General features: G+C 63.6%; 3 protein-coding genes across 6 annotated transcripts in view; 2 read left to right on the top strand and 1 right to left on the bottom strand.

Annotated features, from left to right (window-relative positions):
* The window catches only part of MROH1 (maestro heat like repeat family member 1), a 35791-nt gene extending 30775 nt beyond the window's left edge, over positions 1-5016 (top strand). For 2 of the 4 annotated variants that reach the window (XM_044453299.1, XM_044453297.1), the window contains 7 exons: positions 1-129; positions 2089-2277; positions 2558-2713; positions 2787-2921; positions 3407-3509; positions 3634-3699; positions 4782-5016. The exon at positions 1-129 is cut by the window's left edge and continues 18 nt beyond it. In XM_044453299.1, coding sequence (XP_044309234.1) covers positions 1-129; positions 2089-2277; positions 2558-2713; positions 2787-2921; positions 3407-3509; positions 3634-3699; positions 4782-4867 — 864 coding nt within the window. In that variant the 3' untranslated portion in view covers positions 4868-5016. The remainder of the gene's footprint in view (positions 130-2088; positions 2278-2557; positions 2714-2786; positions 2922-3406; positions 3510-3633; positions 3700-4781) is intronic. The other 2 variants (XM_044453301.1, XM_044453300.1) reach the window with 2 other exon arrangements.
* A 1976-nt stretch (positions 5017-6992) lies between these two features.
* BOP1 (BOP1 ribosomal biogenesis factor) lies at positions 6993-65523 on the bottom strand. Its single transcript, XM_044453251.1, has 15 exons — positions 65485-65523; positions 65263-65379; positions 13111-13265; positions 11536-11653; positions 11329-11430; positions 10677-10889; positions 10374-10535; positions 9914-9994; positions 9664-9733; positions 9431-9563; positions 8725-8905; positions 8260-8548; positions 8095-8179; positions 7636-7743; positions 6993-7517 (listed from the first exon to the last, which is right to left on the bottom strand). The coding sequence occupies exons 1-15, from the start codon at positions 65521-65523 to the stop codon at positions 7364-7366; spliced, it is 2007 nt and encodes a 668-aa protein (XP_044309186.1). The 3' UTR covers positions 6993-7363.
* On the top strand, positions 18799-28835 carry SCX (scleraxis bHLH transcription factor). Its single transcript, XM_044453328.1, has 2 exons — positions 18799-19454; positions 28278-28835. The coding sequence occupies exons 1-2, from the start codon at positions 18918-18920 to the stop codon at positions 28314-28316; spliced, it is 576 nt and encodes a 191-aa protein (XP_044309263.1). The 5' UTR covers positions 18799-18917; the 3' UTR covers positions 28317-28835.
* Positions 65524-67499: the final 1976 nt, after the last annotated feature.

Here is a 67499-nt window from a genome sequence, read left to right as displayed (position 1 = left end):
GCGAGCGACCTGGTGCTGCTGGAGTCCCTGATGGACAGCATGGCCGCCCGGCAGAGGGACCCCTGCACCGCCGTGCGCGTGCTCGCGCTCCGCGGGCTGGGCAACATGGCTTCTGGCTCGCCCGACAAGGTGAGCGCGGAGGCGTGTGCCCAGTGGGCCGGTAGCTGCCAGGGCTGTGGGTCGGGCCCCCGCCCCGCATCATCTCTCAGCTCCGTGGTCCTTAGCCTGCGGGCTCGTGCCCGGAGCAGAGCTGCAGGGCTCCCCCCGCACGGAGTGGGGCCACCCCACCAGCGGCAGGCGCAGAACACACCGGAGCAGAGTGAGTCAGAAGGGGCCTCTCGGGCCCCCTGGGCTGACCCCGTTTCCAGCCGGCTCTGCTCAGGTCTCCCGCGCATGGGCACATCCAGTCTTTCCTTGGACGCCCTCACTGCTGGGGCCGTGGCCACCGCCCCGGGGGCCCATCTCATGCCCTGGGGGTCCTAACCCTCGGGAGGGGAGGTACTTCCGGACATGCGTCCTGAAGCCTGGGTCCTCGCGCTTTGCGCCACGGCCCTCCTCCGCGTGGCAGCGCCATGCAGGGGCCTCCTGGCCCGAGCCGCGTTGGGCCGCCTGCTCTGGCCCGCAGGGGCTCGCCTGGCAGGGGCTCCTGGGGGGGCTCGCGAGCGCAGCCCTGCTGGACCAGCCCGGTGCCCGCAGGATCCCTGGGGCAGTGGGAGGCGCTTCTGAGCGACCGAGCGCGGAGCCAGGGGGGCCGGTGGCCCGTGGAGCCGCCTGCGCCTCTAATTCCTCCGAACCGTGTTGTGAACCGCTCAGAGAGTCCTGTGGGGCCGTTAGAGCAGTGTCCAAGTTCAGTAATAAACAAACCAACTGCCTCAAAGCCATCCGACTCGGCAGCCATCCCCACGTCCCACGCGGCAAATCCCGCCCTTCCACTGTGCGTTGGGCTGTGCGCGAAGTGCTTCACGGCCCTTTTTCCTCGGCGGCGGCCTCTGCGTCGCACCGACAGGAAGCCTTTCCTAGCTCTGCTGGCTTTGGCAGGAGCCCTCACTCCCCCCAGTCTGCAAGGGTAGGGGTCCCGCCATCTCTCCCCGTTCTGTTCTGGCCACCCTCCTGGGCGCCTGCGGCCTCTTTCCCTGGCATCCCGAGTCTGCCGCCCACCCGCTTTGGGAGACCCCTTTGGCCTCTAGCGTGGTGGGAGGAGGCCGAAGTCTCCCTCTCTCTCCCCTCCAGAGTTTGGAACGGCTGCGTTACCCCGCCCCTCCCGTGCCGCCCGTAGGCGAAGCAGCCCCCCTTGTCCTAGCCGAGCCCCGGAGGGCAGCGGCCGCAGCCCCGCCACCCTCTCCGCTGCCCTTCTCTGCCCATTTTCAGGAGTGGCAACTGAGAAACTGCGGCCGTGCGACGCAGGTGTGATCGTGGCTGCCGTGTTTTCGCTTCCGGGTTCTGCTGCCTGGGTGCCGGGCCTTTTCCCTCCGCGGCTCGCGCCGAGCGAGCCGGCATCTCCGTGGGGACCCCCCGGGCCCTCCTCCCTCGCTCGGGCACTGCCAGCCGCTTGAAGCCACGAGCTGCTGACTTGCTCGCTTGCTTAGGTGGTTCGATGCCATTCAAGCAGGTGCTGCTGTATCGGAACGGCGTTCAGGATCATGTTTGAGCAATACAATTTACAATATAATGTTCTCTTTATAAGCTATTTTAAAATATGCCTGCCTCATAAAACCACCTTACAGCAATAAAGTTAATCAGGGATGTACAGTAATCAACAATGAACAGGAACAATACACAGTAGCAATCAGTCAGACTCCTATTTCTCATGTTCCGATAACAATCTTAAAAGCCAATATAAAACCAGATAATGTACCTAGCAATTAAAACGGCGAGAAACTGAGGAGGCTACAGGCCGGGTCCATAACTAGGTGCCACAGCCAGGAAGGCCCTTCCCCTCTCAGCCCCTTGGGGCCAGCGAGGCACCTCGAAGCGGCCAGTGCGGGTGATGTGCCCCTTCCCGCCCCGGGCCAGCCCTGGGCCACTTCCCCGGGCGGCCGCGGGCCTCCCCGGGCACGTGCCAGCCGGCTTCCTGCTCCCTCCCCGCAGGTGCGGAAGCACGGGGCCCACCTCCTGGCCGCCATGGTCAGTGGCCTGGACGACCGGGACGACCCGCAGCAGCTGGTGGCCCTGGAGGCCATGCGGGGCCTCTCCGCGCTCCTGCCCTTCCTGGAGGAGCGCGACGTCCAGCCCATGCTGCTGCACTTGGCCATCCGCATCCGGCCCTTCTTCGACAGCGTAAGGACGCGCCCCGCAGGGTGGGAGCCCAGCCACGGGGGGGCCGTTGGGGGGCCGTCGACACCCGTCCCCCACGCCTCGGGCTGGCACGGGGAGCAGCAGCTCTGCTGGGGGGCTGGCAGGCGTGTGGGCCCCGTGGAGGGGAGGGGCCCTGCTCGAGCCGGGGCCCTTTCCCTCGGGGCAGGGCCGCCTCGGCTCTCCGTGGGCTCTGGCGGAGGCGGCAGGGACGGGGCCGGCTCGCTGCCACCCCAGCCTGAGGCGCCGCTCGCTCCCCGTGCAGGAGAGGTGCGAGCTGCGCACGGCCTCCATCGCCCTCTTCGGCAGCCTGAGCAAGTTCACCTCCGGGGCAGGCGAGGAGGCCTTCTTCGAGCAGATCCTGAATGGGCTCGTGACACTGCTGCTCCACCTGCAGGACCCGAAGCCCGAGGTCGTCAAGGTGGGTGCCGCCCCGCCGGCGCGCGGCTGGGGGTGGGAGCCGGGGCTCAGCGCTCGCCCTGTCGTCCTCGCAGGCCTGCAAGTTCGCCCTGCGCATGTGCGGCCCCCGCATGGGCTGCGCCCTCCTCTGCGACATGTTCCAGAACCACCTGCACGAGGACCGGTGCCTCCACTACGGCGAGTTCATGAACGACGTCTCCAAGCACCTGGTGAGCCCCGCGGCCGCGTGCCCAGGGCCCTGCCGAGCGGAGCCGGCCTTCGTGCGCGGGCCACGCGAGCCACGGTGGCCCCCATGTGCCAGGCGTGGCTTTGCTGGAACAGGGAAGGTGGGGGGGAGCTGTGCAGCCCCCGCAGGGCGCTGGGGAAGGGGCTGCCCAAGCGGTGCGCGGGGGGCCTCAGCCCCCTGAACTGGGCAGTGCCTCTGGCCGGGGCGCATCCTTCACGTATCCGGGCCCCTTGTGGCCTTTAGCATCACAACTGGCTGAGGCGGAGCGAGGATCGCATGTTGAGCCCCCTTTTAAAAATGCATCTGGATGTGCGGAGTTTACCAACTTGGACCTGCACCCAAAAGTCCGCAGATCCCTTCCGTGGGGGGAGCGCAGGGCTGTGACCGGCCAGAACTGGAAGCGGTGCCCCCGCAGGTGCCTCTGGAGGTGCCACCCGTCACCCCGGGGCCTCCCTCTCTCTCGTGCAGATGCAGAGTTACCCAGAGACGCTGAGCCGGCTGGTTGCCACCAACCTCTTCTACTTCAAGAGCAACTGGGCCGACCTGCGGGCCGCGGCCCCCATGTTTGTAGGTGAGGGGGGAGAGGGCCCCGGGAACGCCTCCCTGCCCGCCCCACTAGGTGCCCCGGGGGGCCGGCCGCGGGCCCCTGCCGGGCGGCGGTGGTGCTGAGCGCCTTGCTCTCCCTTTGCCGCCAGGCTTCCTGGTCCTGCACGTGGACAAGGCCCACAGCCAGCAGCTGGACCTGGAGCAGCTCATTGCCGGTGAGCGGGAGCAGCCAGGGGGCCTCGCGGGCACGGGGCATGCCTCTGCCCCCCCAGCGTAGGGGAGCCCTTGCCAAGGGGCGGCCGGCTGGGGGCAGCCCACTGGTATCCCTTGGGAAGGCTGTGGGGGGGGGGGGGGGGGGGGCTCTGCGGGGGACCAGGCGTGCTCCCCCTCCCCCTCCGCTGCCCCGTGGGGCCTCCCTCCTTCGGCCAGGTGGTGTGGTGGGGTGGGCAGGCCGGGGTGTGGCCAGGCGGACCACCCCCCTTCCCGGGGGCTGCAGGCTCAGGTGCCTGGCCAGGGACCAGTGTGTGGGAGCAGGGCGCTCCGGCGTGCCGCCCCCCATGGGTCCCTCCCGGGTCCGGGCGGCCGCTCCAAGTGCAGCGGAGGAAGCCGCTTAAGTAACCCACTTTCCTGGATTTCGCTGCTGTTTTTCCTTGTCAGCAGTGACCTCATCGCTTAGAGTAAGACTTGGAAAATCTCTGCGCTTTCCAGCGGAGCTTAAAAACCACTAAAAAAGGGAAAACTATCTTTCCGTTGGCTGGGGGAGAGGTCCTGAAGAGAGGCCCGTCTGTGCAGTAGCGGGGGATGCTGTGGCGGGCGGAGGGGCGGCCCAGGCTCCGGATGGGGTCACCGCAGCTTCCCGTATTGAGCGCGAGACGCTCTGCCTGCCAGCGGCCCCGGGGGAGCTGCTGCAGCTGGCCGGCCCGAGCGGCGCGAGGCGGCCGGGCACATAAATCAGGCCGTCTCGCTCGCTCTGGAGGGACGCGGGAGACTCGGATTTGCAGTGTAAACATGCTACTGGAAAAATATTATTGTATCTCCGCTGCTCGGGAGCAGCCTCAGGCGCCCTCCGCTCTGCAGCTGGGCCCGTGCCAGGCTTTGCAGCGGCAGCGGCCTGGCCCCCCTGCCCGCTCCCAGAGGGCCCAGGGCCCTCGGTCCGCGGGCACGGCTCCCTCGGCGGGCAGCGTGGCGGGCCTGGCATGGGCGTCCCCGTCCCTTTCGGGGTTGGGGACGGTGGCCGGACGGCGGATGGCCGGGGCCCCAGCTGACCCCCCTCCCCCTCTGCCGTTCCTCCACACAGCCCTGAGCGTGCTGCTGAAGGACCCCGTGGCCGTGGTGCGGGCGAAGGTGGCCGAGGCGCTGGGCCGCCTGGTCCGGATAGCCTGAGGGCCGCTCGAACTCTGCCCGGAGCCGTGGGGAGGGGCCGCCGCTCCCACCGCAGACCTGCCCGCCCGCGCCTCCGGACTCGACGACTTCCAGCCCAGGCGCCCATCCCGGCGGGAACTCGAAGAGCGGCTGTGTGGCCCGGCTGGCCCATGTGCGGCCTGGCGACAAGCTCCGTGCCCACCTGCTCGCCTCTCCGCCCGGGCGTCCCCCTCGGCCTCCACCGGCCCATCCAGCACAGACTCCGCAAGCAGGCGTTGGGAGGGGCCGGGCCGGCGGGACCCGTTCCCACGTGCCGTGGCCTGCTCAAGTGTGCCCCTGGGCGGCGCTCGCATGCTCACTCCTTCCTGCCTGGTTTGTGGGGGCAGCCCCTCCCGGGGCTTCCGCAGGGGCGTCTGTGCTGCTCCCAGGTGGGACCATGTACATACCCGCAGACACCTTATTTTTAATAAAGGATCCACTTCTCAGAGACACGTGCTGTCAGCACCTCTGGACTCCTTTGCCGCAGTGGGCACACATCCTGGATCAGGGCGGCGGCGTGGGGGCCGCCGTCTCCCCCCGAGCCAGCTGTGGGTCGCAGGGGAGTGGATCATTTTGGGCCCCAGTGGCTTCTTGCCTCATCCTGCTCGTCCGCCACGCACGTGCCTCGGTCTCTCCCCTGCTGCTCGGCCTCGTGGCACCACCCACGGCGCCTCTTCACGTGCCTGCCTGGCTCAACCCCCCCCCACTGGCAGGCTGCCTGGCTGGCATGCTGGCGTCCCCCAGGCCTGCCGGGCCCCCGCCAGGTCAAGGCCCCCAGGCCCGCTTCCCACTCAGGCCTCCGTCCCCACAGCAGCCCGAGGGGCCAGTCGTCAGGCCCGAGCCTGCAGGGAGGGTGTCCCCCGAGCCTGGCCGGCATTGGCCGGGGCACTCCGCCATCGAGGCAGCCCGGGTCCTCCCCAGGCTTGTTCCGCTCGCTGGGCCGGGGACGAGGCGGGCGTCCTCCACCGCTGCTGGGACTCTGGCCTGGTGCGCCCGGCTCTTCTGGGAAGGCAGGGGGCAGCAAGCCGCTTCCAGGGTGCAGGGTGGGGAGACGGGCTGAGGGAAGCTGGGGCGCCCTTCGGCCCTGCAAGTGAGCGGCCGGCCGGTCAGTGGCGCGCCGGAAGCGTGGCTCTGTGGCCGAGGGGCACTGCTGCTGCCCAGGTGGGGGGGGCAAAGGCCAGCCCTGTTATCTCGGGAGCGGAGGCAAGGCCTTCCCCGAGGAGCAGCATGCGGCCCCATGGCGGCGGCCACACCGCGCAGCTTCCTGCCCTGCTGGGCACTCCGGGCAGCCGCTGCCCCCTGGCCCAGCTCCACAGCTGGCTTTGCCCCCAGACCTTTTCCCTGGGCCTCAGCCCTGCCTGGCCATCCAGCCGCAGGCGGCTCTGCGCAGGCTTGCCCAGGGAGGGGGCCCGGGGCTGGCTCGCCCCCCCGCCTGCGTCATGCCGGGGCAGTTTGCTTCCTCCGCTTGGAGGAAAAGAGTGGCCCCGGGGAGGATGGCGTCCACCCTCCCCTCAGAAACACCTGCCTTTACCCTCACTGATGCGCACAGCGCCTCTCCTGCCCTCTTGCTGCAGGGAGAGACTCCACTCTGCCGTCAGAGCAGGGACCCTGCGAGGCAGGCCCAGCGGCAAGGCTGCCGCTGGCCCCAAGCCACCCAGCGGTCCTGAGGACTAGCGTCCCGACTCCTGCAGCACGCTCAGCCAGTGCAGCAGACTGGCACTTGCCTGCCCGTATCTGACTGCCAGCAGCCCCACCGGCCTGTGGGCCCCAGACTGGAGGCTGTGCCCCCTTGCCCTGCCGCACGATCGGCTGGTGCCCCCACTCTGGGGGCGCACCAGCATCCGGCAGAGGAAGGCAGTGGCGAGCTCTGCCTAGCGAACCAGAAACGACGCTGAGGCCGGCTTGGGCACGTATTCCAGGGGAAAGATGGAGGCACGGGCAGCGGGGAGCGCCATGCCCCAAGCCCGGCTCGTTTGCCCATGTGCGGTTCCTTGTGTGCCACCCAGAAGGGGCCGTGTGTGTTCTGCTTATCCTGCAGCTGAAGCCCTGTGGGCTGTTCACAACGGTGCATCACACAGAGATCGAAACAGAATACAATACAACGCTGTGTTGAAAAAACGCAAGTTTAAACCACGCAGTGACAGAGAGAGAGAGAGAGAGACCACGCAGTACAGCTGGGAGGGGCAGACCCTCAAGCCCCCGGGCACGTGGCGGAAGAGACGAGGCGCCGAAACACTTCTCGGGGACCGGCTCCCCCTCCTGGGGTGCAGGCAGAAGGTGAAGCTGGTGGGCCGCCTCCCCAAGGCGCCTGGGGGGCCTGCCCCTTCCTCCCGTTCCCGCCCGTGCCCAGGCGAGGAAGGATTCTGCACCCGGGGAGTTGAACGAGTGCGCTGTCCCTCGGCCTGGGGCCGCCGGGCCCGTCGGGCTGCAGCCAGAGACGCAGAGAGCCCCGCGGGAGGGGAGGGGAGGGGTGGCCGGCTACGTGTAGAGGCGGATGGTGCCGTCGGCCCCCGCGGAGAAGAGCCAGGGCTGGCTGGGGTGGAAGAGGACGTCCAGGACGCCCAGCTCATGGGCTGGCGCGTGGCCCTTCAGCACCTTCACGGGCACGATGAGCGGGTTCTGGAGCAGGTCACTGCACGGGGGGGAGAGCAGAGCACAGCAGAGCGCCAGCTGAGCCGCCCGCCGGGGGCCGGTGCGTCGGGGCCTGGCCCACGTGGCTCCCCGGGCGCCCCCGCCCACCCCACACCTACTTGTAGACCATGCCGTGGCACACGATGACACTGCCGTCGTCCGAGCCCGAGGCGAAGAGCGGGTAGTGCGGGTGGAAGGCCACCGCCCTCAGCGCCGCCTTGTGGTGCCTGCCGGGAAGGGGCGGCCGGGAGCATCAGCCCTCCTGCCCTGGGGGCCTCCCTCCGGCCGCCAGCCCCCCCGCCCCACAGCCGGTGCCTGCCGTGCGCGGGCCTCCCCCGAATCCCCAACCACGGGGGCAGCCAGGCCCTGGGAGCAGCGGGGAGAGAGGGCCCTGCCACCCCCGCCCCCGCATCCCTCTCCCCCGACCACGGGGATGTGGGGCTGGGGGCATCTCCAGGGGGAATGGGGGGGCGACGGGGGTGGGGAGAGCAGGGCTGGGACACGGCTCGGGTCTCCGCCCTCCCCCCGGGTCCTGCGGCACGGGAAGAACGGGGCCCGCCCCCCCCCGCAGCACGCACCTCAGCACGCGGTAGGGCTTGGTGGACAGGTCCAGGTCGAACCAGGCGAGCTTGCTGTCGTAGCTGCCGCAGATCAGGTTGTCGCCTGGGGGGAAGCGGCAGCGCCCTCGGTCAGCCCCCCGCGCGCCCCACGCCCTCCACCGGCCCGCCGGGCCCCCCACTCACCTCCCGGGTGCAGAGCCATGCTGGACACCCACTGGCAGTTGGGCAGCAGCTTCTTGGCCAGCTCCTGCCGCAGGAGGTTGTAGACACGGACGCAGCGCTGGGTGGCCACGAAGAGGAAGGGCCGCGCCGGGTGGAAGAGCACGCGCTGCACGGGGCCCCTGCTGCGGCGGAAGGGCGCCTGGCTCCAGCGCTTGCTGGCCTGGTGCAGCAGCACCTGCAGGTGGCTGTTGTCGGCCGCCACGCTGGCAAAGTAGTCGCCCTTGCCGTGCCACGCCACCTGCGTCAGCGGCTGCGGGGGAAGCGCAGGGCGGGCGTGAGCCGGAGCCGGGCCCGGGCCCGCCGGGCGCCTGTCGCCAGCACCCGGCCTGGGCCTCGCGGGGAACGGGGCCGAGGTCTGAGGCCCCGCTCCCGCCGGAAGGGATGCGGCCCACAAGCGCCCGCCCGCCCGCCCGCCCGAGGCAGCACCTTCCCGTGCTTGACGACGAGCCGCACGCCCTGGCGCCAGTCCTCTCCGGAGGCCTCCTCCCACGCGACGGGCTGCGGACGCGCCTCCTCGGGGGCCACGTAGCTGCCGAGCAGCCGGTCGGTGGCTTCGCGCAGCAGCGTGTCCCCCAGGCCGGGGTTCAGCAGGAGTACCGACTGCTCCCTGCGGTGGCGGCGGGGAGGAACGGGAGCGTGTCTCAGCCGGGCAGCGCGTGTGGAGCCCGGGCGCTGGGGCAGGTGGGCACCCGGCCGAGGGCACGCTCCGGCAGCCCGGCTAGGGAACGGCCTGGGGCCCCTTCGGTCCCGCATTCTGCTCGCCCACTGTGCTCTCCGTAGCTGCGACCGAGTCCGGCACCCGAGGCGAAGCTGTGGTGGAGCAGTGGGTGGGCCGGCCGGGGACCCGGGCAGGGTCTGCCGGGGGGGAGCGCCCCTCCCCAAGCCCGGAGGGGCCGCTAGTCTTCGGGCCAAGGCACAGCGTGCACAAAGCCCCCCACCCACCCCGTGGCAGCTGGCTTCCATGGGGCTCCGGGGCCATGGGCGACTTCCCCGGTTTCCAACCTCCATGCCCCCAAGCTCCCTTTCCGGATCCATGCCGTCACCCCCACAGCCCACACCGCCCTGAGGCGCTGTGCCAGAGCCACGCTCCGTGGGACGATGCCCTCCGGCAGCAGGACCCCGGCTGACTCACACGGCGATGGCCACCAGGCAGAGGAGGGGACTGGGGTTCCAGGCGAGGCTCTTGACGGCCCCGCGCACGGGGACGGTCTTCACGCAGCGCGCCGAGCACACCTCCCAGAACTTCACCGTGCCGTCGTCAGAGCCTGCAGGGAGGCGGGAGGGGGCATGAGGCCAGCGCCACCCCCGCATGGGCCCCCCCGCCCCGCCCCGTGTGGGCGGCTGAGCCCGCTACCCTCCGCTCACCTGACGCCAGCCACTGGCCATGTGGGGAGATGCTGAGGCAGCGCACGAGGCTGGTGTGGCCCCGGTAGACCTGGTCGAGGGGGGACACGGCAGTGGGTGACACCCCTGCTGCGGCACATCACGCACCCACCTGCCGCCGCTCCCCCCAAGCCAGGGCGGAGGCGCCCCCCGGGGGTTCCCCGGAAGGGTCTGGGGGCCTGCCTCCCCCGCCCAGCCGGCACGCCTTGGAACGGCTCCCCGGACGCCTCACCAGGGCCTGCGCCGTGGGGAAGGGCTGCAGGTCTCGCGGCTTGGGCAGCCGGGGAATCAGGTCCTCGGGGTCCACGTTGACCTGGAAGAGAGGGAGGTTGTGTGGACACTGCCCCGGAAGCCCTAGCACCGCCTTCTGCAGGGGGCCGCAGGGGCCCGGCCCTCTCCGCCCGGGCGTGTTCGCCTTGACGAAAAGAACAGCCCGTGCCGTGCAGGAGACCCCCGCCCCGGGGGTCACTGGAGATGAGGGGGCTGCCTCTGGCGACCACTGGCCTCCCCCCTCCCCCTGCAGGCCCCCAGTGCTGCGCGTGGGGGAACGGAAGGCACGCTGCACGCCCCCCCCAGCAGCCGAGAGCCACAGAAGGCCCCCCCCGCCCCCGCCCTGGAAGGGCTCCGGGCCAAGGCCCCGCCTGGCTTGTTCCCACCCGGGCAGCGAGGGCCTCCCTGCCGCGCCCACTCACCCGCATCTTCCTCTGGCGCGGGCACAGGTAGAGGTCGAGGCAGCGCTCGAAGCGCTCATGGATGAACCGGGGGTGGGCTGGCACCTGGCGCAGGCAGCGGAAGCGCTGGGGCAGGAAGTTCCGCTTGCGCTCGGAGGCCTCCTGCTCCTCCCAGGCCAGCTTCTGCGGGGCAGAGCGGCAGGTGTGGGGGGCGGCCGGGTGCCCGGGGCCTCACGGGCCGGACGGGCCAGCCGCCCCGGGGCAGCGCTGCCTCCGGCCCTGGAGCGCTGCCGCCGCCCAGAGCCCCCACCCGGGCCCACTCACCTCCTCCTCTGTGGGCAGGTACTCTGGCGGGGGGTTGTAGGACTCCTCGTGGCCAGGCAGGGGCAGCTTCGGGGCCGGCACGTGCATCTTGTGCCGGCCCAGGATGGAGTTGGGGTCCTCCTGGGCCCACAGGTCATAGAAGGCGGGCGTGTCCTCCGCGGGCTTCCGGGGCTTGATCCAGCCCATCTTGATGGCGTGGACCAGCCTGGAGACCTGCAGGGGGGCGGGCCCATCACCACCCACTGGAGGGCGCGCTGCGCTTCCATGCTGCCCCCTGGGCTCGTCCTGCCCGGCTGCTGGGCAGTGCTCCTCGCTCCCCGGGACAGGGGCTGCGGGGGCCCCGTGCTCCCCATGCCGCTGCTTCCAGCCGGCGAGGAAGAGGCCAGCAAGCCCCCCTCCCGTGGGCTCCGGGGGCGCCCAAGCAGTGAATTGGCTCTTGTGGGGGGAGCGTTACACAATGCTCAGGACGGGCCTGTGGGGCTTTGTCCTCGGCAGGCTGAGCGGGGGATCCGGGCGCGCCCCGAGATGGGTCTGGGGGAGGGGGGCTTCTGGGGGTCGGAGATGGAAGGAGAGCCGGGCGTGTGACCCGAGCCGGCTCCAGCCGCTGCTCTCCGGCCCAGTGCTCCAGGGCCCCGGCCCGCCCTGCGCTCACCTTCTCCTTCTCGATGAGGGAGGGGATGAAGCTCCGCTTGTCCGCTGGGCGGTTGGTCACCGGGTGCAGCATCACCTGGCTGCTGAAGAAGTCCACGGCCGGCTGCGAGAGAGGCGGTCTCAGGCGGCTGCCACCGTGCCCCACCCCACTCACCCGGGGGGAATGCCAGGAGGCGGCACGGGGGGGGGGCAGAAGAGCAGGCCTCACCTCGTAAGGGTTGAACTTCACCTCCCCGAAGTGGCCCCTCTGGAGACGGGTCACCAGCTCCACCTGTTCGTCGGTCAGCTTCACGTCTGCGCCCGTCATTTTGTCCTGCACGGTCCGCCTGGTGTGGGCAGGAAGCGGGGCAGAAAGGACGTCACCGCAGAGTGTGAGTGAGTGAGTGAGAGAGAGAGAGAGAGAGAGAGGGGGGGGGGGGCTTTCCTTCTCGTCCCTCCTCCCACCTCTCTCCTCATCCACGGCGGGGCCACCTACACTCCCGGCTTGGCTAGTCATGGTATCACCAAGGCGTGCGCCTCCAGGGCCTCCCTTTCAGCGCCACCCACCCCTCCCGCACCCCCTGCCGTCCGCACCCTCTCCCAGGAGAGGCTGCCCAGCCTGGCCTTCGACTGAGCACTTCCACTGGACTGTAAGACAGCGGAAAGCCACAGACACGCAGGATCGCGGATGCTCCCAAGCCCCCAGGAGAAGCCCTGCTGGATCGGGCCGATGGCCCACCCAGTCCAAGACGCACGGAGGCAAACCGGCTGTTCGCAGGCTCAGTGGGAAGGAGCAGAGCCCACACCGCTGCCTGCCCAAGCCCCCGAGCGCGCGAGCGCAGGCACGCCGCCTCAGCCTGGCCCGATGCCCACAGGATCCTCCGAGCGGCAGGAGTGCTGAGCGCCCTTTCGGGCAGGAGGCGGAGCAGACGCAGCACGGAGCTGCTGAGGCCACGAGCCCGAGCGCTGCCTCCCATGGACCTGTGCAGCCCCTCTTAAAGCCGCCCCGATCGAGGGCTGGCACCGTTCCCCGCGGCCACGCCTTCCATGAAGGAGTCCTTCCCACCAACCGGCCCATGGGGCGACCGCTGGGCTCTCGCGTGACGGCAAGGGAGAACGCTGTGCTGACATAATTCTGAACACCTCCCCACTTGCCGTGTTTCCAAGCCGACGCGTTTTGGCAGCCCGACCTCCGAAGGTCCCCCGGATCGCGCTGGTCCGGGCGCTCAGGCCATCACGCAGGGCTGCCCTGCGCAGGAGCCGTGCGGAGTCGGCGGAGCGGGCCCTCCCTCGCGCCCTCCTGGCCTTTCGCCCTGGTTTTCACTCATGCTTTCAACTTGCTGACCCAAAACAGAAGTCACGCTGCCCAGCCTGTAGCCTCCGGATCCCCTCCCTCAGATCCCTGGGATCGTACCGATCATTTTCCAGCCTCTGGTACAGAGGCAGATCTTGGGGATATAGTAAACATTTGGGTAAGCTCAGCAATTTCATGGTCCAGTATTTAATGAACTCTGGGACAGTTACCAGAAAGTGCTGGCGAGCTTCTGCTTGCAGCGCGTCGGTCCGGTCGGGGCGCTTGGCTCTTGGCACGGGCTCCCTGCCTGCCTGGCCTGCTCAGGCTCCCTCTGCGGACGTGAATCTGGGGAGGGGCACCCGGGCGTTCCTGCCACCCCGTTCCCCTCTGGTGCCCCGTCATCTCCGTTGCTCATCTGCTCAGCGCTCTCCCCTCCCCAAAGGACAGGGGGCCACGGGGCGCTGTCCCACCTCCCCCCGCCCATCTGCCACGGGCACGGTGCCCTCTTACCAGTAGTCGGGGCTCTCCATCTTCTCCAGGAAGCGGTCCAGCTCGTCCTTCGTGCGGATGGGCTTGAAGATCTTCTTGCCGTGCAAGTCATACCCGATGTGTGGGAAGTCCTGGTACCACTCCATGGGGATGTTGCCCACCGTGTTGCGGATGTCCTGCGGGGGGGGGGGGGAGACGAAGGAGGCGGATCAGCGCAAGCCGCTCCCACCGGGGCGAGCAGAGCGTCCCCAGTGCCGTCCGCGACGGGTCAGGGGCAGAGCCCAGCGCACCTGGCTGCCTCCTCTCCTGGCCGTGATCTTGGGGGCTTCTTGGGGATTGTCCTATGTCCTGCGAGGCGAGCGTGCCCCACCTGCGGCAGGAGTCGCTCTGTGCTTGGGCAGGCCAGCACCTCTGGCACCTGCCCTTCCGCCTTCACCTGTGCAGCGCCCCGAAAGGTGGCCTGGCAGCGTGCCGGTCCTTGGGCCAAGGAGGACCGGATTCTGCGGAGACCGCCCCCCCCCCCCGCCGCGCATATGCGGGGCAATGCCCCCCACTCTCCTCCCACAGCCTTCCCGCGGAGGTGCTTATTTATTAATTTATACCCCAGCGGCGTGGCAGCGCAGCGCTTGATAGCGCCAAGTTCTTCAGGCGTCTGCAACTATCGACCACGATATAGCGAAACGGCAGGAAACCAAGTGCGCGCAAAGGAGGCCCCAGCGCGACCGCGCTCACAAGCGACCCCAGCAGCCCCCTTGGGGTTCTCAAAGGCCGAACTCCTTCAACGTAACAGGAGTCCTTGCCCGGTACGGAGATGACCTCGGGTGCAGCCGCAGACATGCCCCTCGGGGTGGGAGCTGCTCTGCCTGGGTGCCCCGAGAGGCCCTGCCCTGCTGCGCTCCTGCAGGCTCACCCCCACCCCAAATTCGGTTCCCCAAACTTCCTACATAGACCTCTGCTGCCACATGGAGTCCCAGAGCAGAGGGGCGCAATGAGCCAGAGCCACCAGGCCCAGCCCCCTGCCCAGCACAGGGCTCCCAGTTCAACCCTTCCTCAGACGGCTGCCCAGTCGCCTCCTGACTGCCTCCAGTGGGGGAGAGCCCCCCCCGGTGATCGGTCCCATCGCTGTGCTGCTCTCACAGTCAGGAAGTTCTTCCTGACGTCTAGCCAGAACCTGCCTTCCTGTAACTTGAGCCAGTTACTCCGCGTCCTGCACTCTGGGATGCTCAGGGAGCGATCCTGGCCCTCTCTTGCGCAACAGCCTTTCAGGCAGGCAGGCAGGCAGGCAGAGCACTGTCCCATCTCCACTCAGCCTGCTCTTCTCGGGCCTCACCAGCCAGGTCTTGCTCTCTCCTCTTGGGGCTTTGCCTCCCTTCCCCGATCACCTTTGCTGCCCTCCTCTGGACCCTTCCCAGCTCGCCTGCTTCCCCCTTGAAGTGTGGGGCCCAGAACTGGACACGGGACCCCAGAGGCAAGCCACTGGGGCCCGCCGCTGGAGGGAGAGTTGGCCTGCACCACAGAGACCTCCCTTTTCAACACCCCCGGCCCGTATCGCCTGCATCCCCATCCACCCTCGGGCCAATCCTCCTTCGGCCCGCCCTGGCTGAGTCCCAGGGCCTCGAACCGCGGGCGTGGCCGACGGCAGTCCCACGGGCGGCTCCATTCTCCGATTCTGAGTGACCGAAAACAGCACGGCTGGCCCACCTGCGTGCTGGAGGTCTGGCCGGACACAGTGCCTGCCCAGCCTCCCTGCACCCTCTGCTGCCTCCCTCCCCAGCGGGCAGACTATGGGCCACGGGGCCCAGCGGCCCTCCAGCGCCAGGGTGCCCACCCGGGGAGCGCGGGAAGCGCTCCCACAGTGCAGGCCGACCCGGACGGCCCGCTCTCCAAGGAAGCGCGCCTGCTCCCGGCACGGCGGCCCCCTCGGCTCCTGGGGGGGAGGCTGCTTCCGGGCCAGCATCTGGAAGCCCTTTGGGCAGGCCCGGGCGGTCCAGCTGCGGCCCCTCGCAGCTCCGTGGTGGGAGGCACGGGCTGGGCGCCCCCCGGACACGGCCTGCGGCTCATTCAGGGCAGGGCGGGGAATTAAGCGCGTTAGGGCAGGGCAGGGCAGGGCAGGGCAGGGCAGGGGCGGTCGGCAGCGCGGCAGCTCCAGGGCCCGTCCGGGCAGAAGGCCTCACTTTTCCAGCACGCACAGCGCTGGCAACCGCAGCCTGGGGCCGGGCCAGCTTTCTATCGGCCGCCACTGAGCCTTCCCTGGGATGAGTGTCACACCGCTGGGCAGGGGACAGCCGGGAGGCCTCGGCGGCTGCCCTCCCCTCCTCACTCCGGCTCGACTGGCCGGAGAGGCGCCGGCCCGGAGGCCCAGCACAGGATTGCACCAGGAGCCGCCGGAGGGTCCGCAAAGGCATGCCCGTGTCCCAGAAGGCGGTGTGCGCGGGGTTGCTTGCTTGCCCGGGGGCTGCCGGAAGGCACCCCTGCCTGCCTTGCAGAGCGCCTGGTCCCGCTGCACACGCCCGCCAGTGCACCCCCGAGTCCACCCGGCGCTTGCTCACGGCGGCTGCGCACAGGACGGGCATTCAGAACCGCCTGCAGGTTCCAAAGCATCCGGTGGAGCACCCTTCCTCACGCCTCGACCTGCAGCCATTGCGAGGAGAAGCCCCGACTGCCCTCGCTAAGCTCAAGGTCCTTTCTTCCCTCATCCACAGCCTGTGGGGCAGCAAGGTGTGAAGGGGGACCCAGGCCGCCCCACCTCCAGCCCCCAGGGACACCTGGTTTCCATGAACACAAGGGAAGAGCGAGTGGCCCCTGGGCTGGTGCTGCTGGAGAGGCCCCCGCCCAGCCCCCCAGCAGCCTGCTCCACTCCCCCAGGCCCTTGCCAGGAGCTTCCCGCCGGGGATGGACGGGCGGGCCGTGCGCAGGACAGGGTGGCAGCCTGCATTCCCTGCCCCCGGACCAGGCAGGGCCCAGCACCTGACAAGAGGGAGGGAGAGGGGGGGTGCCAGCAGCCCAGGGAGCCCACCGGGGGGGGGGATCCCTCTGCCACTCGGGACAAAACACAGCTACCCCAGTCCCCCCAGGCACGGCGTTCCCCCTTCCCTCAGGTTCCAGCCCTGCTGCTCCCAGGCCCGTCACGCCAGGCTCACGGGCAGCGGGTGGCCGTGCCAGCCGGCCCTCTTTCTGCCTGCCGGTTGCCTTTGGCACAGAGGAGCTGGGCAGGCCCCCGGGGCAAAGCCCTGACTCCGCTTGTCCCCTGCTCCCCCACCCCGCCGCCTGGCCTCCACAGCATGGTGCCAGGTCTGCTACGGGGGACACAGGAGGGGAAAACTGATCCTGGGCTCTGGAAGATGCGTCCTTGGAATCCCTGGTTTGGCCCCCTGCCTTTTGTTCCAGTCTTGGCAGAAGCAGCTTTCCGGCTCCGTGGCTTCACAGGTGAAGCTGAAGCCCTCGGACAGGTGCCAGCATGACGGAGGGCAGGGCAGAAGGACCCGCTCCTCTGGGCGCCTGGGCGGACACACCTGCCTAGCTATGCGGCTCAAGGTGCATCCTTCACGTCCCCACCTGGCGCAGGACTGCCGCCGTGAAGTGAAGCTCAGACCACCCGGCAGGCCCGAGGGCCAATGGGGCTCGCTGGAGACGCCGCCGCCGCCACTGTAGGGCTGGGGCAAGACGCCCGCTCCTCCGCTCCGGACCACGCGCGTGGGGTGCTCAGCACCCGCCAGCGCAGCGCAGCGCAGAGCAGCGCATGCCTGCAGACTTTCCTCCGTGTCAGTAGCCAGCCCGCTCCCACCCCCTCCCCTCCCTCCCTCTTGCCTCCCATGTAGGTTCGCGCATCAACCCGTTGAGCTCAGAACGGAGGCTGGCGCTCCCCCCGTCAGTCCCGCCCCCACAAGGAGCTGCCGTCATGTCACTCAGCCACACGTCTGGAAGTTGCTCTTGGAACGGCCGAGGCATTCCTCCTCCTTGGAGCGCATTCCTGGCAAGGGGAAGGATTCTTTTCCCAGTAGCGCTCCCTTGAAAATAGCTGGTCCACGTGGAGAATGGAGGCGGGGGGCGGCTGGGGGAAGGCCAGGCCCGTACGGGTGGCGGCGTGAGAGGGAAGGAAGGTCTCCTGCCGGGCACGCGGAAACGGTCCTTCCCGTTTCTGGGGGCCGTGCAGCGGCACAGCTTCCTCCCCCCGCACGGAGACAGGGATCCGTGCACCAGGCCCCTTCGCACGAGCACCGGGAAGAGGCGCCCCTGCTCCGTCCAGCACTCCTGAAGGCGCGGCCAGCAGAAGGGCACAGAGGCCCGTCCCGCGCTTGGGCGGGCAAAGAGCAGCAGCACACCGGGGGCCGGCTGCGCCTGTGCAGTGCCGGGGGGACTCGCTGACCCCCGCCCCCGTGCGTCCGTCTGCCGGCCCAGCATGGCCCCCTGCCAGGGACAGGGCACTGGGCGTCCCAGGGGGTGCGGGTCGGGCACCCTGCACCAGCCCCAGCGCAGCGCAGAAAGGTGCGGGGGCTCGGCACCTTTCCCACGGGTGGGAGAGGGGCTACCGGGGGAGCGGCCCAGGACCTCTCTGCCACCTTCGGGCAAAGCAGGAGCCGTGAGCGGCCCTCACCAAGTGCAGCCACCCCGCTGGGCCCTTCACCTGCCTCGTCTTGGAGCCTGGGAGAAAGACCCGAGGGTCTGGAAGGACTGGGCCCGAGGCGGCGATCCGACGTGACCAGGTGACGGTGCAAGCGGCAACCCCGCCGGCTACTGCAGAAAGACACGAGACCGCGAAAGAAGGCAGGCAGGAAGGAAGGGCAGGGCAGCTGTGCATTTGCAGCCCTTGCCTGGAAGGAGCACTCCTCGCGGCAGCTTGCAACCGAGGGGAGGGGCACCCGTCCACCTTGACACGCGGGAGGGAGAGCCAAGGGCCAGGCACTCGTGGCGCAGGATGCGAGAGGGCGGCGCAGGCCGAGCAGGAAAGTGCTTCTCCGCGAAGCCCGGCTCTGCTAGGGTTAATCTTTCCCGCTGTGCCCCATTAGCAGCAGCAGCAGGATCAATTTGGTTATGCCTGGTGAGAGGAGGAGGGGACGAGGGAAGGGATGCCGCCACCGCGAGTGCTCCCCTCTCCCTCTCCAGGAACTGGGATGATGCCACTCGCTTCGGAGGCCCCGCATGCCCCCCCCCATCGCACTGACGGTGCCTCCGGGGAGGACACACACGAGCCGGGCCCGCCGCGTCCACGGCACTGCCGCTCCCCGGGCTTCTGCGGGACGCCCAGTGCCTGCCAGGATGCCAGCAGGCCCGGCCACCCCTTGCCGAGGCCCCGTGCGAGGGACCTGCCGGGCAGGCGAGGCCGGGACCCCACAGGTGAGGGCGGCCCGTGCGCGCCGTCCTCCCCCGCCCCGTGCGCGCCGCCACTGCCGCCCCCTTCGCCCAGCGGGAAGGAATGCTCAGGTAGGCGTGACATGCGCGCAGGGGAGGGGCCTCTCCGGCCAGCCACTCGCTGGCGCTATAAAGCGCTCGCTCGGCTCGGCCACACGCCACACGGAGCCTCGAGACGCACGCACACGTGTGCGAGGGGGAGCACAGCAGTGCCGTGTGTGTGGCAGGGCTCAGCCCCTTCTCCGCCGGGGCGGCTGGGCAGGGGAGGCGCGCCAGTGCGGGGAGCGGAGCGCGTGCCACCGGCGGGCTGCTGGGAGACGGTCCGGGCAGGGCCCCCGAGCGTCAGGGAAGGGGCCGTGGGGGCCGCCTGCCCGCCTGCCGGCCTGCACCGCCGGCTGGGGGATGGGGCGGTGGAGCTGAGAGTGGCGGCCCACACGGACCCCCCGCTGCTGGCCGTGCCCCCCCTCCGGAGCCCGGCCATGTCCTTTGCCATGCTGCGCTCGGCCCCCAGCCGGTTCCTGTACCCCGAGATCAGCATGCTGTCGGAGGACGAGGAGAACGGGAGCGAGAGCTCGGGCTCGGACGAGAAGCCCTACCACCTGGACGCGGGCGGGTACGGCCTCAAGGGCGGCAAGCGGCGGAGCAGCAAGAAGAGCAGCCGGATCAGCCGGGAGCCCCGGCAGCGCCACACGGCCAACGCGCGGGAGCGGGACCGCACCAACAGCGTCAACACTGCCTTCACCGCGCTGCGGACGCTCATCCCCACGGAGCCGGCTGACAGGAAGCTCTCCAAGATCGAGACGCTCCGCCTGGCCTCCAGCTACATCTCGCACCTGGGCAACGTCCTGCTGGTGGGGGAGGCGTGTGGGGACGGGCAGCCGTGCCACACCACGCCGGCCTTCTTCCACCACGGCGGCAGCGGCGGCGGCGGCGGCAGGAGCCCACCCACGAGGGAAAGCGAAGGCTCCCAGCCCAAGCAGATCTGCACTTTCTGCCTCAGCAACCAGAGGAAGATGGTAAGCCCCGCGCTCTTCCGGCTGGGGGGCGGGAGGTGGGAGGAGGCCCAAGGGGGGCTCCGAGACCCCTAAGGAGTGGCAACCCCAACACGGCGGGCCCCGACCCTGGCCAAGAGTTCACCCCACCGTGTACTGCGGGGATCTGGAAGGCGCACCAATCCCTCTGGTCGCAGGGGAAGAGAAGAGGATGCATAAGCCAGCCAAGGAGAGATCGCTGGCCCCCGAAGAGACCTGGGGGGGTGGCTGGGGCAGAAGGCGGCCAGGCTGGAGTTGCCCTCAGGGGGCTGCAGGCCCTCGGGTGGGGCGGGGGGGCTAGTGCTGACCAGCTGGCCCGCCATCATTCCTGCCATGACCTGGACGGAGCCGTTCACACCTTCCGCTCAGCAAACGAAGGGCAGGAGGCGATGCCACCCCAGGAGAGGCGCTGGGGCCGAGCTCCCGACGCAGCACCTGCCGCACGGCCTGCCCGGTCACGGGGCGTGTGGCCTGCGATCCTGTCCCTGCACAGCTCAGGCGGGCGCATGAGTGGGGAGGGGTAGCGGGGGCCCCTTATAGCCTTCGACAATGAATGGCAAGTCAGCCGTCCTGGAGAAGTTTGTGCCTACGAGCCCGTGGGCTGCGACGCCTCGCCTGGTTTAGGAGGGTTCTCTGGAGCAGAAACCTCAGGCGTGAGAGGGTGGCTTGCTTGCCAAACGGCTTCCCCGGGGAGAGGAAGCAGGTCCCGCGACTGCCTCTCCCCACAGCTCTCCTCCCACGGGGCAAGTAGAGCTTAGACCAGGATCTACTAACAGACCTTCAGGTGACTTCCAGCAGAGCAGCCAAGGTTTCCCAATCCCAACGGCAGAGAAGCAAACAAAACCGAAAGGGGCATTTTCTCCTCCTGATTTAGCCTGCTAAGTCAAGAAATGCTTTGCGGAAAGGAAGGTGGGTCCCTGCTGCAAGAGACCTTTGCATGAGCGCCACTTCTGCTACAGAAACCAATTCCTGGACTGAGCATGTGCTCAGAGCACTTTGTTCCGCAAACTGGTGCCCGCTGTCCGGACGGTTCCAGTGGAAGAAGTGGACCCTGTACGGCGGAGGCCTCCCCATCCCTACACGAGGTCTCGCTTCCCAGTGAAGGACTGGAGAGATCCCCCACCCCACGAATGTCGCGCCTCAGCTGCAGGTGGAGCCGGGGCCACTTGCCATCCCTCCCCAGCCTCTGCTTCGGCCCCACGCCGCCTCGCAGCAGCTGCACGAGGCACCCGCCTTGTCCGCTCGGCCCCCCCCACTGCACCGCGCGGCCGTGCCTGGCCTGGCCTGGCCTGGCCTGCCCTGCGCTGCCACCGTTGCAGGAGGACAAGGGCCTTTCTGCCGCGTGCCAGGCCCTCGCTCGACACGTCCCCCCACGAACGGCCTGGAGAGCGCGAGAGCGGCTCCCGCGCCACAGCCAGACCCACGGACAGCCCCAGGCAAGCCTCCTGGAGCGAAGGTTCGCTCACTAGACTGTGGTGAGAGAGTGAGCGAGTCACAAGGGCATTCGGCCAGTGAAAGGGCGAGATGCACGGCCCTGTTCGGGCGGGGAGGCCCACCCAGTGGCCGGCAGGTGCTCGGCAGGCTCCGGCATCGACCGCACCACCAGGCACGTGCGTGTATCACCACTGCGGCCAGCACTGCGCCGGGTGAACGGGGCAAGGACAGGGCAAAACGCGCCTCCTGCATTCACAGCAACGCAAGGCCTCAGCCCTTACGCGGAGCAACGGGATGCCGCCGGATGCAAACAGGCTGGAGGGAGTACCGGGCGCAAGACAACGTGCCTACCAAATTCCTGAATCCTCCTTCAGAGGAGTCAGAAGAGGTCCAAACCCCGCTTTTCGATATTTGATCGGCCAATTGCTTTGGTGCAGCAAGTCATTAGCACATGACTGGAATCCTGGAAGGAAAAGGAGATGTTCCGACAGAAGTCGCCGCTTTGCCTCGTGCTGGGAGCTGCAACAAAATGCGCCGCGCCGGCACTCAGACCTCGCGTGCAACGCGGGTTGCCCAGGAAGAACGACGCCCAGGCGGGGAGACTGGCACGACGGTGGCGCACGCTTGCGCGAGAGGTGCCCGGGAAGCACACCACTGGGACTGCAGGCAGGGAAAGGAACCCGGGGCCCCGGGCAGGCGCTCTGGCTGCCACTGGCCGTGCAGGAGGCGGCGCTGCTCCCGAGTGAGCGCTCAGGATGCCCCTGGTGGGCCCCCCTCTGCTCTGCTCTGCTCTGCTCCGCGTACAGACGGTCCGGCTCCGGTCCCGGCTCCAGGCAAGGCCGTGCAGGCTGCGGCAGGCAACAGGGGAGCCGCCCGCCAGTGTGCCGGTGGCAGGCAGTGGGGGGTGAAGGTCTGACCTCCGTTTATTTCATCTTATTTGTCCACTGCATCTGTTGATTCTATGCATTTGTTCTACGAGATTCCTGTACTATCATTCAATGTCTATACTGCCCAACAGCCGAAGCTCCCTGGGCGGTTCATACAGCTGGACATTTCTGGGTGGTTCACAATAACTGAAGCAACCGAATGTCTCGCGAGGACACGCCGTGCGCCTCGGCAGCGCCTGGAGCGGGAAGCGGCAGAGTCCCCCGGTCCTGAGGTGTGCGTGCAGGGGAAGGCTGCCAGGGTCAGGAACTGCAGGGGCAGAGCCCCAGCGCACGGCCACCCCGGCTTGCTCGGCCGGAGAGGCTCCCAAGGGCGGTGGCGCATGGGAATGGTGGTGCGATCCACGCCGTCTCCGCCTGCACCGCTGCTGCCTTTGGGCTCACACAGCGAAGAGCAAAGCGCGTGCCTCGGAGACCCCTGCTCACTCGAACTAAAAGGGCGCACGATCGACTGCAAGCATTTTATCGCTCTAGCTAGTGAGCCCTTCCATTTTGGAATGTGCCGGTTTCTCTCAAAATCTCTTCCCCTCAGCCTGGCTTCTGGACTTGGAGCGAGGGGTGAGCGCTCAACCTCAGGACCCACGGCTCAGGAAGCCCACCGGGCCTGACCCCACTGCCAAAGGCAAGCCTCGCCACCCAGCAGCACCCTGAAATATTTCAAAGTGGGACGGCAAGCACAGGGGGCCGCGGGGGTGAGCATGCTACGCCTTGCGGAGGAACAGCATCCTGGAGCACACGCACTCGTGTGACTCTCGGGAACCGCCAAGTCCCCAGCGTCCGCCCAGGGACTCCAGGTAAAAGAGGGGGACGCGCGGAAAGAAAATGCGCCTTCTTCGGTTTCAGCGTGAAAAGGGAGGTCTGCCACAGAAGCAGAATCCGCTCCACTGCTGGCAGGCACTTCCACACGCAGGCCTGTGAAGCGGAGGAGAGTGGCAGGGGCCGCTCCGATCGTCGCAAACAAACAGCGGGGAACCGCGGGCCAGGGCAGGCGGCCCCTCCATCCACCTGCTCGCCTGGACCGTCATGCTTTACCAAACATTTTGGGAAGGAGAGCAAATGCACTTTTCCTACAACCAGCTGAACAACTTGAGACAGCAAGAGCTCTACCTTAATACCTGACTTCTATATTTAGGGTGGAAAAGTTGTGAGAAGGGGAAGACCCATTCAAGGGTTTATGACACTATAACGTCGTCTGCATTTTAACGTCTCCCACCTTGAGCGCAGTTTTCCGTGGAAGGGTGCCCTATCCATCTAATGAACACCAGATGAAGAAACAGACTCTTGCCGGGGGAGTGGGGGACAACGGCAGCGTACAATAGATTCCAGAAACGCTATTCAATGCTGTTTGTAATCACTGACATGAAAGAAGGGAAGCCTTGAGAACCAACCCATGTGGTCTTTCTCATCTGCTTCGACAGGATTTCGCATCCGACGCGGCACCGTGCAGCCCGACTGGAGGAACTGCCCTTGCTTTGCATGCTGGGGGGCAGTTTCCCACTGCATTGCTGCTAGGTGTGCCCCCCTGCCGCCCGGTTTCGGTGCGATGCCCCCTGCTAGCAGGAGGCCCCACGCTCTCTGCTCTGCACGAGGGGGCCTGAGGCAAGCGGAGCAGCCCCGGCACAGGAAGAGTTCGGCCGACGGGCAGTATTGCTCATATGCCTCTGAACGTGTTCAGAAATAGCTATCAGCAGTTCAAAAGTAAATACACCAACGTACCTTTAAACACATAGAACTTGCGAAAACATTAATAAAGAAACGGAAGTAAATCGCGGCCAACAGAACACCAGAAGCAGATTGGGCTGCAGACACCAGCCACGCAGGCTCAGTCAAGGGATGGGGCAAGGGCAGTGTCGTCCGTTCCCTTGGCCTGCAAGCCCATGTGCCACAGCGGCTCCCTGCCCCCGGCCTGGGCCAGGCGAAAAGGTCGCCGCTTGGACACCGGGGTGCAGGCACTCCAAGCGGCTCTTGGACCTTTCGACCGTGGGACGCAGGGAGCCACCCTCCGGCCGGCCAAGCTCACCGCCCACCGAGACCGGCATTTCTGCACGGGTGGCACTGGCTCTCCCCGCACGCCTCCCGCCACCCGGCCTCCCTGCCTGGAGGCGCCGCCGAGGCACAAGCCGGAGACCCTCTGCACTCAAGGCACACGCCGCCCGAGGAAGCCAGGGGCGCCCACGAGAGCAAGGACAGCAAGCCCGGTCCCGAGGAGAGCGGTCACCTGCCGGCGCCTCAGCCCAGCGTCCTGCCCACTCCCCCGTCCACACAGGGCCAGACCCCTTGTCCCGCCAGTCCGGTTTTCCCGAGACTGATATTCCAGCGAGGAGTTTCTTCCCAGCCAAACGTGGAGATGCTGGGGACTGAACCTGGGAACGCCTGCACGCGAAGCTGGGCCTCGGCCTCGAGCCGCAGCCTTCTCTGGCACCGCCGTGGCACCAAGCCTTGCCAGTCCGCTGCTGGAGCCAGCCCCCTCGCCCCTAACCCATTCCGCGTGCCCCTCCACCGCTGCTCCCACCTCCTCATCAACCGGTGCGGGAAGGGGCCCCTTATCCCAGGCGCCGGGAGCCTCCACGCAGCTGCAGTCCCGCGCAGGTGGCCGTGGCCACAATGCGCTGGCAGCACGGGCAAGGGGGCCCGGCCCGGCCGCTCCCCTGCACTGCCCTCTTGCGTGAGCCCGCGGGCCGACGTGGGCCACGGCCCGCTCCCCAGCAGGGCCTCTTCCGGACGGCTTGGTTTCTAAACACCCCGCCAGCGCCTCCGGTGGCCGTCCGCCTTCCTGGGGAGGCTCACAAGCATGGCACGCTCCTCGCCGGGCGAAGCACCCCTCCCTTCTGTCCAGCGCTTCCCACCCCGCAGGCGCACGGCTGGCGCGGGGCACGGGGAGCCGGGAATGGGGGCCGTCCGGGGCCCTCTTGGCAGGCGGGCGCCTCGTTCAGTGTGTATGCGCGGGGCACAATGGGAAGGGATCGTAAGGGGCCATGGCCATCCTTATTCAGGGCAACCTTTCGAAGGCTTTGTGACCCTCCCAGAGCGCTGGCTGTTCAGCAGTATAGAAACTAATTAAATGAGCAATCCTTTAAGTGGTGCGCGCAAACTTGTACAAAACGTGGAACGTTTCTGCGATGGCCATACATTGCAAATGTGCCATCCTCTTCGCACATGGGTCTACTACACACCCACTCTCCCAAAATCTCCCTGGAGAGCTTGGAGAGCTACAGGAGCTGGTTTCCCCACCCAGCCACTGGGCACGAACCCCGCTGCTGCCCCAGCCCGGCCCACGCCCATGATGCCCAGGCGAGGGCGGCTCATGGGTCCCAGCCCATGGCGGCCACGCAAGGTGCCCCCCCTTCCACCCCCAGGGTGCTCCCTGGCCGCGCAAGGTGCCAGACCAGCCTGAAAAGTAATTCACTGGGGTTTCCTTTTACCGGCCACCTTACTCGAATTCTTTAGCCTTAAAAAAAGAACCCAGGACACTTCCCCAACAGACCTCTGCAACCACGATGGCCATCAGCTTTACCTACGGACAAGGAAGGGGACAGGGAGCACCTGGGCCTCTCGCGAGGCGTGGATTTTGCAGGCTGCCGCGCGCGCTGGCTCCGGGGTGCCTCCTGCCTTCGCCTCCTCCGGTTCCCTCGGAGGCTGCCGGGAAGGGCGCCACAAGGCTGGCCCCGGCTGTGGGAAGGCCTCCCGCCAGGGCGAAACGCCACTGGCCTCGCGGGGCTTCCCGCCCGTGCTCGGCGTGGCGTGGCCACGCGCCCCCATCCCAAGCCCTCTTTCACTTCATGTCCCCAGCGCCAAACAGATTCCCCAAGCCGCGAGAATGGGAGGCAGTGCAACCGGGCTGCTTCAGGTTCCCCAAGAGCAGACGCAGGAGGGGTTTCTGGTGGCCTGTACCCGCTTTCCTCTGCTCCGTGACGCTCCCTCCCTCCCACCCTCCCTCCCTTCCAAGCAGCTGTTTGCTTAAGAGCAGGAAAAGGCCCCACTTTGAAGTCGCAACTCAGCGGGAGGCTAAGTGGGCTCCGAAAGGAGAGAGGCAGCTGCGCCTCTGGAGGTCTAGGGGGGTCAGGGCTTGAGGGAACCCTCTCACAGGCCAGCAAAGGAAGAGAGACCTCCCCCCGCACCCCGTAAAGGCTTCCCTGCTCAGGAAATGTCCAGGGCAGAAGCCCCTGATTAGGACCAGAGAGGGAAACAGGCATATGAGCCCCTGGGTGCCAGCTCGGCATTACCCAGGCCATACCCCCCCCCCCCCGTTTTGGCTCCGGGATGCTGTCAGAGAGGCAAAGAGTGCTTTTGCCCCCGCCCCCCCGGCTCGACTCAGATGTAACTGGCACAACAAGGAAACGGCACCTGCGCAGTCCAGTGCCCAGAAATGCTCAGCAGGGCGTGAGGCAGGATGCCTGACCAGACGTGCTCCTGGACCGTGCTGGAAGCCCAACTTGTTTTAGCGATTTTAAGGAGAACACGAGGTGATCTGTAACAGTGCATGATCCGACACACGCTCTGCATGTGTGAAAACACGGCACCCACCTGCCCCACATGGCCAGAGAATCCTGCAGAGGTGAGAAGAGTTGATGGGACAAAGCTGGAAGCGGCCAACTTGCGCGTAGGAGAGGCTGGTGCCTGGGAAGCTGGTCGGAGGCATATATTGGAAGCCACCGGCCTCCTCTCCAGTCCGCAGCCAAAGGAGGCTTCCTGCCCCATGGCAGCCCCCCAGGGCAGAAAAGCGCTTGACCTCAACGTGCTTGCTGAGCAAAAGCAAAGGGCCGGGTCTACACCCATCCTCAAACAAAAGGGTGCAGAATCGCTTTGCTGATGTCATGGCTACTTGTTTAAATTCACGCCTAGATAGCCTTCCTGACGCGCACGCCTGTCTCTTGTTAGAGGCCCAGGGCTGCAAACGCCCGCTCGTTTTCACACCGCATTGCTTAATCAGGCAAGACAAGCAGTTTTTCAGATGGGGGCATCCCTTCCGCCCAGCTCCATGCATGCGGTTGGGACTGGGCGTGCGCTGGAGGGAAGGCCACCAAGGCCAGGCGCTCGGCTGCCGGGCAGAGCCCAGCTCCAGGCTCTTCCAGCGCCCACACTTCCCCCCGTGGCACGGCGGAGGCGACAAGCTGCAGCCGGAGCCCCAGGGCGGCTGGCTCCGCGGCCAGTGGGCACCTGGAGGCCAGCTGTGCTGCTCTGCTTGGGGCGCAGGGGCCAGGAGGTGCCTTTTCCTGCGCTCACACCCCCACCCCCGAAGATGGGCCTGCTTCACAATCCCCTTAATTTACTGTTCCTGCTTAACTTAATGGCAGCGGAAAGGCAAGGTGATAGGGGAAAAATTATGAGGCGGGATTTTCCGAATCCCCATTTCCTCTCCAGACAGCAAGAGAACTCCTGGGGCCTGAACATCTGGGAAATTTAATTTCACCATTTCTGAGCTGAACACCCCCCCCCCCGGCCTCCCCTTTCACAAAGGATGAGGCTGCCGCGAGCATGGGCCACAGCAGCCGCTGATCCCACGCCGGGCACAGCGCACGGGGGAGCCGGAGGCCCCGTCCTGAGCAAACAAAAGCCCCAAGCACCGCGGCCGCAGCGGGGGCAGCAGTCTGGGGGCAGGTTGCTCCGGCGGCAGGCCTGCCCGGCCATTCTGAGACCCCCAAACAGGCTGACTTGCCAGAGCGCGGGCAGCCGGGGGACGCCTGCCGCCGCTCCGCCCGCCCGAGGACGAGCGAGTGCTTGCTGCCCCGCGCCCTGGTCCCTCCACAGGCCGAGCGCTCGCCCTCGCTGCTGAGCTCGCCGGGAGCCAAGGGCCAGAGTGGGAGCGAAGGGCGCGCCTCGCCAAATCGTCACTGGGATCTGCTCGGGCAGACCCAGTCAAACTGCGGTCCACGTTTCGTGCTTATCCCGAGGGCAGGGGGCTGATGGAGAAGGGCAGACGAGGGCGCGCCCCAAACAGAGAAGCAGGGAGGCCGGGGGAGAGCGCTGGTCCCCACAGCCCTGGAACCCCACATTCCTTCGTGAAGCTTTTGAGCATCCATTGCCCTGGCATCTGATGGGCGCGTGGGTTTGGGATGGAGCCAGGCTGCAGCGTCCGCAATCCGCTGGGCGCCTCGCTGTAAGGCAGCACCAAATGGCAGAGGTGCCATCAAGGCCCCCGTCGCCTTACAGAGAGGCTGCCTGAGAGGAAGGGCCGATGGTTCCGGAGGAGGAGGGAGCATGCAGGAACAGGGTGCAAGGGGGGAGAAGTCCGGGCACAAGGAGCGCAAATGAACAAGGCGGGCCTAGCGAGGACTTCAGTGGAGCATTTGTAGGAAAGACAGCAGCAGCAGCGCAGACGGACAAAAAGGGATCCCTGCGGCAGCCAGGTGCTTTCTGGAGCAGCCTCAGCTGTTCTCTCCACCAGAAGTGCTTTGCCTAACGTTGTTCATCCACTCTTGTCCCTTTGCAGAGTAAAGACAGAGACAGGAAGACGGCAATTCGAAGCTAGACAATGATGGATTCGGGAAGGTGGTGGAGGAGGAGGTGTTTAAGAGAGAGACGGAACGAGGGAGAACCCACACATGGAAAGCAACAGGACAGATCCTTCCAGCCTGCACCAAACTGCCGCCAGGAGCTCTGTGGTTCTGCCCAGGATAAACTTATAGCAGGCTGGCCCGGAGGAGACACTGAGCACCTTCGGGGCTTGGATTTGCCGGCGAGAAAAGGCAAGGCGGGACTCTGCTCTGCTGCGACGAGGCAGGCGCTGCAGGACTGGTGCTGCCACGAAGGGGGCGTCCTGCTGCTCAAGCCCACTCCCGACAGGGCGATCCTCAGGGACCTTGATCCTGCCGGGAAGCTCTTCTTGCTTTGTGGGTGGGATGCCAGGAGGAGGAAGAGAGGCTGAAGCGGGGGTGCGGCACGGTGGGCTGCTCCGCTCGCAGAGCCTTGGGTGGGGCTAAGATCAATACATGCTGGAGATTCATGTCATTGATTACCATAATATAAACCCAAGTTACTTGTACAGTGAGACGAGAATCTTGTGCTGGTAACGCGCTCGGCCGTGCTGCTGGAGGGGGTCTGCGCACGGCCTTGCCACGAGTGCGCGGAAGGGGTCTCCTCAGGCAGAAGTTGCTCTCCACCCGTAGCGCACCAAGGCCTGGCCCGTTCAGAGCAGGTGCTGAGGCCGAAGGGGCGTGGACCCGGCCTCTCCGGCCAAAGCCCAACGCGAGCACGGAATGGGGAGGTGCCGCGTGAGCGAGGAGAGGCCACAGGTGGGCACACGAGGCCCAGCATGGCCCAGAGGTACCCCGGAGTGGGACCCAAAACCCCCCTGCGAGCAAACCCCGGATGATGCCCGGGCACGCTCCCTGCTGCAGGATTCGACGCGCGGCTCCAAGGGGGGGCCGAGGCAGGGCAGGAGCGAGGGGGTGGGGGGCAGCTCCTCTGTGGGGCTGGGGCAGCAAGAGAAGCTGGTGTCCCCAGGAGCCGCACGGCATGGTGGGCAAGTGGGGACGCCTCGCTGGCGGCAGCGCTGGCAAGACCCCCCTCAGCAGCTGCAGTGTGGAGATGGGGGGATCGCGGCCTGCGGCGGGAGGGCGGGCGGGTGCGGGGTGGGACTGCCGCCTCTGTGCTCTCCCGCTCCCAGTGTCAGGTCAGATGAACCTGCGCATTCACACAACGCTTGCTGAACACAGTGGATTCCCCGCCACAAGACACAATTCCGGCCACTGGCTTCGGAGGGCTTCGCGAGGGGATTACGCAAAGCCACGGAGGAGGCAGGGCCACTGGCTGCCACAGGTTCAGAGGCACCCGGCCTCTCGAGAGCCGTCCAGTGCGTGTTCAATCATGGGAACCCCAATACCTTCCGGGGAATCTGGCTGACCGGGGCTGGTTCAGATGGAGCTTTCACATGACCGACCGGTCTTTTAGGTCTTTCTTCATCTTGCAGGCGCAGGACATTCACCTGCCCTTACAAAGAGAGGCATGTGAACTGTCATGGTTGCCCTACACTATCCCCCGAACTTTAGAGGAGACCAGGCATCGAAATCCAGTTGATTTGGGACAGAAGGGCAGCAGGAGGAACCAACACTGCTCCCGGGCACCCTGCCTCGCTGCCGGAGTGGTGCTCCCAGTCCTGCCTGGCCGGGGCCTCTTTGGTCGTGACGCTGGGCATCTAGAAAGCCTTGCACCCCGATTATCTCGTAAACTGGAACAAAGGGGTGGCGCACACTCTCACAGAGAAAGTGGACTGCGGGAAGTGCCCAGCAGCACTTGAATCTCCTTCTGCTCCAAATGCGGCCTGCTGGCCAAGAGGGATGCCAACGACGCCACCCGGAATAGCTTTTACGCCCATGCAGAGAGGATGCGCCGGCCTCACCAGGAAAGGCAAGGGGCATCGGTGTACAGGGACTGTGGAGCAAGCCACGGGCATGGCAGAGGCGCAACACCCCAAAAGCTCTGTGGACAGAAACTGCTTTTAATTTAAAGATCAAGAAAAATTAGGTGTTTTGGGTTTCTTGTCTAAAAGAGGGAGATCAACAAAGGAAAAGGTGCTGCAGCGGCCTCCCCAACACCTGGTGCACTCCAGGTGTTTGGGACTTTAACCAGAGAGCCCCCCATCCTGAAGGCATTCGAGATGCAGCTGGGCAGCCACCTGTCCAGGATGCTTTAACTTGGAGCGGGTTGGACCGGATGACCTCGCAGGCCCCTTCCATTAAATCTGCCATTTAATGATCCACTCCTGCTGGGAGTTGCATTGCAAACAGCTGGAGGACACTAGGCTGGGGAAGGTCGATATGCAGCCTGGTGGAAGGAGTCACAGTGGGAAGAAGCGACAACGGATTCTTCCACGAGTTTTTGGGAGAGAAGTATCTGGCCCAGGCCCCCACTCACATTTCTGCTAATCCACAGAGCAGGATCTTATCCTCTCCCAGTTATGGCTACCACAAGGGCTAGTGAAATGTTTCCATTATGCATTATTTTCAGTAGTTTGCCATTCTCCAAACCAGTTGTCTTAATTCCTGACGGGCTCTGAATCAGCTCAGCCCAAGCTGGTTGGCGCTTACATGGAAGACAGGAACAGGGGTTGGGTTCACTGTGCAAAGGGGAGGCTGAGAAGCTTCGTGCTGTTGCCAGTAAAGTTTTTTCCCAGGCAGAAGCTAAAAAACAAAGGAGGAACGGAAGGCAAGAGTCGGGGAGAAAGAAATGAAGAGATTATGAAGCTATAGCAAAGCACAGGCTGATCATGCGGCTCAGACCTCAAGAAGATCCAGGAAAAGCGGCAGCAAACAAAATGATAAAACAGGCAGGCCGGAGCTGCCGGTGGCTGCCAGCCAAGGCCGGGAGCGAGAAGGCCGTGGCTTCTGTGGGCCAAGCTCCATCGCTCACCTGACTTCCCTCAACACATACAGAGCCAGTTAAATATACACAGGAGCAAAGAGTGGGATAAGCGGACCCTTCACACAACGGGGGGATGTGAGAAATGGCCTCCCCCGCGGCTCCACAGCGGGGGGGATGCCTTCAGCATGCTCTGCCATGACCCCATGGTGGGGGGAGCCGCAAGAGCATTGGCAGTACCGCTGCACAGCCTTCCTACCCCACCTTTTTCTCCTCTGGGGAGGAACCCCAAGGAAACGCCCAGAGTCCTTATCCACACAGGGAACCCGCGAGGTGCACTGGGCCGGCTGCGAGTCAGCGACGGGCCGCAGGTCACCCAGCGGGCGATGTGACCAAGGTCTTCTCAGTCCCAGCCCCCCCTTCGCCTCTGCACCGCACCAGCTCTCAGAGCCGGCCTGGTGTGCCCATGCCATGCAGAGCGGCTCAAGCGAGAACGGACTGCAAAGAATCCACTCGGATCCCTATAAAGCGGGAGAATGAGCGAGAAAAGGTCAAGGGACGAGCAGTGTGAGAAAATCTTGGCGTACTAGCGAATAGTTCAGCGAAGATGTTGGCCCAGTGGGCCACCACTGTGAAAAGGGCGACCACCGTATGAGGGATCGTGGGCAGCGTAAAGACTGCAAGGCCTTTATACCTTCCTCCTCTAACTTGGCACCCTGCAGATGCTCTGGACGACAGTTTCCTTCTTCCATCAACAGGCCAGGCTGGCTGGGGCAATGGGGGTCGTCGTGCCAAGGGTACGGCGGGTGCGTGGCTTGGGCAAGCATCTTGATGTGCGCCTGTGTCGTGACCACACCAGAATGACGTGGCCGTGCTGGCTGCCACGCCTTGAAGCGGTCACTGCAGAGTGTAGCAAAGGGCAACCAGGTGTTTGGCGCAGCTGCCCAGGCACCTCCCCAGGCAAGGGACCACAGCGCAGGACACAGACAAAGCGGCGGGGGAGATGAGCTGGACATCTGTAACAGTATTATGCGTGGTGTGACAAGACAAGTTTTCTTCCTCCCGCCGGGCTGCCCACTGTGGGAGATTCAGGAGGCTCAAGGGAGCAACTTACATGCCGCGCAGCTTATCCATGGCGCCCGCTGGCACAAGATGTGGCGACAGCCACCCGCCAAAAGGGCTTTAAACGGGAAGTGCCAGGCTTGGCCAGGGGATGGCTATCACCGCCACAGCCCGGAGGGGACACGCAGCTTGACGCACCAGCCCGCCTCCCTCCCTCCCTCCCTCCGCAGCACGCCAGCCCCGGGGAAGCGCGCGGCGTGCCTGCGGCCTCCACTGGAGCATCTCTGGTCACTGTGGGGGCAGAGGGGTGTCTGGCCTGATCTTGCCTCTGGGCTCGTGACCTTCAGAAGCTGCAAAGGGCCCAAATCCCGGCAGCATGGCAGGCAGATGCCCGATGCCCGTGCGCCAGCGGCCCGTCCTGCCAACGTGCCTGTTCCTCACGCGTTTCTCCCACCTCAGCAAGGCCCTTTTGCCCCTGAACCGCGGAAGCGGCCCTCAAGGCGCATCGCGGCAGCTTGGCTCTCCTGCGGCTGCTCGCTCCGAAGGCACGAGTGCTCGTTAGCTGCACCGGGTGGGGTGGGGGGGGGCATCGCAGGCCCTTGCGGGTACAAATCCAAATACAAAGACGGGGAGAGTCGCGCCTTGACGTCGGGCTTTGACCCACGCACTCTGCATGAGGGACTCACAGCCACAGGAGGGACCAGCCACACCCCTAGACCGTGTGTGTGAGAGGGGTGTGGGGGAGAGAAGACGGATCTGTGAGGGGCGCGTAACATTTCCGCCAGAGACACTCCCCCGCGCACTGCCGTGCCCCGACTCACATCTGGCCACCAGGTCCGGGACAGCCGAAGCCATGTGCATCAGTAGCCCCTGCTGGAATGCAGTGCTAGGGAGGCAGCTGGGGGCTGTGCACCCCCCCCCCCACGTCTGTCCGGCTCAGCTGACAGCGACCTCCACCAACCAAGCAGCCTCTCCGCCAACTCGCCCCACGGAGCCACAAGCAGTTCCAGGACTCCTGTACCCTCCTAGGTCCTTCCCGACGTGGATCAGCAAGGGCAAATCAGAGACTGCAGAACCGGCACGGGGCTTTTTGCATGCTCCTCGTGCCTTTAAGAAAGCAAAACTAGGCAGCGCTCTTCCAGAATCAGCTGGCTGGGGCTGGCAGGCCAAGCAGAGGGGCACCCCAGTGTCGACCCGGAGGTCATGCCAGGTGAGGGACTGGAGGGAGGCAAGCTTCCCGTGGAGCCGCCTGGGTCAGGAGCCAGCAGAGCTGGGGGAGGGTGGCGACTGCATGCAGATGAAGGTTTGGTACCAGCAGGGGCTGCTCCATGAAGGACGTGGTTCACCCCTGCAGACCGCGGAGCTTTTCACTGGTCTGCAAGGTCTCCCTGCTGCTGAGCGCAGGAGGAGCACCCGCATTCTGGCTCAGCCTCGCTTCCACTGAGATGCAAACCCCTCCACTACTCGGAGAGCTGGAAGCCATCCACATATGCAGGTAGCACAGGTGTTCTCACTTCCTGGCCCCCAGAGACAGGCAGAAACCCTGTTCCCCCCTCGCTGGTGTGCCCCCTCCTCCCATTTCTTCAAATCTGCCCTTTCCTCAAGCGCAAACAAAAGCAGAGCTGGCTGCCGGCCTCCCGTCACGGGTCTGGGGAAAATTAGGGACTCCAAAGGACCCGCAGCAACCTGAGCCCTGGGCTGTCGCCACCAAGACTGCGGCGGGCCTCCGCCTGACCCTCCCCCAGGTGCACCTTGACCCCCCAGGTGCCCGAGCGCCTCTGCGGAAGTCCTCTGCCGAGCCCAGGCGGGGCGGCCAGCAGAGCCGCTCCGTGGCACCCTCACACTCGCTCGCCCAAGAAGCAACTGGGGAGCCGCTGCCTGGGGGCCGCCGGCCCCGTGTCCCCTCCCCTGCGGGAGGGCCGCTGACGCCGAGGACCGTCTGAGCCGGACGGTGCGTGCCAGGGTTGCCCTGTGCCCGACAGCAGAGGCGGCGGCCGGCTGGCCCGCGGGCGATTCATGCACGTGCCACAGCCCCAGGCCTCGGGCAGCCGGCCAGCGGTAGCCTCGGAGTCGCTCGGCAGAGCCCGCCTCCCCACTGCTTCCGTGCTCCCCCTTGGAGGCCTCCCGCCAGATACCCTCTGGCAACACACACAGCTGGCAAGCTATTAAAAGAACACAGGTGAAAATTATAGGATGGCCATTAAAGTTGCAAAGGTCTTGGAGAAGAAAGGGAAAGCCTCCTTTTACACACCTTTCCAGCCGCTGTTGAAAAGAATCGCCCAGGGGCAGCCCTTTTACTGCCAAGGCGGGCAGGCGGGCTGGCTGGACTGAGGCTCCACACTTGCAGGCGGGCGGGCGCACCCCTCGCTCGCTCGCTCGCTCCCTCGTGCACCCCGCTGCAGCAAGAGCGAGCGAGCGAGCGACTCTTGCCAACACGCAAGGCTTCGGGCAAAGAAACAGGGGAGAGTCCATTCCAAGGCCCTCCACCTCAAGCTGTTCTGTGGGAAACACAACGGGGGAGGGAGCCGCTAGGTGCGAGGGGACAGAGAGCCCCCCGAGCAGGACCCGTGGCTCAACGTCTCGCCCTGCCCCAGGTCCTGCTGCCCCGGCGCTCCCAGTGGAAAAGAAAACACGCCAGGACGCTGCACCAGGAACAGCATCTGCAGGAGAGCCAGGCGCGCCGATGCCGGCTGCAACGCGCAGTGCCCGGCTGCAAGAGGCTGCAGCTCCTCACTAGGAGTGAGGGAATCCGACAGGCTGGATGCCACCGAGGTGCTCGGTCTCCCCCCTGCCAAGCGCCGTCCGCATGGGCCTGCAAGGCTCGACTGCGAGGTCCAGCCCCGGCTTGCAAATCCACACACATCGCCACACGCATTTTTCTAGACAAATGCTTTATTTGTACACATTCTCGAAATGCATGTACTGGTAACAGCAGTTCTGTGTATTTTCACGTGTAAGCACATGCACACAAATTTCAAGACTATTTCATTATGCACCACATCTCACTCAGGAAACTCGCCACGGGAAATGAACCAAATTTGTTGGTGATGTTCCGTAGCTACCCTGGGGAGCGACGAAAGGGTTGTCTCACACAGCACTGACTATGTTCAGACAACACAGCCATTTGCACTTAAGAGTTGAGCGTGGGTTGTCGCTGAACTGTGGGTTATCTGAACCGAAACATGCTAACAGGCAACGGTTTGTAAACTATAAACAACCCATCAGCAAACCATGAGCTCCCTTCATGGGGCTCTTCCTACCGCACATTCTGGAGTAACCCATGGTTTCCCGACAACTGAGCGACATTCAGCAACCAAATCTGAACCGAGCCTGTGAGAACCCACACATTTCCTATCCAGGCCTGCTCCTTCTCATTGAATCATGGCATAACAGAGCTGGAAGGGGCCAAAAGACAATGGGATCCAGCCCTGCACTGTTGCCAGACACTAAGTTACACCATCCCCCTCAGATGGCTGCCCCCCCTCCCCCCCGGGCCACGGTTTCCATTGTTGCACAGCAACAACAGCCAGGATTTCTTCCTTGATATCTGGCTGGAATTTGGCCTCCTGTAACTTGAGGAACGTTCTTCCATGTCCCGCACTCTGGGATGACTGAGAAGAGGTCCTGGCTCCCCCCCCCCCCCCCCCCCGAGAAAGCCTCGCGAGTGCTTGCAGCGTGCCTTCCTGCCTCCCGGGTCCGTCCTCTGCCCAGCTCTCTCGCTCTCTCCTCACGGGGCTTCGTTTCCAGGGCCCCGGGGCTCCCTCGCTGCCTCCTCTGCGCCCTTCCAGCTTGCCTGCACCTTTCTTCAACTGTGGTGCCCAGAATGGGACGCAGGCCTCCAGGCAGAGCCAAGCCAGTGCAGAGTAGAGGGGAACTAGTGCTTCACATGATTTGGAAGTGATATTCTATGAATGCATCCCGAAATGGTATGCGCCCTTATCGTAGCCCCATGACATTGTTGACTCATCTTCAGCTCATGATCAACAACAATTCCAAGATCCTTCTCACTTGCAGTCTTGTTCAGCCGAGTACTCCCCATCTTGGAACAATGCATGTGGTTTCTGTGAGCGGAGCCGGCTGGAGCCGGGGGTCAGACTAGATGGCCAAGAGGCCTTCTGACCCGCTCTGCGTCTTTTTCCTAGATGCAGAGCACGGCATGTGTCCCTGCTGAATTCCATTCTACCCTTTTCAGCCCAGTGCTCCAGCCTATCCAGAGCACCTTGGATCGTCTTCCTGCCTTCCAGGGAATTTGCTATTCCACTCAGTTCTGCGTCATCTGCAGATCTGATCATCTTCCGGCACTTCCTCATCCAAGTCATTAACAAGCACGCTGAAGAGCACTGGGCCCAGGACCGAGCCCTGCAGACGCCCCTGGTTGCCTCTCCCCAGTCTGCGAAGGGCGAGGGCGAGGGCACACCCCGGTTCCGGTTCCGTAGCCAACTGTGGATCCGACGGACTGCTGTTCCACCCAGCCCACTCCTAGCGAGTCCTAATCAGGATATCTTGGGGCAGTTTGCTAGAAGCCTTGCTTCAGTCAAGACGTATATCCTTTGCGTGATTCAGATGCAAGTTATTAAGGTTGCAAAGGGAGAAAAGGCTGGCTCCCGTTTCCCATCCGCACACACATATCATGCTGACAAAGTGGTGGCCACAACATTTACGGCGCGCTGGCATGAAACCCCTGGGCACGATCCCAGGAATCGACGCTTCATATCGCCAGGGCAAGCCTACGGGGCAGCCAGCCTTCTTCCCAGGGCCAAATCCTCGCCACCTGCAGCTCCAACGCCTGGGGTGGGGAGGGCCCCAACGGCTCCCGGCCTCTCCGCCTATCCTCCCGCCTGGTGCATGGGAGGGGGCTGACGGGTGTGGGAGGGGGAGCAAGGACCACCACTCTTAGCATTCTGGGAAGCACATGTGACCCGGGCAGCAAGCTCTTTCAACTCTTCAAGGGGGAGAGCAGAGCATTCGGAGGGGCAGCCGCCGCCGCCGCGTGTCCAAGGCCCTTTCTGGACCACCTGCCTCATAAGCCCAGGGCCCTCCAGAAAGAAGTCTCTGAGCAGAGCTTTCCAAGGACATGGAAAGCAAGTGCCCACCCAGCATGCCTGGCAGAGGCATTTATACTCTAATCTGCCAACATTTTAGATACAGCACAAGGACTTGCAGCCATCATTTTTAACGCTTGGCTTCCAGTTATTTATAGGCCCCTGAATAGCTTCACATTTTGCATCATTGTCAGACTTTAACTGAATGTACTTGAAAGGAGACGGATTCTGTTTTGGCAGATTATGCAAGTGTAGAAGGCAAAGCACCTCCGCGAGGCAAAGCGTTTAACTTCACCCTTCTTGGCCCTCTCTCTACTTCCACGGCTTAAGCTTTGGCTGCCCACAACTACAATGGTACTTTGAAGTACAAAGAAAGAATCAGATTTGCCGACAAGACAACACACCACTGGATGGAAGAGCAAATACCCTGCAAGACAAAGATAAGGTGCAGGATGAACAATGGAATGAAATTCAGCTGGGACAGACGCCAAGTCCTTCACTTAGGAATAAGAAACCAAATGCACCATTACAAGATGGGCAACACTTGGCTAAACAAGACTACAAATGAAGAGGTCCTTGGGACTGTTGTAGCTCCTGAGCTGAAGGTGAGCCAACAAGGTGATGCAGCTGCAAAAAGGGCAAACGCTATTTTGGGCGGCATTAACAGAAGCGTCGCTTCCAAAACACATGATGCGCTGGTTTCACGATACTTGGCACTAGTCCAGTTCTGGGCACCTGAGTTTTAAAAAGATGCAGAAAAGCTAGAAAGGGTAGCGAGGAAGGCAACAGGGCGATTCGGGGACGGGAGGCCAAGCCTGTGAGGAAAGACTGAGAGAACTGGACACGTTCAGCCGCAGGAAGAGCAAACTGAGGGGAGATATGACAGCGTTCTCAAGGACCCGGAAGTCTGTCGCAAAGAGGAAGGACGAGAGTGCGGACACAGAGTAACAGGCTCAAGTTAAAAGAAACCAGATTTAGACTTGACACCAGGAAGAATTCCCTGACCGTCAGTGCAGTATGGCACCAGAACCGATTAGCTGGGGGCGTCGTGTGCTCTCCCCGTGCCAAAAGCAGCCGCACAGTCCTCTGAGTGGGATGGAGCAGCCTGGCAGGGGCCGGACACAGCGGCCTTCTGGCCCCTTCCAGCTCAGCTGTTCTATGATTCTACGAACGAATCTTGTTCACAGCAGAACTGATAAAAAAGCACCTTCAATGAAACAAATTCTCACAATGTATTACTGCTATTAATGTGCTGATACCCCACTTTTAAAGTTAATAAGCTGTTTATAATATAGCTAAGCTAGCATTAAAACAGTTTAAATAACAATTGGATAAAAACACACACAAAACCACAAACAGGGCCGGGAGCTACTAGTGAGCTGGTTGTATTTAACGAGCGGTTGACTAGTGCCAAGGGGACCACTGGCCTGGTGTCCGGCCTGCAGCAGGTTGGGGTGCAGGAGCTGCAAAGGCGGGGGGGGGGCTTCCCCATGGGGAGACACCTCCGAGAAGGTGGGGCGGGGACATGCATTCCACTGACGCTGCAATCGCAGGTGAAAGCGCCCTTGCCTACACACGCCATACCTGCAGATGGCACTGCGGGTGCAGAACCAGCAGACATGACCTCCTTTAGAACACGTATTTTTGTTTCTGACTGAGACCAGGCCTAGTGTGCATCAGCTGAGACCACATCACTTTCCCAAGTCGCACGTGCTCAGGGTCAGGGCCCTGAAGCGGGAGGAGAACCCTGGCAGGGACCGGTCTCTCCACAGGTTGAGACAAGCCCTCCACGCTCGGCACGGCAACGGAACTGTTGTCCCAAGCATCTGGATGAGGCCCCTGCTGTCCCCTGCCAGCGGTGCGGGGGCTGCTGTGACACAGGACCGCCCAGCGCACTTCACGTGCTCCGACAGCGGCCTTCCTCGGTCTCCCGTTTTGAGCAGGCCCTGCCCTGGCTGTCGGACCCCCGCAAGCTGCAACGGGCTCAAATCTCTGCTTGGCCTCTAGCCCCGGGTGGCAAGAGCGCGCACAGAGGCAAAGCCGAGCATCTTCCGGAACATCCGGGGGTCCCCTGAGGGCCAGGGCTACGTTTCTAGTGCTTCTGGGGACCTTTTTGCAAGCAAGGGGAGAAGCCGAGGCAGGGGCTCTCGCGCAGGGGCTCATGTTCAAGGGCGTCTCCATGTGAGGCAGCCTGGAACGCAGGCTGAGCCCTCCCAGTTCCTCGGTGGGAGCCAATGCGCTTCAGCATGGCCCCGATCCCTTCGCCAGAGAGAAACAACCCCTCCCCTGGTGCAGACAGGAAGGAAAGAGCCTCTGGGACTGGAGGCAGGCCAAGCCCTCTCAGGACCCAGTGGAACCGGAGCAGAGCAGGCCAGACGCCAGCGTGGCAGCAGCTGCAGGCGACCAGGCTTCCCTTGCTCCTGGGGGGTCTGGGGAAGGAGGCCCCAGGAGCACAGCCCCCCCAAGCCCATGCACGGCGGCAGATGCTCTTGGTGAACTGTGGAATTGGCGAGGGGAGAAACACGGGCCTGCAGCTGCTGATCCCTTAGTCCTACTGAGGTGACCAGAGGCACCAAATCTCACAACAAAAATGGCACAGAGGCTGCGCGAGCCGCCCCACAGACACGCAAGGCCCTTCCGCGGGGACCGAGGGAGAGGGCTTGGGAGCCACATGGGCACGGGCCTCTCCAAACCAGCTCAGGGTGACTTCGGCGTAGCACCGTCAGGCCACTGCTGACCAGAGCCGGGGGCCTGTGCCACTGGAGCCGCTGGCACTCCTTCCTCCCGGCCCCCGGACCAGGCAGCTTGCCTCGAGACAAGTGGAATGCTTTCGGTTTGGTTCAGAAGCAGGAGAGCGCAGTGGGCAAGGAAAAACTTCCGTCGAGAGCTGGAAATGTGGAAAGAGGTTGAGCAACGCACGCCCAGAAGAGGAGCGTGTCCTGCCACACCGTGAGTGAGGCGTTCCCCCTTCCTTGCCTGGTTACCCGAGAAGCGCCGTCTCCTTGGAAGGGTGCTGCGCAAGAGGCTGAGTGGCCAAGGGGCGAGGGCCAAGAATATGGGTGCTTCGGGGCATCCTCTTCCTGCCCGCCCTGCCAGTCCTGGCCAGCCGCCACGGGCGCGTTCTGTGGGGAGCCGCGTCCGGCGCTGGCAAGAGCGGGGAGGCTTCTGCTTCCTTGCTCTGCTGGCCTGGACCTCCTCCACAGCAAGTATGTGCACCCCACCAGCTGGATCTCTGCGCAAGCCACCGGCTTTGGCTCCCACAAGGCAAGTGAACTGTCCAAGTGCAAAGAGCACGGGGTGAAAGCACACTCGCGACCCCCCGCGGGCCAGGCACCCCGCTCTCCGCACCGCCAGGACACCGCTGGGGCAACCGGGGAGGATGAGCCCTAAGCCAAGTTGTTATGGGGTGGCGGTGGGGGGTGGGAGAGAAGAGAGCCACGCAGATCAGAAGCGAGCAAAATAAAAACAATTCTAACGGCAGGTTCAGTACTGAAAGTAACCCGAGTCCAGATTTCCTCTTCTTAATCCTCCAGGAACCCACAGATGGCTGGGGATGGGGATGGGGAAGGGGAAGGGGGAAGGGGAGGGGCGCCTGCCCTGCCCACTCACAACAGCTTTCATCCCTCTCCGCTTCGTTCCCGGTTTGAAACAAGCAAAGGTTAGCCGGATCGGCGAGGCCAGGATGTGGGGAAGCCGGTTTGGTGGTGGGGCACACCGAGGCCCCCTGCCAAAGGGGGCCGCTGCGCAGAGGATGCCAATCCCACCCCCCCCCCAGGGTGCTCAACCGCTTGGATCCGCAGGCCCTGCACTGCTGCAGCAGGCAGGCGGGCAGCCCGGGGTCATGCGGACCCCACAGGTCGCCGTTCCCACGAGCACCAGCCGCCAAGACCAAGAGCCGGAGGTGGCATGCGTTGCACACCAAGCCGCCTGGGGGGCTGAGCTGCTACCCCACATGAAAGCCACACGCCAAAGACACTGGGTGCACCCCACTCTTCCTGGCTCACCGCACTTAACTTCCCGCACGCACTCGGTCCGGAGGGCCTCGCTCTCTGGCCAGCACCCAAGGCAGGAGCCCCACTGCCCCGACCTGGCGCAGCACAGGCACCGACTCAGCCGCGTCCAGGCCTCACCCGGCTCAGGTGCTCCTCTGGGCAGCCCTGAACGGGCATCTTCCTGGCGGCCCATTTTGCCTACGGCTGCCCCGTCGGCCTGTTCTCTGAGCGGCTAGCGAGACCCTCCCTGTGGCCGGGGGAAGAGCTGCTGAGCTGGAGGAGGAAGCGGAGCCCCCGAGCCCCCCCCATTTGTCCCCAACAGGTAGCGGCAGGGGAGGGGAAAGGAGCAAATGAGCTGCCACCCTTGCCACATGATCCATCACAAGGTGCGTCACCGCTTCGCACCTGTGGGGATGCCAGGAAACACATGTGAGGCCCCCTCGACAGGGGGAAGGGCTTGGCAGCTCCTTCTTCCTCTGATTTAGGTACTGCGAGGCTCGGCCTCCCCCGGGGAAGCCGGACCGTGTGCTCAGCACTCGGCCAGCTGGGACGGGCACGGGGTCTGCGGGGTCGGACTGAGCGCAGGCCCCTGGCTAGCCAGCCTCGCGGAGGCAACCGGCGAACCGGATTCTGCAGATGGCCAGGACAACTGCTTGGGAGCGAGCGGCCGGCCGGCCGGCCAGCCAGCCGGCCTCCCTGCCTGCCGCACCATTACCAGCGGCTGTGGGGAGAAGCGCTCCTCCACGAGGCTGCATGTTCTCGCCTGCCAGCCCTCCCCCTCCCTCCCCCCCCCCCCCTCCCCTGCAAAGTAGCTCCAGCTGTCAGTGGCGCAGATTGGAAGTGCAGGTACAGGGGCTGGCGCGCTGCCCGTCTCCCTTGTGTCTGTCTGGCGAAAGAGGAAGCCAGTCCACCTCTGGAATCCTTCACTCTCTCCTCGTTGCTACTCTCCCCGCGTCCCTCCGGGGGATTGGGGGTCAGGCTCGCTCGCTCGGTCTCTCTTTTTTCCCCCTGCCCCTCTCCGATTACAATGCAGGCAGTGTTCACTCCAAATCCCCCACTGCACGTTAATTCTGCTCTTCTGTCTCTAACGACCAAACCGCCTTCCTGTGCCTTCTGTCTTTCCATTACTCCTCCGCTATTTTTTATCTCCGACAAAGAGCGCACGTCAGCTCCAATTGGAGCGAGTGGGGCAGGGGAGGGGAGCATGCGCCGGTGCGTGAGGGGGGCGCGGACGGCCCGCTTGCACGAGCAGCCCCATCCCGTCACGGAGGGGCCGATCCGCAGGGCCCGAAGCCCGACGGTCCCGGGTCCTGGACGAGCGGCAGCCCGAGGTGGCTCTCCTGCGGGGAGGGGGGCAAGGTCTGGCTGTCCACACCGTCACGGCCCCTGCTTCAGCGTCAGCCGGGGGAGCACAAGCTGAACCGAGCACAGTCAGTTCCTGGACCGTGTGGCTCCTCTGTGGGACTCGAAGTGGCTTCGTCATCCAACATTCCCCGACCCAGCTTTTTTTTTTTCTGCTTTATCATCTTGCTGGATGAAAACACCTGGACACTTCAAAAGCCTGCACACCTTTTTGAATCCTTGAATTAATCTGATACAGGCATCATACAAATATGATTTCTGAAATATTTCTTATGGCAAGGCTGGCAGTTCTTAAAACTAGGGACATTTTACGAAGAGGAATTAAGGGATAAAGTTACAAAAGAGAAAAGCACAGAATGCTAATGCGAGCATCCCGAGAACCTTTGGTTTCGTGATGTCGGGGCTGACACCAAAGACGCTGCACAGGTTCCCGTGGCGGGGCTCACGCTGCCCCACAGCTCACGAGCCCCCCTGCCAGGAGTGTGGGGCGGGCGGGCGGCCAGCCTCTTGACCCACACAAGGCCAGGACCCCCGCACTTTCCCCGCTCTCTGGGCGTCCAGGAGGCATCGCGAGGCCAGCAGGCACGTCCGATCCAGCACGTGCCGCTTTCCGAGGTGGAGGTGCCCCTCCGGAGAGGAAGGCAGGCGTGCACCTCACGACGAGCAGCACGGTGCCGGGAGTGCGGGTCTGCGGCTCGGCGGCTGAATCCCTGCTTGGCACGCGGAAGGCCCCAGGGGCGATCCCCAACGGCGCCTCTAGGCAGGGCCGGAAAAAGGCTCCTGTGGCAGCCCTGGAGAGCCGCCGCTATTGGGCACGCTGGGCCGGAGGCGACCGTGGCAGGGCCGGGCCCACCCGGCACACGCTGCGGGGCTGCCACGGGGCCCGGGCAACCCGCAATGGCCCGCTAGGGCCTAGGTAGTGCGCAGTGAGCCGCCACGGTGCCGTGGACGCCTGGCTGGAGGGCTTCTGTTCGCACGGGAGCCTCGCCGTGGGTCAGCGTGCTGTGCAAAGAGCCCCACGGGCTTTCCTGGCCAGTACGGAAGGTTCCACGGCCAGGCGGAGGAAAGACCCCCTGCTCCAGGCCCAAGTGCCACAGCAGCTCGTCTGGTTGCGGCCAGACAAGAAGGGCTTGGCAACGGGCGCCCGCAGCAGATCACTCCCGCTACGCCCAGGAGGCCTGCTTATCCACGGCGGGGCTGCAGGGGTGGCAGCGCTTCCGGGCACTCTTGCCAGAGATCCCGCACAGCCCCACGCAGTTGGGGGCTGCGGAGTCCCAGCGCATTTGGCAGGCACGTCTGCTCTCTGGCATGGGGAGCCCCCCCCACAAGGTAGTCTCCTCCGACTGGAGGAGGCGCCCTGGGCAGTTCTCAGTGCTGCAAGCGGGCGGGGGGGCACCGCTCCATGGCCCTCCTCTTCACCCCCTCGTAAAAGAACCACCCGAACCTCGCCTCCGTGCAGGCCAGGCTCAGCTTGTTAAAGGGCCACTGGAGAGATACAGGGGAAGCCCAGGCCTCCCTCCCCTCCGCCGGGCCTGGCAGGCCACGCTCCCCATCAGCCCCCCCCCACCCCGCCAAGCTCGAAAAGGCCGGGAGGAGCCGCGGCAGCTGCAGCTGGGCAAGGCACGCTCGAGCGGCACCGGGGGGGGGGGGGGCCACCACGGCCCGGCACGAAAGGGTGGCGCGTTCCACACGCCGCCAGCAGTAGCAAAGCTACGAGCCAGCCGCCGGAGGGGCTCTGCCCCGTTGGCCACCGGCGTCTTCCAGTCTGCCTTGGTGGGCACAACTGTCCTGCCAGGCCAAGGAACCGTTGTCCCCATTTTGCAGACACCGACCGAGGAAGAGAGCTCGTGGCCCGTCGCGAAGTCACGCAGGGCATTCACAGCCGAGCCAGGCTTTGAACCAGCCCAGAACCAGCCCAGCTTGGCCGTAAGGCTGCACCTCTTCAGCGACATTATGCGACCTTCGCAGAGGGCCATCCCCCCCCCCCCCGCCCCCATCGAAGCGCCTTCCTCATTTCATTTCAAGCTGCCTGGGATCCCCGCATGGCACGAAACAGGCGAGATCCCCAGGTGTGGACAGAACCGACGGGCTTCAGGCAACACACAGCCAGAAATGGCCAGCGCTGCTGCTGCCGGGCCTGCAATGCTCCATCCGGGGCCGCCAGCCCCGAGGGCCTTCAGTCCACGAAGCACCCGAGCTCTGCGAGGAAGGAAGACGTGGTCAAGATGCCTCCTGCTGAGGCGAGCGCAGGCTCGCTCTGCAGCAAAGCCCATGCAAGGCAGGAGCCGGCGCACGCACCCGAGGCAGCCTGCAGCCCTGCCAAGGCTCTATCTCAGAGCTGGAGCCACGGCTGAGATTTCTGCCAAAGCAACGCTGCAGACCCCTGCGGTTCGGAGCAGAGGCAACGAGGCCAGGCCTGAGGCGCGCACACCAGGAGCAGGGGGACCCTCCGGCGGACTCTGCTTCCCCACTTCCGGCCCCAGTTCCAAGCCTCCACAGGCCGGGAAGCCTCCCGAGTGATGCCGCATGCTTTTCCCACAGGAGTGCGGATGACCTACAGAAAGGTCATCCGCACTCCCTCCAGCCTCCGGGAAATTCCCTGCCGCCTGGAGAGAGGCGTCCAGCTCCACAGCCCCGCGGGCCTGGAAGGCAAGCTGCAGTAGCAGCAGGTGCACCGGGAGAGTAAGGCCATCTTTGACTCCTGCGAGATCACCTGCAGTTTTTAAGCATTTAATAGGAAGCGGCTTCAAAAGTGAGTAGGGCGGGAGTCTGGGCTTTTAGCATGTCATCTCTGAGCAGCCAAGGCCTGCTGGTCCCGGGCCACAAGTCAGGAATCCGACAGCAGCAGAGCTGGAAGGGGCCCGAAGGCCATCGGGTCCAGCTCCCTCCGCAGTGCAGGACTCCAAGTCAGGCCGTTCCTGGCAGGTGGTTCGCCAGCAGCCGCTTGGATGCCTCCAGTGCAGGGGAGCCCAGGACCTCCCCAGTGCCACTGCTACCCTGCTCTGACACTCAGGAAGCTTCTCCCGGCGCCTCGCCAGAGCCTGGCTTCCTGCCACTTGAGCCCATTATCCAGTGTCTTGGCCTTCCTTTTTGCGACAGCCTTTGAGGGAGGGATTTCATGTCCCGTCCCCCCGTCTTCTCTTCCCAAGGCTGAACGTGCCCAGGTCTCTCGATCTCTCCTCACAGGACCACTCCCCGTCCCTGGTTCGCCCTCACTGCCCTCCCAGCTCGTCTGCATCCTCCTTAAACATCCCTCGGCGCAGAGTTGGCCTCTTCCAAGAAAGGCCTCCATAGTCCCTCCTTTGACTGCTCCTCCTCCAAGGAGCGACTTCTGAGGTTGCTGCCTCCCAGTTCTGGAGTTCGGAGTCCCAGCTGCCATCACCTCCAGAGCCCATCACAATCGGGAACTCGCAGGAGGGTGCACTGAAGTTTATGGCATAGCAGCACATCTGGCCCCCAACAGCCCTGGTGCAAAAGCCATAAAAGTCCCTCATCAGCAGCCGGATCCCAATGAGCAACATGTCAGGAAATGGTGCTCCACCCAAGGCAAGTCCTGCTTCAGTACCACCTCTCTGGCAGCTGAAAGCTGGTCTAACTTTTGCCATAACTGAGGGTGGGAAGGAATTTTCCTCCATGCTCAGCCCCGACTGGAATGCTTCCCTTCCCCTGCAGCATGTGGCTTGGCTCATTTACTTGAGCCATCTATTCTGGGAACTTGCTATACGCAAGGCCTAGATCATGGGGTTGATGGGAGGCCTGCCTTTTGAGTGGGTAGGAAGAACTTTTCAAGTCTGCAGTTTGGTTTCTCCTTCATAGACATAACAGTTTGCAGATTTGCTGAACTCGGCCCCGCTGTCTTCAACTCAGTCCTCCCATTTCTCCCAAGGTAAGTTTTGATCTGCATCAGAGAGCATAGGATGAGATTCCTGGTGCAGCCAAAATCTTGCTCTTAGAATTCAGTTCTCTTCCCAATTCAGTTGTTAGTTATTATTTTTGCTAATATCTTCCCCTTCTTTGAATTTCTTTTCCCTCGCAAAGCCGAAGCAAAGTGCCTGTTCCAGTGGGTTCAAGCATATGAGGGGCTTTGTCAGAGAGTTGTTTCTAACTAGGCCTTGAAGCAAACTGCCTCGAAAGTCATTTTGCTCTTAGCGGGGGCCTGACTTTCTCAGCGGCTTCGCTAGAAGGGGCTCCGTGTGTGCAGGCCAAGCGAGTGTCCCAACCCGGCATCAGCCTGAAGTGTGCAAATGAGAAAAAGCGGCCTCTGGTAAAGGGAAGAGTCACAAGAACTTCCTGGACAAGGGAAATTTGCGAGAAAAGGGTGAAAGTTGAGCCCAGCGCTTCAGCCCAGGTGGCCCCAGACAGTCACAAGGTGCGGCCGAGCCTTCCTGTGCCCGTGGTGTGAGGGCTGTGGGATGCGCTCCGGAGCGCGCCTCCCCTCCACGACGAGGGCCGGCACACGAGAGAAGCACCACCCGCACAAGCTGCACCACTCTCACACCTCCTGGCGAACCCCTGACGCACCGAAAGACGCTGTCCTGAAGAGCCCCCAGGAGGCAGCTAGTCCCGCGTGCCGCACCCAGGCTGGCCGTGGCCACCCGCAGAAGGGTTTCCTGCCCTGCCGCCATGTACCATGTGGGAGGGAATCTAGCAACCTTCAAAGAGAGGAGAATACATTTGCCGAAGCCAAAAAATCGCAGCTGCCAAGGAGCCTGAACGGGATCCTGGCCCTCCCGGCTGCGGGGAAGAGTCAAGATTTCTCAGGAGGTCTGTCCGAATGTTCAGACATTGCAGGTTCCCTGCCTGAGTCTCACAGCACCAAGGGCGGAAGTCCTCGACCACGGTGCCCATTCACCCTTCTCTCTCCACCCACAAACCAGCTGACCTTCCAGCAAACTTGCCTCTGATCCTACGTGCAGTGAATAAAGGGAATCTTTGCTTGCCACCTTGTATTTTCTGCGCATTTTAGCTATTTCCAGGACCAAAAGTATGCAACCTGCATTCTTCCGCCACTCCTTCTGCAGCACCCACGGTCTCATGGCCGTGGAAGTCTCCTTTTTCACAGAACAGTGGAAATCTCTACTTGTCGTTTCAGAAATACATTTCAGTAGCTGGTGGAAACGGATCCCAGCCCATCCCTCCTGGTTATGGGAGCTGCTGCCTCAGCCCCAGGCTGAATGGAGCCGAGCGCCGGACCGCACTCCCGGCTGAGACGCGCTGCCTCCGCCGGCCGCGTCACCTCCTTCGTGTGGCACCGAAGCGGGTAGCTGCTCCCGCAGCACCCAGGGGCACGCAGCACCGCCACCCCTTCCGCGGAGCGTGGCCCTCTCTCGCCCCGAGAGCCCACCCTCCCGACCTCAGGGCCATGCTCAATGCGCGTGCCAGAGACTCCCCCACACAGCTCTGGGCAGGACCATCGTGCTGCGTCAGACAGCGGTGCAAAATCTGGACTGGAACATTTTCTGATACGAACTGGGTTGACCCTCAGCGAGGAGCCGCCACCCCCTCCAGCAGAGTCCCCTCTTGCACGGGGGCTGCTGGGGCGCCATCCTGGGCCCACCTGACCTCGTGCAGAAGCATGCCAGCGCCACCATGGCCACACGCACGCCTGGGACAGCCGCCCGAGAAGCGCTGCTCCCGGCTCTGGAATGGCGGGCTCGCTTAGCCTTCGCCCACTGGTGCTGGTGCACGCAGGGGGGGGGGGGGGGTTTTTTGCCTCCCGTCCCTGAAGGCCTGCTTTCCCCACACAGGGCTCCAGGTCAGCTCCAGGCAGGGCTGGAAAACTCGGGAAGCCACGGCTGCCGGCCGGCAACACCCACACTGGGCAAGGTGGACCAAGGCAGCTCTGAATGGGGACCCAAGCGGCACCTCGTCTTCTCTCCCTCTGCCAGGAGCAGAACCCGGGGAGATGAACCCAGCTTTGCACCTGGCAGCCCCGGCTAAATTCTGCCACTTCCAGGTGGGAGGGGCCAACAGGTGACATCCCCAGGCTGGGCAGGGAAGGAATCCGACCAGAAACCCAGGAGAGTCCCTGTGCTGCCCGTCCATATGGAAGATGAGGAGCGAGGAAGCTCGCGGTGCCTGGCCCGGGCACGAGGCAGCTGCCTCCACTCCCGAGACAGCAGGTATGCCTTACACACGCATATTTATAGGGCGCTCCGACCCCCAAGGGGGCCATCATTCCTCCTGCTGGGCGTGTGAGTGGCCTTTCATGACTCCGTACACCGTCAGCCTGATGGCTGCTGCCTCTTTCCATTTCTTCCTCTGAAAAGCAGCTGCATCTCCATCCAATTTTGTGTCATATCTGAAGGCAGACGTATTTTATAGTCCTTTCCACTTGAAATGAACCTCATGCCCATAAGCGGCGTTTTTGGTCCAGCTAAATCTATCTGATGTCCAGTGAATTCTGAGCCCAAGAAGAAACTCTGCAGACGGTCTGCTTTTCCTCAGACATCTTTCTGGACCTCTCTCCCCAACCCCTCCCTCCCGAAACCTCACCTCTTCCTTCCAGAAGAGTGAAATACTTCATGCTGGGTGAAAATTAAAACCAATGTAGCAGCCACAGCACGGAGCAGTGGCCTGAAGGAAAAGGCAGACCGAGGGCAGGATGACGTGGGCTTCGGGAAGGCAGAGACGGAACGTCCCCCCCAGTGCCAAGACATTCCTGAGCGTGGTGAGGAGAGCTCCCTGCTGTGGGAACGTACACAAACACACGTGGACGGCAGGCGGCCCAAAGCTCACCTAATGCGGAGAGAAGCGCAGGCCCTCGCAGGGCGGCCATATTCCCCCCGGGGGGTGGGATCCACCCCCTCACCCTGACGGCTCCTCCAGTGGAGAAGCCCGGACTAGATTTCTGCTTCTCTGCCTCCCCGCCATCCCCACCCGGCACTGCCACCTGAAAAGCACCCCGGGGCAGTCACGGCACGGTTCTGGGGCTCTGCGGTGCCTCCGCAGCACACGCCGTCACCTTTAGTAACGGCAAAGCCCATTTCTGAAGAATGAAGCCAACATTGTTACGCTGCCTCATTACCCACCTAACACTCATCATTGTCCCTGGCTTCATTGTCCACTGAGTAATTAACCACTGAAACACTGGGCTGCGTTCAATCTAGTCAAAGCTGGAATCTAATTCACTAGCTCAAAATTAACAGGGTTAACGAGCGACATATTTGCTAGAACCAACGTCTCCAGGGCAGCATGCAAGCGTCTTCCACGGACTTCTGCAGGCCACGATCGGGATGGCTCCCGCAATGGGGCCGCGGATCTACACCTCCCACGGCAGCTGGCCATGACCAATGTTTGTGGCAGCACCCTTGCCAGCCTGTGCAGAAGGCCTGGGGGGGGGGGGAGGCAGTTGCATGTTGTGCTGGGCACTGGGGACCCCCTGAGGCAGTGCAACCCTGACGCTGCTTCTAAGTGTCTCCAAGAGCAGGAGTTAAGGAGAGACCTTGATCCAGGCTGGGGACTTGGGCAAGGGGAACGGTTTGCTTCTCGGGTGCTGCAGGCTGTGAGAGAATCCCCCCCCCCCCCCGCTCAGTCTTCTATCACAAGCAGAAAAACTGGTGGGAAAGGGGAGGCCCCCCATTTGTCTCTTTTTGGTTTTGGTGGGGAGAGGAAGACAAGGGTCCTGGTGGCTCTGAGCAGGTGGCGGGCATCGCAGCTCCGGGCTTCCTTGGCCGAAGAAAAGCCCTTTCGAGTTGGGGTCAGGGCTGACTCCGGGGAGGAGGCGGGCTTGGGGTCCCCTGGGCAGGGAGGCAAGCAAGGGGGTGCGTCCCTCCGGCTCCGCTGGGCCTCCCAGTGGCATTCAGCACGGCCGGCCACAATGTCCTCCCGAGACACCCGGCCTGGGAGCCCTGCCCGGAGCGGCCCTGCTTCAAGCTGGCTGCGGGCCCAGGAAGCCGGAGCCACAGGCCCACAGAGCAGCCCATCGGCCTGTGGGAGGTCTTCGGCTTCCGCTTTGACCGGCCTGCTGTTCCAGAACTGCACCGGGGAGCCGAGGATGGTATTGGGCTCTGGGGCTCCCTCTCGTCAATATGCCAGTGACACCCATGTCCACGTCTCGTTTCCAACTGATTCCACAGAGGCTGTGAAAGTCCCCAGCCTTGTCTGGAGGCCGCGAGGGACCAGATACTGGCAAACAAACGAACTCTCTCTCCCCGTCCAGACAAGGCAGAGACCCCACTGCTCGCAAGGCAACCTGAGTCAGGGTTGGGGCACCTGTATTCGAGAAGGGACGTGGTTAGTTAACGCCTGAGACGGGGTCTTTTCAGTAGCAGCACCCCAACTGCAGATCTGCCCTCTGAAATAAGACTAGTCATTTCCTCATTTGTGTCTATAAACAGGCAGTAGAGTCTTCTTTTATGGGGTTTTGCTACTGTATGATGTTCTGCTCTCCTTCCAGTTTAACTTGCTCTTATTTTATTGCATTTTTTTGTTCCTGTGTTTCTTGATTTGACGTGAAGTCTTAATGTGTTTATTGTACTTCACTCCAGGTGCCTGTCGGGCAGAGAGTGCAATTTATAAAACAAAAAACAAAACTAGGGCCACGAGCAGAGAGAACCGAAATCGCTGCTGGCCCCATCCGGGAAACCCTCTCCATGGCACTTGGTGGGCTGTGCCACTCCATCATGCCCCCGGCACGCCGAGCGGGGAAAGCGGCTCGTGCAGGGCAGGTTCCAGAGAGCGCTCTCCGGCTCCTGCGCCACGGTCCGTGTGCTGCAGACAAGGCGCATCGAGGGGTGGGTGGGCAGGCGGGCAGAGGCTGCGGGGAACCAGAAGCTACTGCCACCGGGGTCACCAGTGCCAGACGCACAGCTGGCTGGCTAAGCCCACTTTCCTCCTTTCTGGAATGCTGGTTCCGGCAGCAAGGCAGGGATCCCAAAAGACCCCTGCGAGATGGAGGTAAACTTGCCTCCGAAAGGGCAGCCCGTAAGCTGAGATGGACCCAGCGCACAGAGGGGGAAAATAAATGGAAAGAAAGTTTCCACTCCTCACCTCAAAGCTGCTGTGGGTTTCTTTCCCTTTCTGGGTCAGCGAGAGAGATGATAATTTCAACTATTCACTGATGTCATTTTTTCCAGGGTAAGAAAAAGCTCTCTCTGCCAACCCCCCCCTCCTTTTCCTTCCACGTTAACATGCTTCTATGCAAACACTTCAAAATTCAATCTTGGGGTGGCCAGAAGGGAGAGAGAGGGAGAGAGAGGGAGAGAAATTCCTTCCCTCTTTTTATAAGGGCATCCACACCCATTCCTCAGCATGGGGGCCTCATACCACACCCAGCCCCAAGCCAAGGGGGCCGTGCTCTGCTCGGAGCCCAAAATAGCAGTGTGTCTGCTCTTTCCTACCATGCCAGCAGCCGCCTCGGCTACCGCAGGAAGTGCCGGCCAAGGAGGCAGCAACTCTCTCTGGGCTGGAGGTGCAAAGCCGCTCGCCGGTCCAGCTCCCGGGCTCCTCCTGCAGGCCAGGGCAAGCGGGGCCAGCTGCTGCCAGCAGAGTCCAGCAAGGGAGGAGCTGAGGAACAGGCCAACCCACGGCAGCCCAGGCTGCCCCGGAGCGCCCCACAAGGGGCTGCTGGGGCGGCAGGCCCTCTCCAAGGCACCAGGCTGGAACTCGAAAGGAGAGCGACGCGAAGGACGTTCTCACGGGGTGGCGTGTCATGCTATTCATGAGCAAACACAAAGAGCTGGACTTTGCCCCTCAACTATTTAACGCAGGCGTACAGCAGGATTTCTCGACTGGCCCGGGAAGCTGGGGCAAACATTCGTTTTCAACTACCTGCAGCTTGCTTTTAGCAACATGGAGACAGAGCGAGTGAGAAGGGGCCTTCCGGGCCACCTAGTCCGACCCCCGGCTCCAGCCAGCTCTGCTCACAATATTTATTTATTTATTTTTATTTTATTTAGAAAATTTCTATGCCGCCCCATTCGCCGAAGCCTTGGGGCGGCTCACAACATAATCATACCCGCCATGCGCATGTCCAGCCCGTCATGTGTGGTGCTCTGTGCCTCTAAACCGCTTCCCTGCCCAAACACAGGAGGCGCCATCAGGCGTGACCCAGTGTGCGCCCCTCAGCGCCCGAGCGGGAGTCCTGCTCAGTGTCCCCCTCAAGCCAAGTGCCCCTGGCTACCTGCACCTGCTGCCCACACCCCCCGGCCCACGTGAGCCGCGGCCTGCGCCCTCCGTCTCCTCACGCCCCGCTCCGTCAACCGGCACATCGGTCCTGAAGACCAGCGCTCCCACCACAGAGCTCACCGGTGCTTCGTGAACGTCTACTGGTCGGAGGCGAAGGGAGCTGTGGTCCGGCCCAGCCGGGGAGCAGAGGGTACGCCAGGCTTCCCTTGGCACCCACTCCGTGGTGGCGCAGCGAGGCCCGCACCCCCGTCTCCCACACTCCCCGAGGCACCTTAACGGAGGCCCGTGCCCTGCTCTCTCTGCAGTGGAGTCAGCAAATGGGCCTACCAGAAATACCCTCCCCCCCGCCACCCCAATCTGCTAGCGTGGTTTTTCCACGATTTTGGCCTCCACCTCCAAATTTAGGGGAATCCTGCTTAATAGATTCCAGATTCAGGCAGCAGCCCTTCTTCCCCGGTCTTCACCCGGGCCCGCCACACTCGGGCCCGAGGCTCCCTCCCCATTACTGCCTTCTTTCCAGAACAGGGCCAGGACCACAATCTCGCCCTAAAGCTGTTGCATTAATTACTGTGCCATCACGACAGACGATTGCTTCTGCAGGATCCATTCTGATTTCTTGTGCTCACCACCCAACACATTTTGCTTCCGCAAGAGCGAAAGCTTCTTCCCAGAAAGCCCAGTGCCAGCCCACGCGTCTTCCATTGATGGCTGCAACACCGCAGCCACAGCGAGGGAGTGTCTGGCGGCCCCAGGGGCTTCCTGGGAGGCTCCTCTTGGCGCCCCCACCAAAGGGCAGCGGGAGGAAGGCACGGCAAAGAGCGGGGGGCCCTCCCTCCACGCCGACGGGTGGTCGGCCTCGGCCTCCCACCTTTCGCCCTTGCTAAACGCAACCAATGTGGGAATGGAGTCTGTGCAGGTGGGTGCTCGGTCTTTCAGCAACCCCCCACATAAGGAAAGAACGTAAGGTGACCCCCAAGGCCGGATCAGTCCAAAGAGCCTTCCTGTCCAGCACTCTGTCCCCGGAGCCCAGTGGAAGAGGCTCGGGCAGGCCGAGGAGGCAGGACGCGCAGCCACTGGCGGGCTTCTCCGCGGTGCACCTGCCCTGCCAAGCAGGCCACGCGGGTGGCCCACACGGCAGCTCGCACTGGGGAAAAATCCGGGTTCAGCTGTGTCCTGCACGATGCCCGTCCTTTGCCTGAAGCCCTGAATCGCCCAGGGCCAGCCCGTAGACCCCCACGCTCTACTCTGATGGGGGGGGGGTTGTCCTTCCCACCCCACACTAGAGGCATCCAAAAAGAAACTGGGTGGCCATCTGAGTGGGATGTCCTGCAACAGCAGGGGTGGGACCTGATGGCCTTCTGGCGTCTTCCAGCCCTTCTCCCCCATGATTCCATGAATCCACTTTCTCCACAGTACACACCGCCGCATCCACCTCAGCTCGTGCAGGCGGGTCTCTGGCCGGGGGCAGCCCATGAACTGGACCAGGAGGCACCGGGAGGCGCCCTCCTTCCGGCAGCAGTCCAGCGCCTCCCCGCCCGCCCCTCCATTAGCTCCCCCTGCAATCAGCCACCAAAACTGTTCTTGCCACTTCCAAACCCAGGCCGGGTTGTGTGGTGCCACAACGACCCACTGCCTTCGCGGCAACCGGCTTTTCCATAGGCGGCAGCGGCAGCAGCCAATGCAAGAGAGCTGATGCCAAAGGGCGACAGGAAGCCGGCGGTCCTAATAATCTGATTCAACAATGCTGCCCTCCCAGATCGCGCTGGGAAGTGCTGGCAGCCACTGGCGGAAGCCACAGAGGAGATGGCAGCCCTCCCCACACAACTCTCCGGGCCTCCCAAGGAAGCACCTGCTTTGCAGCTGCTCTTTGGCCACGCACTCCGTGCACCTTCGAAGCATATCTGAAGAATTACTTCAAGCAGGAGCCTACTTTCCGCAGACTGCTGGGACTCCGTTACTGAAAAGCGCCTCCCACAGAGGAGAGAGAAGAGCAGGCCCGGGACAAGGCGCGCCCGCTGCCCGTCATACCCTGTCATTTGCCTCCGGGGCCTCGGCAGGGTGCTTTCCAGTCCGTCAGGGAAGCCTGGGGAAAGGCGCTTGCAGGGACTGCAAAACGGGATGCCCTTGCACCCTGCGCCGGCTGAGCTTCAGGCTGGTCTCCTTTAATAGACTGCTGTGCCATTTCTACACACCCCACAGCCACAGCTCCCAAATCAAATCTTCCCGAAATGCACCTGCCCGGCCCCGAAGTGAGGGCTTGGAGGCCTGCCTGAAGGAGGCGAGAGGACGGCGAACAGAAGGGGGCCTCCTCAGTGGCAACCCCGCTCCTGTGGAACAGCTCCCGAGAACAGTCCGCCGGGGCCTTCTTTGCAATCTCTCTGGCGCCACGCAGGGACAACACTATTGTGCAGACATTTAAACAACTGATTTCATCTCCTGTAAATTTGAATGGGATTTTATAGAGTGTTAGAATGGTTTTAACTTCCTATGTTACTCTCCTACCCTCAGCTGTATAATGTTGTGTTGTGTATATTGTTACAAATGGTGTTGTCATGTTTTTGTTTACTGGCTTACTGAATTTTATGTATATTGTTATTTGCATGTATGTTTTCACTATGTTGATGTTTTCAGTATGTTGATTTTGCTTTGTAATCCACCTAGAGGATCTGGTGGGACCAAGTGGCTGAGGAATACAAATTAATTACTTAAATCAACGAAGCACTGAAATGTTTGAAACAAAGAATGACCCTGTTTAAAGAACACCTGGGATGGATAATCCCCTCAAGCCCCTGGGTAGCCAAGTAGATCTTTAACAGGCTCAGCGTGAAGGGCTGTCTTTGCCGGGAACTACAAAGATGACAAGTTTGCTGCTAGCTGGGAGGCTGCTGCATAGATGTGGCCGCCGTGGGGAAGCCCACTCCCACGCTGGCACCCCTGGGCTGGCGCTCCGAGGAAGGCCTCGGCGGGCGAGCATAACACAGGCAGTCCCCGGGTGACAAACACGCTCCACTCCTTAAACACCTTTAAGCTGAGTGAGTATCCAAGTCTGATCACATACAGCTGGCCTTCCACGTTCATGGGGGCTGGGGCACAGGACCCCCGTGAACATGCACAACTGCACCTGCCTCTAGGCCCCCTCCCCATCCAAGCCCACCAGGGCCTCCTCTGCACGCCAAGGAAATGCCAGAGGGCTTCCCTCTCCAGATGGATGGGGTAAGAAAGCATGCTCCAGAGGCCCCCCCCACTCTTTCTATGGGAGTGCTTTGGAGGCGCCCCTCTCCCCTTTCACTCTTTCGCTATGGTGATGAAGATTTTCCACAGATCTTTAACTCAACTTTTTAGGTTAACAGGCTTCATGGCAGCTCGTTTCGAAGCACGGGTTGTTTGCAACTTGGATGCTCGTAACCCAGGGACTGCCTGTATCCTGCCAGGCTGAGGTCGGGAGAGGTGCTCCAACAGGTACTGTGGCGCCATGCTGTGCAAGGCTCAGCAAGTTAGAACCAGCACCTTGAACTGGACTGGGAGGAATGTGGACTGAGACAGAATGGCCTGAGGCAGCCAGATCTACTGGCCCTGGTTATTCTTCCGACTGCTGCCTTCTGTACAAGCGGACTGCACGGCAGCAACCCAACTGAGAGGTTACCAGGTCTTGGATGGCTGAAACCAAGCCATTCCTGTCCACAGACAGACACTCCAAGCCTCAGTGACAAGGATGGCTGAGGAGAACCAGCAAGCTCCTTCAGGGGAATGCAACCCCATCTAGACCAGGCTGACCGCCCCCCTGCTTTCCGGTCAAAGGAAGTGCCCAGCAGCAGCATCCCAGGCCTGCCTGCACTGAGCTTCAGCTGGTCAGCAGAGGCACATCCTCACCCGCTGCGGACGGGGAGGAGGAACAGGGCTCCTTTGCGTGTGGAGCTGCCCCTGCACCCAGTTCAGATCCCTCCACTGCAAGAGCGCCGACTCGCCCGCCTAGACAGAGTCGCGGCACAACAGTTCTGAATGGAGTCTGGAGGCTCGCTGTGGCACAGGTGCTGGCGATCCTCTTAAAAGCCCGGAAGGGCACAGGGCTGGTGCCCTGGACGGGCTACCTGCCCCCATGCCATCCTGCCCGCGTATCGGCATTTTCAGAGGAAGCCCGTCCGCGAATGCAACCGCCAGGACGCACCAGTTACGAGACGGTACGCGGCCTCCGGATTGCTCTCTGCAGGGCAGCGACTCTGCTCTCCCCAGGACCAGATCAAAGTGCCCCCGATATGCCAGGTGCTCGCGGTGCAGCTCAGACTGGTTCTAGGCCGGCCGGTTTGTGCGCCGTGGTTCCCACCCCTCCTGCTGTAATGTGCTTGTTTTCTAGCCGTGTACGCTGCTGGGGATTCCTTTGCAGAAAAAGGAGCACCTCTGGATTTAAAAAAGAAGCGAGCGAAGTGTGATCTGCCGAAGGGAGCGCTGGAGCAGCTGTGAGCACCGGCGGGTTGGGAAGCTGTGTGCACTCCCGGTGTGAGCAGCTCAGGAGCCGTCCGCCAGCAGCGCGTTCGAGGGACCCCCCCCCCCCCCGCTCTCAGCTAATCAGCTACTGAAAGAAGAGCTCCCTCAGCCCTGCCTGCCTGCCAGCCAGCCAGCCAGCCGGCCGCTGTGCTCCCCCCTCCCCCCCCCGGTCAGCTGCACCACGTCGGAGGGAAGTAGGCCTGGAATAGCCGCTGGCGCACAGCGGAGCACTCAGCGCGCCGTCATTCATTATCCTCCGACATATGGAATAGTCATTGCGGGAGGAAGCAGAACCAAACAAGAGCCCCAAACTGCTTCCTCCCAGCGAGGCCTTGACAGCCTCTCCAGCTCCCAGCCATTCATCTCCGGGCGGCTGGGGGCTGGGGGGGCCTGGGCAGCAGGCGAGCGCTGTGCCGGCAGGCGGCGGGGGCGGGGAGGGGGCGCGAGAGGAAGGGGCTGGGATTCCCCCCGCTCTGACACGCAGCCTGGTGGGGACCTCTCCGCACAGGCGGCCGCTTCGCTTTGCTCGACTCTCGCTGCCGATGGCCGCGGCGGCGGCGGCGGCAGCTCCTCTCCGGCGGCCAAGCGGGGATGCGAGGAGAAGGGCCAGGGCGCTGCAGCAAGACGAGGCCGGGAGCGCAGCCGCCTCATCCAGGACAGCCGGGCCACGCCAGGAAGCCAATTTATTTTGTTGTGTCTCTTCCCAGAACACGCGGCAGAGAGAGGCTCGGGCGGCACGCCAGGCCCAGCGCTGGCTGCTGCCAACTGTGCAGCGGCGCAGTGGGAGGAGGAAGTTTAGTCTGTGCTGCCGAGCACGGGGGCAGCTGCGCAGGCCTCGCTCTGCCCTTTGCTGCTCTTCCAGGGAGTCAGGAGCCTGCAGAAGCCGGCGGGGGGGGGGGGGGAGCACAAGCTGCAGGACGGCGGGCTGCTGAGCGGGGGCCAAGCGCGGCCCTGGCACTTGGGCGGCCGTGCTCCAGAAAGGAAGCCGGCCCCCGCTCCCCACCAGGCCCAACGTTCCACGCAAGGAAGCCCAGTTCCGCTGCCAGCGGAGGCCACAGCGAGCCGTACGCGTCTGCCCGCCTCTGCTTCCCCTGCACATCCATGGGGCGGCCAGGAGGCCAGTTTGCCCATCATCTGGAAGGGGGGTTGTGGGGGAGGAACCGGGCAGGGCAGGGCGTGGTGTGCGTGAAGGGAAGGGAAGGGAAGAATAAAAGACCATGCAGGCAACACTGGGGTCCGGCCAGCAGACACCAAGTCACACCACCCCACTCAGAGGCTGCCCAGTTTCCGCTTGAGTATCTGCAATGTGGGAGAGCCCCCCACCTCTCCGGGCAGCTGGCTCCAGCTTTCCCCGATGCCCAGCCTGAGTCTGGGTTGTCGCAGCTTGACTTGATTATTCTGCGTCCTGCACTCCGGCGTCAGCCAGAAGAGACCTTGGCCTCCCGCTTTGGAGGGCTCCCCGTATTCCTGGGCTGGCGCCTGAAGGGCCTTTGTGCTGGACCATGAGGGGCCCCTCTGCATCGAGCCACGGGAGGCTGCCAGGCAGCGCTCGGCCTCACAGGCGAGGCACGCCCGGAGCAGGAGGAGCGGGCTGCGAGCCCCCACCGCCCCTCGCGTAAAAGGCACGGCTCCTGCTGTCGCGGCAGCGCCCGGCAGGAGAACCCCCTGCCAGCCGACCTCGCTCGCTGCTGCCTCGGCTGGACTGCTCAGGGCACAGCTGCAGGAGCCATCATCCAGCTGGACAGGGCTGCAAACCTGGAAGGGCTCCCCTCCTCTTCTAAATCCATGACCTCATAGCAAAACATCTCCACTCGCCGTTTCATTTGGAAGAGGGCAGAGGGGTGCGTGCAGACGGAGCCCAGGCACAGCAAACCTGTCGGGAGCAGCAGCCCACGCCAGGAGGCCGGCGGCGGAGAGGAGAGGAGAGGAGAGGAGAGGAGAGGAGAGGAGCAGGCCTAGCCAGAGAGGGGGAAGAGCCGTGCCCACGGGGCTGCGCACCTGCGCACCCTGCCCTCGCACCCCAGCGCCGGCGCTGTGGCTGCGCGCCCCCCGGGCCCAGGGGACTCTGCCAAGCCCGCTCACCGTTCGCCCTGCCAGTCTGAGTCACGCTGCACACTCAGCGGGCCCGCATCCCGTCTGCAGTGGCAGCCAGTCCAAATTTTTCCACAGGAGGCGGGGGGGACAGGGGCCGGAGACGCACTCCACTGACTCACTCTCCTGCCCTGCTGCTACCACTGTGACTTCACCGCCTCGCACGCGATGAGCAAGCTGCTAGTCCTCAGGCGTGCAGCTCTCCATCTCTCAGCCTCCCATCATTCCTCCCTGCCCTCCCCCCCGCCCCACACCCTGGCTTATGCTGCACCCTTCCTCCTCCACCGCCGCGCCTCCTTTGCGAAGCCTCTGCCAGCCCGGCCGAGGCTCCCCTTGCCTGCTTCTGCCCCAGGCCCAGCCCCCTTCCCTCCGTCTCGCGCAGGGAGCCCTGGCCTCCGTTCCCACGCGCAGGCTGAAAGAACCGTGGACAGGGGCCGCCACAGGCCTGCGCTGCATCCGTGGCTCCCACGGCTCTGCTGGCGCTGACACCCCCACGGGGCAGGGGCAGGGGCAGGGGCAGAGCGAGATCCACCCTCGGAGGGCAGGTGAGGCGGCAGGACGCACTCCAAGGCTGCCACCCAGCTGCGTTCGCCTGCAACTCATGGGCCTTCCCTGGCTGCCGTCGGCCTCGTACCACCGGAGGGACGCTCGCCGCAGCGGGGAGGAACCGCCCGCGATACCCACAGCTCTCCCGCTTGTGGTAGGGATGGGGGGAAGCCCCAAATGCGAGCCCCCATGGCCCTCAGGGACCGTTGCTACCCTGGAGCTTTCCCCTTTGGACACCGAATGGCCCTGGACCCGCCTTCCAACAGGCCTGCCTCACGTGGGCCGAGGGGACGCTTAGCTGGACTCCCAAAAGGCTTCTGACACGGTCCCTCACCAAAGGATCCGGAGCAAATTTAGCTGTCAGGGAATCAGAGGGGGAATTCTCTTGTGCTCACTGATGACGGAAAGAACGCAAGGCAAGGGAACAGTGGGGGGATGTACACGACAGGGCCCCACAGCAACCTGTACTGGAGAGAGCCAATGCTCTTCAAACTGCTCATGAATGGACCAGAATCACCAAATTCTTTAGGCTAGTTAAAACCACCAAGGACTGACCGGAGCTCCTTGGGAAAAGGCTGCAACCGCAGTGCTTGTCTGGCTTAAAAGTAAGGGGAGGTGAGACTTCGTGGAGGTGCCCCAAATTATGGCGTGGAGAAAGCGGAGCGGAAGCGTGTCTCCCTTGCTCGCAGCAGCGCGGGAGGGCCACCCCGGGACGTCAGTCCGCGGGAGACGGAGGACAGATAAGAGGAAGGGCATCGGCGCACAGAGCACGGTCGCGTCGCGGAATGAACTTCCGCACAATGTGCGACAGCCTCCACTTCCGCGCGACTTCAGAGGGCGACTGGCTCCGTGGAGAAGGCTGTCACCGCATTCTGCTGCTTGAAGGCAAAGAGCTCCCGATTCAAAGGTGGTTGATTTGCAAGCCGGGCAGGTTGAGCCACGAGAAGTGAAGATGGAGGGGAGACACGTGGCACTGCACCAGGACAGGACAGGCAGGGGCGTCACTAAGGGCAGGGCAGGATCGCTCCTGGATCACCCCTGGGTAACGGGCTCAGGAGGCCGGAAGCCAGATGCCGGCCGGTTAGCAGGAAAATGCTCCCGGCCGTCACAGCAGGATGACAATGGGACGGATGGCCCGGGGGGGTTGCTGGCTCCCCCCTACGAGAAGCACCGGTGTCACGTGCTGAGCAGGCGCTGGACCTGGTGGCCCTTCCAGCTCCTCTGCTCTATGTATGGTTCTGTGATGGACAAAATGCACCCTCATAAAGAGCAATCACGATTAAAATCCCTATTTGCCGTGTTCGCCATACGCATACATGGGCCGTGATGATTTGACTGGCGCGTCTGATTCAGAGTCTAGAAACAGAAGCTGCTCCGAGGGAACGGCTTCATCTGCAGATAAACGGGGTCACCGTGCAATGAGAAGCGCTCCCCATGAACACGGCCGGGACGCACGAAGCAGAAGCCCTGAGGCTCCGCTGGAGGAGAGATAAGTGCAATTACAGCGGGGCAGGAACAAAGCCCCTGGAAGCCAGTCCGATGTCAACAGGCTCTGAATCAGTGCTCCCCCCACTGGGACCCTGAAATGGGAACAGCTGGGGAGGGAAAAACCTTGGATTCCTACATGAAAGAGCTGCGTCCCGGGGTTACGATCGAGACATTACACAAGCATACGTTCTGTATGGCCATATATTTCATTACACTCTCAATCTCTATTCCAGACCCAGCACTTCCGCAGCTCTCGCCGGAGACCAGGTGGGCTTCCAGTCTGCAGATGCCCCGCGTGCGAGCCTTCGCCGGGCCAGAAGGGCAGGGCGGCAAAAAGTCACTGCTCAGGATCCCCGAGCAGCGAACTCCAGATTCAGTCCCCTCGTCTCCAGGGCTCCATGCCATTCGAACCCCCCCACAGAAAACCCCGAATCACCGTCTTCCTCCAGAAGCTTAGCCAAGCCACTGCGTGGTCTACACAAGGGCAGGCGCCCAGGTGCTTTGGGTCGACAACTCCCATCAGCCCCAGCCAGCACAGAACACAGGGACGGATGACAGGCTATAGACTAAGGCAGGCGGAGGGCCAAGACCCTGCCCACCTTGCTCTGCAGAGCTCAGGCTGCAAGGGAACGCGTGCAGGCGGCAGCGCGTACCCCCAGCAGCTGCGCACACGTGTGCAGAGGAAGCGAGGCTGCCTTGGCTGCCTCAACCGAAGAACAAATGCCTTCCGCACGTCCTGCAGCGTTTCCTATGGAGCCAGTTCCAAAAGGGTTCCGACTCCACCACAACCGAGAGCGCCTCGCCCTGGCACCCCCCGCGTCACCTGCCTGCCCAGCCACTAACTAGGCCCTCCTTCCGCATGGCGACTGGGGCGCGCCACACCGAGCCTGGGAAGCCCCCGCCCTGCTGCCTCCGGCGTATGGCTCCCCCTCTGCTCGCCCTGCTTGAAGGTGCCTAGAGGACCGCTGGGCCTACTCGCTTTTTGCCCAGCCCGAAGCCATAGAAGGCGGGCCATTCATGGTACAGAGCACAGTGCTGGGACACGGGGCTGGTTTTCCTCCAGGTCTTCCCAGCCAGTATCGCAGTTTCCTCTGTGGCAGAACCATCGCCGGCCGCAGCCCCTTTCACATTGCCACTGGACTTTTATGGGGAGATCGAGAGAGCGGGCAGAGTTTTCTTTTCTTTCTTCCCCTGGAAAATTGCACGGCGGCGATGGCAATGCTTTGGAGGGTGCTCTTTCACCAGGGTGCACCTGCAGCTGTCCAGCATGAAGAGTCCTGCATGGTCAATTCCCTCGTCTGCCCCAGCTGCCAAAGGGAGCGCAGAAGCGCCGTGAGAACCGGACCGACAAGGCGAGGCTGCTTGCACGGCGGCCGGGCCCTGAATCCCTGGCTGCCGGCTGAATCGCATCGGAGAAAGGGGAAAGCTGCCGGGGGGGCACATTCAAGAGACATGCCCTCTATGGGTGACTGGGAACCTCCCCTGACCGTTCCCATGCGCTTCACGCGCTCCACTCCCAGCTCCTTGGGTGGCTGAAACGTGCAAGGAAACCGTGGAGGCAAAACGTGTCCTGCAGGGCAGCCCGGAGTGCACGCGTGTAAGAGGCCGGCGAACACGGTGATAACTGAAGCGGCAGCAGCAGCAAAACCGCAGAGCTCCCTGGACTGCGCGGAAGCCCTGCCCGGGCACGGGCCGGGGACGCCTCCGGCAGCAGCGCCAGCGAGAGGGCGAAGCGCAGCCCGCGCCCCACGGCTCCCGCCAAGCGGCTCGCTACCCAGCCCCTGCAAGCCACGGCACTCTTGCTCTCCAGGATTCTGCTGGCACGCCAGCCCAATGCGGGTCACGCAAGCAAAGTTTACTGCCCCGAGGGAAGCGGCCCTGGTTGGGACGGCATGGCAATCGGCCACGGCCGGTCACACATGGCCAGCCGCTGTGCCACGCGAGCCAGGTCTCTGCCCGGACTACTCTTCCTAAGGCCGCTCTTGCCGTTTCCGCGATTTTGCTCTGAGCCTTATTCCACTCGACAAAGTCCTGCTGGGCACGCAGAATCCTCTGCATGACGCAGCGCCAGCTGTTCGGCGGTGCATAATGACTCCTGCAGCCCCAGCTCTGAGAGGGTCTGGCAATTTTGCGGCCGAGGCACATCCAGAGTTCACACGTGACTCGTGTCGCCTCCAGGCCCTCCTCCGCGATGGCGCTGCCCGGCCCGTCACCCTTCTTCCAGTATCAGGGACTCTGGAGGGCCTCCTCTCCTGCGTTCGCTGCACAGGCCTCCTTCCGGGCTGCAATCTAATCTGGCCGTTTCCACCCAGTGCTCCAGCCCGTCAGGGCTCCTTCCCCTCCGGCCAACTGCTGCGAAAGATGCAGCCTCTTCGGTGTCACAAGCACGACTGCCTCCCTCCCTTCCACCCAACACAAACCCTCTGGCACAGCACAGGCACCGGCTAAAGTAATCAGACCTTCCTGCCCCAAGCAGGCTGTCTTTGGCTTTTCTGGGCAGGGGCGGCCCCCGCATTCAGCCCCGAGGGCCCCCTCGCACCGGCAGTCCAGCTGCCACCAGAGGCGAGCGGTGCGCCCCGCGACCAGTCACTCTCTCCCCCTCCCTCCCTCGGACACCGTGGGAAGAAACTGCCCCCATGGACCCGCACAGTACAGACTACAGGCTGTCAGCGGCGTGTGGGGAAGTGCGCACCAAGCACGCGCACCGACCCAAAAGCAGATCCAGAAGATTTTCCTCTCCTGCAGGAAACAAGGAGCCAGTCTCCTCCTCCTCCAGCTTTTTTCTGACTGTGGAGCCATTCTGCTCAAAAGGGCAGGAGAAGAACCGGTCTGGACGGGGCGAGAAGCACTTCCAGCGCAGCACTCTGCTCCCACGGTGGCTGGACACCATGAGGAAGGCGAGCGCAAACATGCCCTCCCCGGCAACGGGTGCTCCCAGCCTACTGCTCCCGGCAGGGGAGATCATCTACCGCCATCAGCAGCCTGGGAACAGCTTTTCGCAGCCCCCTGAGCCGCGCGGCTTCAGCGAAGTGCAGCCCATGCTGTGCAGCGATGGCTCCCGCGTGGGCCACGGCCACTGGGCTGCCCCCCGCTTGCAGAGAGCACCCACCCTCCAAGCTCAAACAGCCACTCCCCAGCCAGCACCGGCTGTAGCGCCGAGACAGGCAGGCAGGCAGGCGGCCAGGCCCCGCCACAGGCTCAGGGGCAACCCAGCCCCACGTCTACCTGGGCAAGGCCGCTGCGGGCACAGGGACACCGGCTGCAAGCAATGCCTTCCCTGGCTTCCCCGCCCCGTGCGGGGTGTCCCACCCTGTGCCAGCAATGCGCCCTCTACAGACAAACAGGCCACTCTCTGCACGAAAGAACAACCTGGCACAAGCCCAACATTGGGCACGGCACTACTCAAAAGCCAGTGGGGGAAGACTTCGGCCTTCCCGCAGTCCCTCTCTGACTGCAGAGGGGCCGTTCTTGGGCAAAGGAATTTCTAGGGGAGCCAACAGCATGAAACCACTGAATTACTGTTCGTCAAGACACCTATGGCTCAAATTAGGATTTTGGGCCGGGGGTGGGGGAGCATATGGGTTAACTAGCTTAGCAAGGCTGAAGATGTCTGCTTTGTGAACAGCCTGAGTCTAAGCGTTCTGCATTTCCTTTCCCTCCGATCTGCTTACAATCTCTCCATCTAATCAGGTGCACATACATGGGGAGGCCAGGAGAGCACATTGTGTGCCGGAAGAACCGAGATCCGGCCCAGGAACGCTCACGCCACACCAAACGCGCTTGTTGCCAAGGCGCCACGCGGGCGGCCCCCACTGTTCAGGCTGCCACAGGCCCTGCAGACAGGCAGGGGGGTCCCTTGACTCGCTTGGCACCACAGCACCAGGCAGGCCACCGCTGCCCCGAGAGCAGCGGGCAGGGCTCTTACCTCCTCGTCAGAGCTGTCTTCGGCGTACTCATTCTCCACGGGAGACTCCGGCTGGCCAGTTTCAGTGGCCTCGGACGTCTGGCCCAACGGCACTTTCTCGGCAGAAGCCTCTCCAGCCTGCAACACAAGACGGCAGACACCGTTACAGCTCTTGCTCAGGAAGAGGAGGGGATGTGCGTGCGAGCCGCTCCCACCCGGCTTCCTGACTGCAGTTCCACCTACGGTGCCGTCTCTCGCGATGGCACGCACAACCCTTCCCATCAGCGCCACACCGGCGGGAGGGCTCTTCCGTCCCGCTGAGCCTCGCGTGGGCCTCGCCCCCTCCGAGGCTCAGCGCCACGGGGACAGGCGCGCACGGGCAGAGGCAGCTGGAGCTGGGGAGGAGGGCGGTGGTGCGCCGGTGCAGCCGTGCTGGGACTCCGGAGCACAGCACAAGGCGCCCTCCACGGACCACCCCAGGCGCCTCCTGCTTGAGGCCGGTCGCGAAGAGCAGGCAGGAGCTGCGCTGAGGGCGTTTCCTGGGTCCTACCTGCTTCCCCCTTTCCTGCTTCACATTAATGTCAGGATAGAACAGCCTCTGGAACAATGGCCACAGCCTGCTCTGAGACTGTAGGGGGGAATGGACAGTACGGAATAGGAAGCATCTGTCCGAACCGAAACATGAACCCGACTTTAAATTTTTTGAATACAAGTTGTGAATGTGACACAGCGCAAGGATACAGTCCTGTATTATGTTTGGAAAGAAGCTGGATTTGTCCAAACAAAAGCTACTTTGCTTCTCTCAGCATTCAGAGGCGCATGTGCCCGTTACTCCGCATTCTGCCTCTCGGCTCTGATGCAGCGTAAGGAAGGAGCTGAGAGCCAGGGTGGCGCAGCGGTCAAGAGCGCAGGGCGGGGACTCGGGAGACCAACCTGGGTTCTAGTCCCCACCCAGCCATGGAGCCAACGGGGCGCTCGGAGCCCAACCTACCTCACAGGGTTGTTGTTAAGGTATAACGGAATGGAGGAGGACCGTGTGAGCCGCTCTGTGCTCCTTCTAAGAGGAAGAAAGGCGCGCCATGAATGCAAAGTCACCGTCACAACGAGAATGGCGGGCTGTGCGTGCACAATCTTCTCTCTCGTGGTCACACGTGAAGCGACGGCACCCAGGGGGCCGGCTGCCTTCGGCATCACAGCTACCAAGCAGTCCCCACTACAGCTCCACGTGGCCACGAAAAGAGCGGACGGCCTGAGCGGCTGCTCCCCCTCACCAGAATATCAGAACTCGGGCTTGGCCGGCAGGGGTTCAGGGCAGGCGAGGGGAAGCTCCCTTCCCACTGCGCTTCCGGAACCCACTGCGGCGGCTGTCACAGGGGGCACCTCGGCCGCTCCACAGCCGGCACTGGCAGCGCAGCAGGCCGCCCATTCCACTTTGTGGGTCTGGACTGAACGGCACTTCACAGGGACCCAGAGGGGCTGGCCTGCCCGCAGTCTTTGCTCCGGACAGCTAAATAAACCCTCTGTTTGGAGGCGGCAGGCTGCCGCGTTCCCGTTTTGGGCGCATGAACAACCAGGGAAGCCGGCTTTGTTCGTGGCGTGTGGGCTTTCCAGTGGCATCTTGGTGGCCACTACTAGCCAAAAGACACTGGCCTAGAGAAGCCCTCGGCCTCATCCAGCAGGGCTTTTCCTCTGTCCTCGCGTTCACCTTGGGCTCCACGAGGAAAATGTTCCACACTGGGACTTTGGGACGGGACAGGATCTGGCCCCAGCCGGCCTGCCAGATTCCAGCCCACGGCCTGGCGGTCCAGACTGCACCCACGCACTGGCCTGGCGTGCGGGTGCAGGCGAGGCTGCACATCCTTCCTGGAAAAGAGATCTGCCCTCCTCCGCTCGGAGGGGACCCAGCCTGCGATGGGCTTTACCAGAGGACTTGACGGAATAATCAGAAAAGCAGCCCCACAAAACACCCCTCGTGGGAGCAGTAAACTCCGCACGGCGTGTGATCCCCTTCTGCCGTGTGCAGCCCACTGCACGGGCCTCGGAACCCCCCCCCCCGACTCCCACTCTCTTGGCCAAGGGGAGAAAGTGGGGCTGGGGGCCTGGAAAGCACAGGGCCAACGAGAAGATGGGATTACAGTGAAAACAAAGGCTTTATTAAAGTCTTTGAAAAGAGTTGATCGGAGGTAAGTTTTTTCCCAGGCTTTTGGCATCGAGAAGGTTTTGTCTGTCTCTCCCCTCTCCCCCCACCCTGCTCTCCT

Source organism: Varanus komodoensis, unplaced genomic scaffold (genome assembly GCF_004798865.1).
Source record: "Varanus komodoensis strain SLA01 unplaced genomic scaffold, ASM479886v1 scaffold78, whole genome shotgun sequence".
Classification (NCBI taxonomy): Eukaryota; Metazoa; Chordata; class Lepidosauria; order Squamata; family Varanidae; genus Varanus; species Varanus komodoensis.
This window is presented reverse-complemented; position numbering and strand designations above follow the sequence as displayed.

What these genes read in the sequence shown, in the direction of transcription:
- SCX (XM_044453328.1), top strand. Translation starts at nt 18,918, where the DNA reads ATGTCCTTTGCCATGCTGCGCTCGGCCCCCAGCCGGTTCCTGTACCCC. An exon ending in TCAGCAACCAGAGGAAGATG is followed by an intron (nt 19,455 to 28,277) that starts GTAAGCCCCGCG and finishes GTCCCTTTGCAG; the next exon opens with AGTAAAGACAGAGACAGGAA.
- BOP1 (XM_044453251.1), bottom strand. Translation starts at nt 65,523, where the DNA reads ATGGGAAGGGTTGTGCGTGCCATCGCGAGAGACGGCACC. An exon ending in CCATCGCGAGAGACGGCACC is followed by an intron (nt 65,380 to 65,484) that starts GTAGGTGGAACT and finishes CTTGTGTTGCAG; the next exon opens with GCTGGAGAGGCTTCTGCCGA. An exon ending in CATGGCTCTGCACCCGGGAG is followed by an intron (nt 8,180 to 8,259) that starts GTGAGTGGGGGG and finishes GCTTCCCCCCAG; the next exon opens with GCGACAACCTGATCTGCGGC.